Source organism: Cyclopterus lumpus, chromosome 14 (assembly GCF_009769545.1).
Source record: "Cyclopterus lumpus isolate fCycLum1 chromosome 14, fCycLum1.pri, whole genome shotgun sequence".
NCBI classification, from domain to species: Eukaryota; Metazoa; Chordata; class Actinopteri; order Perciformes; family Cyclopteridae; genus Cyclopterus; species Cyclopterus lumpus.
This window is the reverse complement of record NC_046979.1, coordinates 850,997-922,514: the sequence shown is the minus strand read 5'-3', so window position 1 is coordinate 922,514 and position 71,518 is coordinate 850,997. Positions and strand designations below refer to the sequence as shown.

Below are 71,518 nucleotides of genomic sequence, written 5' to 3'. Positions count from 1 at the left end.
GTTTATCTCTTTGGAAAACTTACTAAAATCTCTTTTAGTGTGAAAATATAACATTAAAGAAATACAAGATTAAATGCTGGTTATTAGAATAATATCTGTTGCTCATTCTTAATGGCAACATCTTGACTTCCTACAGAGACGCTGACACTGGAGGCTCGTTACCACGGCAACCGTTGACCTTTGAGCGGCGCTGCAGCTGACGGAGCGAATAAAAGCGCCTGCAGTTTGACTTCTGGTCCTCAGGTGGAGGTCGGTGAGCTGCTCCGTGTCTAAATGTTCATGTCATGTAAATACATGTTTTATCTGACAGGGATTCTTCACTGCTTCTTTAAATGATATTTTAATTGAGGACACGTTTATTATTTGTGTATTTTAGGTGAATCAACCCTTTGAAATCAATGAGGATAACATGGAAAGAAATAACAAGGAGACTTTATATGTTGGATGCTTCTGTATAAAACCTGTTTAGAGTAACATTATTAATGAAATGCAGCACGTTGTTGTCTTGGTGATAACTTCATCGAGGTGATTATAACACAGTTACCAGCTCAGAACTCTTTTATTGCTCTGTGACAGATGGGAAATGGAAAACAGTACTTTTGGGGGGCTTCTAATCCTGGAGAGGTTAAAGGTCACCTCCCAGTCCTCCGTTCCTGCCTTCGTCCTCCTCCTCCTCGTCTACGTCTTCATCTTGGTGTCCAACGTCGGCCTGGTGGTGCTGATCTCCAGGAGCAGGAGCCTCCACCAGCCCATGTACCTGCTCTTCTGCAACATGAGCATCAACGACGTCTTCGGGGCCTCGGTCGTGGTGCCTCACGTCCTCAGAGACCTCGCCGTCCCCGACTCGGAACGCCTCATTCGTTACGGCGACTGCGTCCTTCAGGCCTTTTGTGTTCATCTGCACGCCGGCGCCTCCCACACGGTGCTCATGATCATGGCCTTCGACCGCTACGTGGCCATCTGCAGCCCCCTGAGATACGCCGCCGTCATGACCGGCAGGACGGTGGCGACGCTGTCGGCGGCGGCGTGGGCGTCGGTCTTCTTCCTGGTGTTGATCCTCGTGGGCCTGAGCGTCCGCCTGTCGCGCTGCAGGCGGGTTGTTCTCAACCCGTTCTGCGACAACGCCTCCTTGTTCAAGCTGTCCTGTGAAAGCGTCCTCGCCAACCACATCTACGGCCTCGGCTACACGGCGGTGCTGCTGGGCTCCTCCCTCGGCAGCGTGGCGCTCACGTACCTGAAGATCGCCATCGTGTGCCTGAGCACCAAGAACAAGTCTTCCCACAGCAAAGCGCTGCAGACCTGCGCCTCCCACCTCGCCTCCTACGTCCTCCTGCTGGTGTCCGGGTTCCTCATCGTGATCCTGCACCGCTTCCCCCAGCTGGCGGGCCACAGGAAGGTGGCGTCCGTCATGGGACACGTCGTGTTGCCGGCTCTGAACGCCGTCGTCTACGCGCTGCAAATCAAAGAGGTCCGGCACAGAATTATGGTTTTGTTCCATAGCAATAAAGTAGCTTGATGGAAATGTGGTAACACGTTATAATAACTACACGCTATTTAGCATTAGTTATGTATGAGTAAACACGTAATTCATAACGCATTGTTCCAACATTAACACTCATTAGTATGCAATTCACAATCACAGTTAGAAATGTTTTATTCTTGATTAATAAGCTTGACTATTATGCGTTTCATGATTGGGTTCATACTTATATAAATGATGTATTTGTAAATGAAGTCTTGTATATTACAAACCAATTATTATGGACTTGTATATGATTAATGAGATCATTCATAAAATGTTAGTAAATGATTAAAAAAAGTATTTAAATGTCTATTATTCATGCATTTAATTATACATATAATGATTTAGATATGCACTAATGGTTAAGGACTATATTAACATGTGCTTTATAAACGTGTTTTAATACTGCAAATCCTGATTAATTCAGGTAGTTAGTGTTAGTTAGTTAACCGTTAGTTAAGTATTGTGTGAGCTCCATCAAGGCCTTAGAAAGAATTTATAAAGGACACAAAGGTCAAAGGGCAACGTGGACCTCACAGAACGGCGGCCAGCTGATGGAGGCGATGCTGCCAGCAAACTTAGAAACATTCTCACCCAGGCTCGTTCCAGACGGACTGCTCTTCATTATGGGATGCATAACCAGCTTTTCTGAAAGATGTTTCAAGTCTTTAAGTCCAGACAGTTTCTTCTCAGAAAAGAAGACATGGAAAGCAGAACAGGGCTTTTTTAATAATTTATGCAGTTAACCAAGTTTTCATCATGAATTATGTTTTTATCTTTACCTTCTTCAGATATGATTAAGTCATCCGGTCGATGTGGTCACAAACACTACAAAGGAGAATGTCACCACAATAATAATATAATAATAATAATAATATAATAATACTACTACTAATATAATAATAATAATAATATAATAATAATAATAATATAATAATATAATAGCAATAATAATAATAATATAATAATAAATAATATAATAATATTAATAGATAAATAATTATTCTATAATAATATAATAATAATAATAATAATAATATAATAATAATAATAATATAATAATAATAATAATAAATAATAATATAATAATAATAAATAAATAATTATTCTATAATATTATTATTAGTATTATTATTATAATATTATAATAATTATAATAATAATGTTATACTAATAATATAATAATAATAATAGTAGCTAAAATCTTATTACGTATCTGTTACAAGTACCACGTAGTACCAAGTGGACAGATCATAGTTCCTGCAAACAGGACAAACAAATGGGTCACAACTTCACTCCCGTACATTTAGCTCAGCAGAATTCCAATTTATTCACCATAATCAAAACAAATGTAATTGACATCAGTGATGCATTGTTGGACTGTATCTCAAAAAGGGAAAAGACGTCCAAAATTACTTTCAATAATACAATCACACATTTTGTCTCCTTCCCAATTTCAACACGTCTTTATAAGGTCTTTTGGCTCAGTTAGCCAAAATAAAATAACAATGGAGCAACAAACTGGGGAAAGACTCCCTCTGGGATAACAGGACTGAACTGTTGTTCAGAACGTCAATAGAAGCATCGGTGCCTGAGACCGTAAAACTGAAAGTGACAGTAGTGCTACCAGACATGAACTTCTATGACTGGGAAGCTCAGGTGGAACTCCATGTAGATAAACACAAAGAGAGCAGGGAAAAGGTGATCCTGACCAAAACAGAAGCAAAGCAAATATCACAAACCTCGGTGCAGCAGATACCAACACCAACACCAGGACCTTACGTCTCGTATAGTCCGTATCCAGCACCTCCACCAGATCCATAGGCACCGATCTATCAACAGCCACAACAAGCCGCATTTGCACCTCCTCAAGCCCAGTTCCCTCTATCTTATGTCCCACAGCAGGCGGGTCAGCAGCCCGTAACTGGGGCTCCACCGTACGGAGGGGTTAGCCAACCGAGAAGAGGTGGGTGAGGGGAGGTAGGGGTAACGGTGGGGGCAACGGAGGCTTTAGAGAGAGAAATAATAACTGCTTCAAATGTGGTCCGGCTGGACATTTTCCACCACAGAATCAGCAGTCTCAGTCAGGACCGCCTCAGTACTCCCATAATGTCTATCCCTGCCCCAACAAGCACCCAACGCACAGCCACAGCCACAAGGCAATAGAGGTCCGTGGCACCAGGCCCCGGGCCAGACACAAATGCCATAGTGGTGCCCAGATCCGACGGCTGACGGCGACCTGTATCCAGAGCCTATGGTCACTCTCACAATAAATGGAAGAGACTATATATATGTTCATGCTGGACTCAGGAGCCAGGTATTCCACGATAAATACGGCACTACCACCATCAAGGAATACCGTGCCAGTGATGGGATTTCCGGTTCAATCGGAGGAGTGGCCGCTTTCAATACAAGGTCCATGTAAGTGGAAATCACTCTGTTTTGGGGTACTTGGTAGGAAGAGACATTTTGTGTGCGCAGAACGTAACCATGCAAATGACAAGAGACTGTGTTATAGTTACGTTCCCTGATGGGACCCAGCAAAATGTGCCGTACAAGGCTACAATAATCATCAAATGATTCAACTGGAGACTAAAGAGACACTTGGAAAAGAAGTGGAGCGCTGTGGGGGGGCCTGTGAAGGCTCGGGAAGTCTATGCAGGGAAGCAAGGAGCAGCAGCGGCTGTAGAGTTGACACCGGAGTAGCAGGTTTTAATGCACTCAGTGACACCTCAGCCCCACACACCACAGTGTTGGTCCAGAGGGGGCGGAGCAAAGAACATGGGTCCAATGGTGAAAGCAGGGATTGAGGCCACGGACTGGGTGCCCATACAGAATAAAAACTTGCATTACTCCCCATCTGAGAACATGTACAGAAGTGCACACACATGGGAGGTCCAGTTAGTCCCAGAGACACACATGCTTAGCCCACGCATGGTAGAGAAAACACTGGTCATGGGGACACTGAAAACCAGACTAGGCTTATTTCCAGACACCTTTTGGACGGAAGGGGGAGCTGATGTGGGACTGATTCCGATGGCTCCCGTTGAGATAGACTTGAAACCAGGAACGGTTCCAATTCATCGTCACCAGTATCCCTTAAGGACGGAGCAGACTGTCGTATCTTTCAAGCGGCAGTGATGTTGAAGAATGAGGATGAAGGAATCTCCGCGGACACTGTTCTTTCTGTTATAATAAAGTTTATTACAGAGAGGAATCACAGGTCAGGACGAGCGTCTAGATCGCTCGGAGAAGCTTCTCAGCCAAATGGAAGATCTACTGAGACTGCACCGCAGCTCAGTTATATAGCCACTTCGTCGTGCCCAGACCCTGAGATACCTAACGTGACTCAGGAACCCCCAATCTAAACACTTACTTTTCAGACACAGGAATGTGTACCATATATCAAGATTAAGAAGTAACAGACGAGGTCACACAAAGGCCTCTTAACAGGTGCCCTCCGGGCACAGGGACAGACCCCTCTCCAACAGGTCAAAGGGCAACTATGTGGAACGGTATCTTATAAGCTGATCTTCTAAGGAAGCGGAGAAAACACCACAAGACTTTAGGGATTTCTAAGACGATAAAAAGGCTGTTGAAAGCAGGTGTACTGGAGAGGACGACGTCCCCCTGGAATACGCCTATTAATCTGGTCCCTAAACCTGGAAAACCAGACTACAGAATGGTCCATGATCTGAGGCCAATAAATAAGGTTGTAGTGCCGACTCACTATGACACCCTTAACCCACACACAGTGTTGAACGCTGTGGGTCCGACATCGTAGCTCTTTCCCTTTTCCTCACGTTTGTTCACACCATCTCTCTTCAGTTCACCGTCTACGACGGCATCAGACTCTCCCACAGCTTTCACGGATTGCAACATCCACTCCGTTCTGGTCCCAGCTGTCATATATCACTGGATCGGCTCCGATCCCGGATCAGCAAACAGGACCAACTAATGGGACAGCACCGGTTCTCTCCGGTTCATTTAGCCTCAGCAGAATGAGGACAGCGGGATTGCAGTGACCTGGTCCATAGTCAAATAAGGCTCAACCCCGCCCCCTGCTGGTTACAACCCAGAATGTACACTACGCCCATGGTAAGGGCACGACAGTCAGTTATCAAACATGTTAGCTACACATGAAACCAAAACACATCGACACACCTGTGACCACATTGACAAAGCCGACGTCAGTCACATTTCAGTTTGGCCACATACTTCGTTCGAGTACCAGAAATATGTAAAATAACTGAATATCAAATAGTATAACAACTAGTTTATATTGTTAACTATTAGCATGCTCAGAATCTTCTTCCCTTGTATTTGACTTATTGTTGACGTAGCCTTTAGCTCCACCTGCTGGTCCAGTTGTTTTCTAGTGTGAACAGAAGTCTTTATTTTAAATGTGGGTGAAATATTCAAAGATATTAGTTTGACCTCCAAACCAGATCACTGCAGAACCCCTTTAACGCGAGCAAAGTAAAAATGCCTTTTAATTTTGAGGTTTCACATTGTCACTCAGAAGAAGTCCAATTGTATTTAATAGTAATTAAGTCCTGCTGTGATTGCCACTCAAATGGCATTATTATGATTTACATAATCAGTTTAATATCATTATTTTATCATTTTATGTTATTTAGGGTCCTGGAATGTTCTCATTTAGGTACAAATAATGCAAATAACCATCAAAAGCTGGTCTCCAGGTAACAATGGTCCAGTCATCCTTCAGCTTATAAAAGGAGTCCGAGGAGGAGGAGGTCCAAGTCAACAGGTGAGCATGAGACACACTGGTTGTTACCTGAATGATGTCATTCACTCGTTATCTTAAACCATCTTCTCTTCTTCAATTATTTCAAAAGTCTGTGAAAATCTGTTAATACGAGATTCTATATTTGTTTTTTATTTCAATTTATTTTTAAAAGTGGTCTATAAAGAAGATTGATGTTACATTACATGTCTTTATTTTTGGTGTTATTATAGTTTTGTGCAGCATGTGTTGACACTTTACTGAAATGAAATCTGAAAAAAACTATAATTTTCATTTTAAACGCAAAGCAAAGTAAAATCAAAAAAGAAACCAGGAATATCTTAAGGTGCATTTTATTTAATGTATTTTATTTAAATAAGTGAATTGTTCATTGAATACTGAAAGTCCACAGATTCATATTCTCAAACAACATCATCTTATTCAAGTAATTCTGCTATTAATGCATTAATGTTTTATTGTTTGACGCTGGCAATAATTATTATTTGATGTCTCAGTGTCATTATGGGATGTTTGATTTGTCACCGTCAGGGAGACAAATGTCCTTGTTGACTGCTGATTGACTCACTGAATATTTATAGCCAAATGGGGATTTATTATGATCTTTTTGTCAAATTAATTAAGTATTTTAGTTTTTAAATATTAGAACAAATGAGAATGTGAACATGCAGTATGATTAGAATCGGTTTGAATGTTTTGTAAATGATTTGATTAAACGTCGTAATGATATTCTTCACTGTTCGTAGCTGAAGTTCATTCATTTATTCCGTTGCTGTTGGTTTGAACTAAATTAAGCTGTTTAAATGCTTAAAGATATGCGTAATGCATATCATGTTTACAACAATAGGCAGTAACTCCTTTTAGAGTGAAATGCTGCTGCTGTGTGCTGTTGGGCTACGTTGTGCCACCAGATAGTTTATTGGTAAATAATTTAGAAATCTAAAGAGGTTAAAAAGTGACTTCATGTTGAAATGTATGTATTCTTTGAATGTTTAAATGTTTAATGAACCATTCAGACTGTTGGTGACTCTTCATGTGGCACAATGAAGGTTTTATGTCAAATGTCAATATTTTACTTATTAGCAGAATATGTTGTATCTTTGTTGTTGTTGTTGTTGTTGTTGTTGATGTCCCGAAATCTGATCCTTGTAATATATGTGTGAATAATTCAATCACAATATTTTAATCAAGTTGTTAAATATTCATGTTATTGCATATTGTAAAATAGTTTCCCATATTGTTATTTCTTGGCTGCTGCTGACCTGAAGACGCTTTTTCACAATAATTATTTGTTATAAAACAATAATATCTTCACTTATACAGTGAAGTTCTATATTTTATTTTCTCTCCCATCCTCACTAGTCCTACGTCAACCGTCTGCACGATGGAGAACCAAACTTTAAGTATGGACATTCTAGTTCTGGAGGGGTTAAAGGTCAGCCCCCAGTCCTCTGTTCCTGCCTTCGTCCTCCTCCTCCTCATCTACGTCTTCATCATGGTGTCCAACGTCGGCCTGGTGGTGCTGATCTCCACGGAGAGGAGCCTCCACCAGCCCATGTACCTGCTCTTCTGCAACATGAGTATAAACGATGCGTTCGGCTCGACGGTCATCCTCCCTGGCGTGTTAAGTGATATGTTCACTCCGACCTCGGAGCGCTTCATCCACTATCACGACTGCGTCCTTCAGGCCTTCTTAGGTCACTTTCACGCCGGCGCCTCCCACACGGTGCTCATGATCATGGCCTTCGACCGCTACGTGGCCATCTGCAGCCCCCTGAGATACGCCGCCGTCATGACCGGCAGGACGGTGGCGACGCTGTCGGCGGCGGCGTGGGCGTCGGTCTTCTTCCTGGTGTTGATCCTCGTGGGCCTCAGCGTCCGCCTGTCGCGCTGCAGGCGGGTTGTTCTCAACCCGTTCTGCGACAACGCCTCCTTGTTCAAGCTGTCCTGTGAAAGCGTCCTCGCCAACCACATCTACGGCCTCGGCTACACGGCGGTGCTGCTGGGCTCCTCCCTCGGCAGCGTGGCGCTCACGTACCTGAAGATCGCCATCGTGTGTCTGAGCACCAAGAACAAGTCTTCCCACAGCAAAGCGCTGCAGACCTGCGCCTCCCACCTCGCCGTGTACATCGTCCTGCTGGTGTCCGGGTTCATTATCGTGGTCCTGCACCGCTTCCCTCACTTGTCGGACCACAGGAAGCTGGCGTCCATCTTGTTGCATGTGATTCCTCCTTCCGTGAACGCTGTTATCTACGGACTGCAGATTAAAGCAGTCAGGCAAAAGATTATGATCATATTTAAGAAGAATAAACCGATAGTGTCAGTGGTGAAATGACGATATAAAATGTGAGGACGCGTCAATAAAACAAGCTTGAACTCCAGTATGTGTAGGATTAAAAATCCTTAGTCTGGTTAAACCTGGTGGTAGAATAAAGAAAGACCTCAACTCTTCAGTCTCTCGTTCTTTCAATGTAAAAGAAAGTTCCCACAAACCAGTGAAGAGGCTCGCTTAAATTACTGGTGCCACTGAGCAACAAAAGTGCATGATAGGAGCATCTTTATGACTGCGTCCTTCAGGCCTTCTTCGGTCCCTTTTCCCACACGGTGCTCATGATCGTGGCCTTCGACCCCTACGTGGCCACCTGCAGCCCCCTGAGATACGCCGCCTGAGGCTCGCGTAAATTACTGTTGCCTCTGAGCATGAGTTGTCTGTAATTAAGTAATTAAATAAGTAAATGAGTTGGCTGTAACTACACCGGGAGATGTCTTCACACACATGTGTACAGATTGTAAAGCCCTCTGAGGCAAATTTGTAATTTGTGATATTGGGCTATACAAAATAAACTGAATTGAATTGAAATAAAAGAAACTTTTTTACATGATAATATATATTTTTTTATTATTATTATAATAGACTATTGATTAACATAGTTCCTTAAAAGGATATTCATGAAGTTAAATTAGACCCTTCAATGCAAAAAATAGCTCAACAAGTCAGTTGATAAACTGACAGCGGAACCAACATATCACACGATTGGCACAATAAACAGCAGAATGGTAAATAGAGTGTTTTGTGCAAGACAGTTTTTTATTCCCAAATGCACGTCAAGCATCGGTGTTGACGTCTTTATTCGGGAGCACAGCAGCAGGTCTGAAGCTGCTCAGAGTCCTCCTGATGGACTCCCGCAGCTCCTTGTTCTTCAGACTGTAGATCATCGGGTTCAGGAACGGAGTGAGAGCGGCATACACCACCGACACAACGATACGAACCTGTAGCCAAACAGAAAGAAGGATTTATTGAATGAATTTTGGCCTTTCTATCTGCAGGTCCTGAGGTGGGTCGGTCAACATGCTCACAATGAAATTGTTGCGTTTTTACATGCAAACTTTATTTTATTTGCAAAGGAATTGAAAGATAAACTTGAACTGATGATGCCATTAAATTAAATGATAGTCAAAGGATCACCAAGTTACTTTTAATGAATGGTGAATCAAGATTTCTGGCAATCCATCCAATAGTAATCTGAGTTTTGTTTTTAACTCTGTTATTTGTTTTTGTATATGTGAAACTTATATCCTGTCTTCGAAGATTTTAAATTGCAATGGGACCATCCAGAAAAAGATGTACCTCAGGTGGAAAGCTTGCCACCCGGTAGGAGATGTATACACACGAGGCCGAGCTGTAGGAGATGGACACCACAGTGAGGTGGGCGGCACATGTCCCGAAGACCTTAAGCCGCTGAGCGACACCCATCTTTAATACGGAAAGACCAATCAGGATATAGGAGGTGAGGATGAGGACTCCTGTGGTCAGGAGCGCCACCACGGCGCATGAAAGCGCTACAAAGTTATCCACCGTCACGTCGCCGCACACCAGCCTCCTGACAGAAGACGGGTCGCACCAGCCGTGTTTCACCACATTAGGGCCGCAGTAAAACCGCTGGAAGGCCATGGAGGTGGCCGGCAGCGTGCAGAAGACACCGAAGCTCCAGGATCCGACGATGAGGAGCAGCCGGGCGGGCCGGGTCATGATGGCGGTGTAGCGCAAAGGCTTGCAGATGGCCACATAGCGGTCGTACGCCATGACAGTCAGGATGGCTCGGCTGGTTACGCCGAGCTGAATTAAAAAATGCATCTGCAGGAAGCAGCCTGGCACAGAAATGGTGTTCATGCCTGCCAGGAGGCCAGAGAGCATGCTGGGGATGGTGGTGGTGGTGTAGATGATGTCCACAAAGGAGAGGTTGTAGAGGAAAAAGAACATGGGAGAGTTGAGCTTCGAATCAGTTAACGCCTGCATGAGAAAGAACATCGGCAGCAATTATGATACTAATAATTCAATCTTTGTCACACTGAGGCAAAAAAACACAAAATTATCATAACTAGATTGACAGCTTTGTTTTTTACCACAAAGATAATCATGCTGTTTCCTCCCAGGATGACGATGTAACCCAGAAGCAGGATGCAGAAAAGGAGCGTCTTTTCTTGGCCGAGGCTGTCGAGGCCCTGAATGATGAAGAAAGTAACGCCATCAGGCCCCCAGGTGCCGTTAACAGAGCTCGATCTGTCATTGGTCGAGAAGGGCAGGTATGAATCTGGAGGAGTGAGGTCAGAGTTGTGTCAGTGTTTATTTACAGACAGGGTGTTACACTTCAAAGTTAAACATTTGAAAGAGCTCTTTGTTTAATATTGAAAAAGTAATCCATGATACTAGATGAATTCAGTTCATTAACATTTAATACAAAGCACCACCTTTCCCCAAATGTAGTGTAAAGGGTTTTTATTGCCTAGCCTCACCAAGTCCAGGACTCGCCCTCATCCTCCCGAGCTACCTTCAAAACATTTGCCAGTGAAAATAATCCAGGCGTATATAAACTAAATTTCCAGGCAGGTTTAAAAAAACATACTTGTAACACATATGCTGACTCCTTTTAGTTTAGTTGGATTGCAGTTCTTGACTAGTTAGTTTAGAAACAAGGGAAAGCACCTTAGATTAGTGGACCAGAGATACAGTTAGACCAGGATAGTGCAATAGGCATGTAGTAGCGAAAGTAACTAAGTACATTTACTCTAGTAGTGTATTGAAGTAGAGATGTACTTTGGGCGGTGGAGTCCGCTGTATTGACAGCTGTGGGCTGCAGGCCAAGATGAGGACATACTAAACACTGGCATTGCATACTGGTTCTAGGGACGTGGAACATCACCTCTCTGGCAGGGAAGGAAACAGAGCTTGTGGTGGAGGTGGAGCAGTATAAACTAGACATGGTACTGGATTTATAAACCCAGATCCTGGAGATGTAGAACTGCTCAGGTTCACTACTGCTTTGGGGCGAGATTGGGGCGCCCCATGTGCTCAGGCTGATTCCTTACAGCCGCATCCTGGGTTTGTATCAGACCCTTTGCTGCATGTCGTCCCCCCTCAGTCTCTCCTTTCAGTCCTGTCAATAAAAAAAGGCAAAGATGCCAAATGATGCTAAAATAAATAATGAGATTGGGAAATCAGAGTTCTTTTTGAAAGCCTTTGTTTTGGCTGCTGGGTGATGTGGTCAGGAGGTTGTCGGGGCCAGTCATGGTGGCAATATAACAAACAAACAAAAACAAAAGACCTTCAGTTGGTCTTCTGAAGCAGCAGAAAGGTACCTAGGGGCCAGAAGCACTGCAATCTGGGTTGTCCCCAAAGCAAAACCTTGGTGTGCCAATGGAGAAGGACTTTCAGTTTGCCTTCAGGAAGTTTTGACAAACCGTCGGGAATGAAAAACAAAAAAGACCCCTGACTTGTTTAACTAAGAACAACTGTTGATCCTTAGAGGGAATATTCAAGCAATGGAAAGAACGCTTTGGGGGACTCCTGAACACTCAACTCCTGCACAATCTCTGTGGAATGGCAGACCGCCAGTGGTTGAGCTCCAGCTATCGAGGCATCATCGCCCCTTCCAGCCTCTCTGCAGAAGCTTATTCAAGGGAATACAGTATATTGTCTGGTCTTATATGCCTCAAGTTAGCCAAATTTAATTTGATAGTATTCAGTAAATGACAGATTTGAATCTACGATGATTCCAATATATTTGTAATCTGACGCCACTCTTTTAACACAGCACCAGCTCAGTCAGTCTCAGCTGTTGGCTGAATTCTTCCAAAGGCTCTACCAGGGAGACAATGAACCACGCTTACAGTAAAGAGCATACAAACAGTGTTGTTCATGGTCAGGTGTAAACATTGCTCAAGTTGCTCAGCTTGTTGTTCGTTTTTAGTAACAACATAAAGTGCCGTGTCATCAGCATTCATTTGAATGTTGACATATGGGCAGACTCAAGGTACGTCATTAATGTACAAGCTAAACTAAATAGGACCTAGTATTTATATTACTGAGGAACCTCAATGTTGCACTTAAGGTATGTTGAGTATTTTCAATATGTAAATGTTCCTCTTGTTTGATCGATATGATTTGGAGACATTTAAAAGAGGGTAGTTTTGTCTTTAAACAGCAGAACATGGATGTACTTCATACTTCTACTGCACTACATTTCACACATTTATCAGACAGCTTTAATTAAAATGTTACACAGAAAACCTATGATGAGTTACTAAATTGATACATTGTTATACCAAGAAGTACCTTGTATAAAGTAGGCTGTGTTAGTTATTTTAACTCCACCTCGACCAACGACAGGTTTAAAAGCAATGTTGTAGTAATAATAATATATATGATATATGATACTTTAGCGTTACGATAAAAGGGACTGTTTTGCTGCCTAATGAGTACTTTTACTTTTTATACTTTAGAAATTTGTTTTTACCGTGTTATTTTACCTAATTAAAGAAAAACACTCAACTCTCTTCAGCACTGCGGGCGTGAAGGTAAAAGCTGCAAAAGCTTTTCTGAATTGTACATAAAAATTAACATGAAGAAAATGTGGTAAAATAATAAAGATTTTGAGGTTATTTTATTCTGTTACAGATTTAGTTTTGTGTAACAGGTCCTCTTGATCATCCATGAATAATCCTAACATGCTTACCAGCTAAGTGTTGGTGGACAAAGTCTACGTCACTTTGTGACAAAACTCTCAAATCTAAAGCAGTCAGCTTTGAATCAGGTGGGAAGTATCAGGATCACTCATTTACCATATTAGATAAGAAGACACAGAAATGCAGTGAACAGCAACAACATGCACAATTAGAGCAGTTAATATCAAGTCTTTATGCAAACAAAATGAATTATAAACAATTCAGCGCTGAGAAAAACGCAGGTTGAACACCTTAAATCATCAACATGCGATTACACTGAAGCAATGAAACCTTATAATTACACATTTTACTTGTAATAACACTTTTGTTATACTTTCAATTGAACAAATTAAATAATAATAAATTCATGATATATAAAACTTTGAAGTTTGATCAAAACAGTAACTAACAGACCTCTGAGGCTTTCAGGCAAAAGTTCCATCTCTCATCAGCAGACAGATGAATATTTGGGAGGAAGTGGAACGATTTGCTGCCAACAGACAAGTTCAGAGTAATTTCAACGCTAAACTGAAAGCTCTGTATGCGACTTCATCTGAACACAAGCTAATTGTGACATCACAAGTTACAAGGTGAAATAAGAACGCTTTTAAAAGTTCTTCACTTTCAGACAACATAACACAACTTCATTTTTATAAATGTGCAAATACCCGGACATGGTGCGAGAATAAAATATCATCGTCTTACCTGAATGTGTAAATTAGACTTCGTGCTGTTGGTCAGAGACAAGAACTTCATCCACGTCCACATGTTGCCTTTAAAGAGCAACTGACCTTATTTCTGATCTTAATGAAGATTACGGGGAGAATAAACAACTGTAATTACACAGTGGCATCAGATCCCTTTCATTAAAAACCTCAATTACACACATGGTAGCAGAAGAATACCAAAGGGACCTTTTTTAAGTGCTTATAAACGGGCACCCAAAAGGAAAACATAAGAAGCATAATTGTGCTTGTTGCCTTGGTAACAACTATGCGCTTCCAATGTTTAACCTCCTAATTAGAGATTCATTATGAAAGCTTTACTTTAATTGCTTCTGTGTGTGTCTTTCCTGTTGTTGCTTCTTTGAACAAGTTGGACTGAACCAGTTCCTCCGAGTCACAACTCTTTAAGAGTCAAAGTTTCAAATTGTATTTGCAGTTTAATAGTAAAATAAATGTAGTCATACGTTCACAAATGAAAGACAACACTTTTCGACCATTTGACCAACTGACGGACCTCAGATCCAGAAGGACCGGCTCTTCACACTTGCAAGGGTTGCTGAGGGGGTGATGGGATTTCGACCCCATCCAGTCTACATTTGTTTTGTTGACCTTGTCCTCAGGGGAGTCCTGTGGGGGGTACTGCAGAAATTTAGGGTACTGGGGTCTTGCTACAAGCCACCTCTCAATATGCGGATGTGGATCTCAGAATTGTTCTTTGCAGATGATGTGGCTCTGTTGGCCGCTTCAGACCATGACCTTCAGTCTGTAGGGTCGGTATCAGAGTTAGTACTGCATTCACACCGAAAGCTTTACTCTCAATGCTTTACTCGCGTGAGTTTAATCGCCCGACTATTTGTGGTTTATTCGCTTCATTCGCGCCAGAGAGGGGGGCGTGGCTTATCTCTGTGGCTTTACGCCGTGGAAACCGTTATCATTTTCACCATGGAAGTTATAACCACTAGTTCTGCTTTAAACTTGTTGTGAACATCCGACAAACGTTGGAACATCAAACAACCTCATGTTTGGGTTCATAACATCACCAGTAGGCTCACATAGCTCGATGAATTTACCGACTACGTCTAAATGACTGCTGCTTCCAGCGCTACTAGAGTAGCAGCAGCCAGTTAGATTCACCAACGGCACAACGTCAGTGATGATGGGCGGAGCATCTCAACGCTGATTGGCTTTCGCAACTCGGCATCGGGCGAATGAGACAAATGCTTTGCGCCATTTGTACCGCCTGCCGAAAATTAGCTTTATTCACATCAATTCGCGTCTGTGCATTGACTTTGCATGGGATATACTCGCGGGAAAAGTTTGCAACGCTTTTTGCGGCTCTTTTCCGGGGGAGGAGTATCAGTCGAGTTCGGTGTGGTCGCAGGCTGGCGGAGTAATCCAAGCTCCTTGTGTAGTGTCCAGAGTGTTGCATAGCTTTGTCCTGTCGATGATTAACAGAACCTGGCAACTATGAAAGTGAGGCCATAGACATTATTAATAAACACGCTCTCACAGGAGAGTTTAAACAGTGAGGCATTGTCACAGTAAGGATTCATGATCAAAGTCCTACATCGGTTCAGTCGTATGGTCAGACCGAGTAGAATCCCCACCAATACAAGGGCCACTCCCCAGGCAGATACCGTCAGCTTCATCACCATTTTGTTGGTCATTATTGTATTATATCGCAGAGGATTACTGATGGCCACATAATTGTCAAAGGCCATAATCATGAGTACGGTGTGTGCGTTGGTGCTGAACGTGTGTGGCGAACGCTTGCAACAGGCAGTCGTAGTAGTGAACCACAGTATAGACGAGGGGCTATACTGTGGTTAAGGACAAACTACACCATTTAATAACAATGTGCAAAAAAAGTGAACAAATAAATGTCTTTACAGTTTATTTCTGAGTAGAAAACTGAATGTATTTGGTGGCGTTCCTTCCAACAACTATTGCGTAACCTCCAGCAGAGGGGGCCGGACGACGGGGTGAAGACGCCAACTGGGAAGAGCTGTCAATCAGGATTACCTCCACTGAGACTGACACTATGTTTTGTTAACTCCGTTGCCCTTTACCCTGGCAGTTGATAAAGTGTTTTGTGGTAACTATGCATTCTGGCTCCTCAAGTTTTTTGCCAATATATTTGAAAAAGTGTTGTTGTTTTATGCAATAAATAGAGGTGCTTGCTTAGTGCCCATCATCGACTGACACTAATATAATGCCATCCAAATCATGATGAAGAGTAACTGCCATGTTACTAAAAATGTGAAGGTTGGTTGTGTAAAACAAAAGCAGGACTTTCACCCAGGAGACGGCTGTTTGTGTTCTGTGTCACTAATTCAACGTTGACTTATTTGGCCAGTTTTGTTGCGTAACTTCCAAACTTTATGAATGCCGGTTACATATCAAACTTAGTTATTTTAACCCAAGCTGTGATCTTTTCCGAAGCCTTACAAAGCATTTAGTGTTGCCTAAACCAAAACTAAAAATCATTCCACAGACATAGTTGATGTTCAGCAAAGAAAATTCAAACTGCTTCGAACAACAATGAATATTCTTTGTATTTAGTTTTGGATTTAACATAAGCTTGTAATCACCTATTGTCATAGTTATTAAATTATGGCTAAAAATGAGCTGCTATAATAATCACTCTGAAATAATGTGGAAACAATGTGTACATTTATATGTATTTATTGGTGTTTCACTTTATTACAATTTGAGTTTAAAAAAATAATTTAACTTGCAGTAAGAGCACTCAATAACATTTATCATTTAGTTCAGTTAATCATAGCGTCACATATTGCGACATTGTTTGTGGTGGAACTTATTCCACCAACTTTTTCCTTTTTCACAGAAAAGATTTCAGACTACTTGTTGTCAGACTGAAAACTCAACCCTGCTCCTCTGTAATATCAGAATGTTGTCTATTTTCTTTCACATGAATAACATATATGATTTGTGTAAATAATTTGCTTTTGCCCATATTTAGAAGAACTCTTTCAACTGCCTAATTCAAGATGGCATCCTCAGAGTCATTCGGTCTGAAGTCAGAACCTTTTCAAACTAATCTGCAAACCATTTTATTCACCGTAGTAGTTTCCCTCGTTTATTTGAGTTGTTTCCATCCTCAGCCCAGTGCTAGTGAGAGCTGACAAGATCACTATCGTGGAGCAAACACCCAGGCTATGTAATGAACAAGCAATACAGATAATGGCTGGTTGCAGTGTGCCAAGGATAATTTTATTTCATAATTCTTGTCACCATATACTGCACATCAAACTTAAAACACCAAAACATATTTTAAATACAATTTGGAAGCTTTAGTTAAATGTGTTTTTGTCAATCTGAACCTATTTTGTCTTGAAGTTTAAACACTATCTTTAGTTCTCAACTCAGAATAACGGCATAACTGGTTTGGATCTAAACAATTTTGACAAGGATTTGCAGATTTCTGCAGACTGCACACCATAAATAATGGGGTTGAGGCTGCCAGGGATGATATGAAACAGAATGGCAGAAAGCTTCCTGTAGTCTGAGTACTGAGGGAAGCGATGCAGAATAATGACAATAAACCCACTGATCAACATGATCAGAAACACAACCAGATGAGTGCTACAGGTCTTCAAGGCTTTACTGTTCAAAGACTTGCTATTACTGGTGAGACAGACGACTGTAATCTTTGTATAAGTGATAACCATGCTGCCGATAGAACATGTGAACAGGACCACGGTGAAAGTGAGGCCATAGACATTATTAATAAACACGCTCTCACAGGAGAGTTTAAACAGTGAGGCATTGTCACAGTAAGGATTCATGATCAGAGTCCTACATCGGTTCAGTCGTATGGTCAGACCGAGTAGAATCCCCACCAATACAAGGGCCACTCCCCAGGCAGACACCGTCAGCTTCATCACCATTTTGTTGGTCATTATGGAAGCATAGCGCAGAGGATTACTGATGGCCACATATCTGTCAAAGGCCATAATCATGAGCACAGTGTGAGCAGTGGTACCAAACATGTGTGTGCTGAAAGCTTGAGCCACACATTCATAATAACTGATGAAGCGCTGAGAGGAAGGCTTCATCATGTCCATAAGCAAACGGGGCATCAAAATAGAATTTCCAAGGATGTCGTTAAAGGGCAAGTTGCAGAAAAGGAGATACATGGGCTGGTGAAGGTTCTTGTCAATGAAAATCAGAATAGCAATGCCAATGTTCAAAAGCATTATAAAAATGTAGGCGAAAAAGAAAAAGAGAAAGACGGGGTAGAGAGTGTCCTTTGAGACATTCAGTCCCTCCAGCTGGAGGGTGAGGCTGTTGAATGTGTAGTTATCCATCAACCTGAAAGGACAAATAACACTTTACAAATACCCACAAGCAATATAAACAATGAGTTTTACTGAAAAAGGCCCTTTAACAAAAACAATATGAAATAAAGTTAAAGATAATTGCAAATAATTCCGATCAAAAATGGTCATGGTTCATTTTAGAGAGAGACTGGCCTGTTTCGTAATACCTGCTGGAAGTCTTCTGGTTCATCCGTCTGTAGGCTGTGTTTCTGTTGGTAGCCAACACCCAACAAAGTTCTCCAACTCGATTGCAGTTTAATAGTCGCGGTTCAATTCTCAATGGAAAATGTGTTATCAAGTGATGATTTACAAGAAACCCTTTCTTGGCCATTTGAGAGAACTGTCCAGTAAATCAATGTTTTGACTTTACATCACACCAACACGGAGCAGTTTTCACCTATATGTGAAATGTAGTTTTTCTGAAATATATTAATTATCCTTTTATTTTTGTTGTATGAATTCATAACAAATTAAACAGTACACAATATGTTCAGATCTAATGTTTTCTCTGAAATAAATTATGTTATCTTTACAAGGATTGCGCACATTTTTTTCTTCTTTTCTAGTTTCATAGTACTGGTACTTTTGGGTCAAAAAGGGCTTTTGTTGTAACCCAAATGGCCTTACCTGACCTCAGCATCACTACCCCTCGATAAAAAATTAGCAAACCCCAATAACCGTTGGACCTCCTTGCGGTTACTAGGAGTGGGCCAATCTGTAACTGCTACAACCTTATCTGGCTCTATTTGCACATTGCCCTCTGAAACAATGAACCCCAGGATCGAGAAAGTGGACACGTGAAACTTACACTTCTCAGCCATCACAAAGAGCTGGTGTTCAAGAAGCCACCGGAGAACCTGTCTGACATGGATCCGGTGAGCCTCTTCATCGGGGGAGAAGATAAGAATATCGTCCAAATAAACGAAAACGGAGATGTTGAGCAGGTCCCGGAGGACATCATTTGCCAGGGCCTGGTAAATAGCTGGAGCATTAGTTAGTCCAAAAGGCATTCGTCCCCCTCCCTTATTCTGACCAGATGATACGCATTTCTTAAGTCAATCTTAGTAAAGACCTTAGCACCTTGTAACAGATCAAATGCCGATGAAATAAGGGGGAAGAGGTACCTGTTCTTGATGGTGATATCGTTCAAACCCTTGTTCGATACAGTGCGGAAGGGTCTTGTCCTTCTTGCTGACAAAAAAAAAAAACCTGTTCCCGCTGGAGACGATGATGGTCGGATCAGACTTGCAGCCAATGAGGAGGTCACTTACTCTTTCATCGTCTGTCTCAGGCACAGACAGGGAGTAGTCTTCCCCTTGGAGTTAGAAGATCCTGGGCAACCAGTGGAGACACCGTCTGAGGCGCTGGTGGTGGAAAGATCAGAGATGATCTTGTGGGAAGGCATCTCTCTGAACACACTTTGCACCATGCGATCACAATCCCCAAAGCCCAGTCCATATGGGGGTTGTGTTGGGACAGCCAGGGGTACCCCAAAATGAAGGGGTGTTGCGGGGACTGGAACAGGTGAAAACAGAGTCTCTGTGTGGTGGTCAGGGAAGGTTAACTGTACAGGGGATGTGTGGTGAGTTACCCGGCAGAGTAGGCGCCCATCGAGAGCGCTAGCTTCCAGAGGTTTGGAGAGCGGTCGGCTCTCTAACTCCAGACTTCGAGCCAATCCTCGGTCCATCAGGTTGGCGTCCGAACCGGAATCCACCAACACCATCTGACTGAGAGGCCGTCGTAGAAGTGATAGAAACTCTGGGAAGTACACAAGAGGGACTTACGGACAGTGTTGTATGGCTCACCAGTGATGTCCTCTTCCCTGGCAAGCCCAGTCTTTTACTGGACAAGAGGCAACAAGGTGGCCCATCTGGCCGCAGTAGATGCAGCTGCCCTCCCGTAGGCGACGCTGCCACTCCTCGGGACTTAACTTGGTCCTCCCAAGCTGCATGAGTTCCCCAGCTGGGAGGTGGAGGGTGGAGACTGGAGACGCCATGAGCAGCATGCAGCTTAGGGGCTGGGCCGGTAGTGAGGTAGCTAGGGGATGGGTTTCCGGTCGAGACTTGGACCGCCTCTCCCAAATGAAAAAGGGGGGGGGCCTGAGCAAGGGACTGGTGAGCTAAAGGGGCGGCTAGGTCTCTCTCTTCTAAACTCCCCGAGACGGATCTCTAACCTTACAGCAAAGGCAATTAAGGCATCAAGACTCTCCGAGTCATCCCTCACCACAAGTTTCTCCCTCACTGGGTTGTTAAGCCCTCTGAGAAAAAAACCCTGGAGAGATACATCAGACCACCCTGACCCCTACGCTATAGTTCTGAAGTCTATGGAAAACTCAGCTACGCTAAGGGATCCCTGCCATAGGGTAAGTAGACGTGAGGCAATGTCTTTCCTGCAATGTCTTTCCTGCTAATGGGGTGGTCGAAATCCCTACACAACTCATCAGAGACCGTGAGGTCCGATGTCCTCTAGTGGGCCCATAGCTGCAAACTCACTTGCCACCCGGGGAGCCTGCGTATGAGGGATACTCTGCAGCAGAGGTTCTGGTGGGCTACTTTGGAGAGAGACACCCGGGAGTTCACAAACGCATGTCCTATCTGCAACTAGCACAAGCCATCACACCAGGTTCCTGCTGGTTTCCTGCAACCTCTGGCTGTGCCCCATCAGCCCTGATCTCACATCTCCTTGGACTTTGTTACCGGTCTACCACTGTCCAACAAACATACCACCATCCTGACTGTGGTAGATCGGTTCAGCAAGATTGGCCACTTTTTGCCCTTGCCCAAGCTCCCCTCCGCCAAAGAGACAGCTGAGCTGGTTCTGCTGCATGTCTTCCGGCTTCATGGTCTCCCCACCCACGTGGTCTCTGACCTGGGACGTCAGTTTACATCAATATTCTGGAGGGAGTTCTGCACACTTAGTGGCCACAGCCAGCCTATCATCTGGATTCCACCCGCAGTCTAATGGCCAGACTGAGCGCAAGAACCAGGAGATAGAGACGGCTCTACTGTGCTTCGTCTCCGAGCATCCATTGTCCTGGTCCCAGCAGCTCCTGTGGTTGGAGTATGCCCACAACACCATGACCAGTTCTGCCACTGGAATGTCTCCATTTCAGTGTGCCTAAGGGTTTCAACCTTGACTGTTTTCGGCCCTGGAGAAGGGTTCTTGACCCTCGGCCCACGCTTTCGCCCGCTGTACCTGGGCCGAAGTCAGTTGCACTCCTCCGCTCAGCAAACCTACCCAGTTGACCGCCTGCCTCGCCGAGGGAGGGCTACGGTCCAGAGGAAAAATCCTGGGTTCCCGCTCGACACATTCTGGATGCCCTCTCATCAGGGAGGCTCTGTGCCCACGGGGGCTATCCAGCCAGACTCTGTTTCCTCTCTTCCATCTGTTGCTTCAAACGATGGGGAGGATGAAGAGGAGCCGTCTTCCAATGAGGACAACTCACCCGGCGATGAGGAGAAGATGGAGATGTCTGCTGGATATTTGCCCTCATCCAGGCCACCCGGCTTGTTTGTGGTTGTTTTAGGACGTTGGGAGCCATCCCTTAAAGAGGGTTTCTGACACAGTTCAGCTCCACACCCTCCTCACTCTACATGTCAGTCACTCCCTCCTTATCATATATATATATATATATATATATATATATAAAAAGCGTGAAGGAACGCTTGTTAAATTGTGTCAGCGGCGATTCCGAACTGCGCTCCATCCACCTGTCGAATGTCCGCTCTCTGGCGAACAAGCTTAATGAGCTGCTGCTCCTAAACAAAGCAAACATGGACTTTAGCAGATCTGTTGCCCTGTGCTTCACCGAAACCTTGCTCGGTGTGCACATCCTGGACAGCGCACTACATCTGCCGGGCTTCCAACTCCTCCGAGCGAAACGGCTATGTCGGGCAAAACGAGGGGAGGCGGAATCTGCTTTTATATTAACAAAGTTTGTGTACAGATGTCACAGTGTTAATGGAATGATGCAGCCCTCACACTTTTAATAGACTGCAAACCATTGTATTCACCACAGGAGTCTTCCTCATTCATTCTGGCCGGTGTTTACATCCCACCTCAGGCCTGTGTGAATGAGGCACTCCAACACCTGGCTGAGCAGATCACCAACATGGAGCACAAACACCCAGACTCCCTGCTCATTGTTCTTGGGGACTTCAACAGAGCAAACCTCAGCAAAGAAATGCCAAAAAACAGACAGCATATTAAGTGTAGGACAAGGACAAAAACACACTAGACCACTGCTACACTGCGCTAAAGGACGCATACCGCTCAGTCCCTCCTGCAGCTTTGGGACCCTCTGACCATTGTCTGGGTCATCTTCTCCTGTCCTTCAGGCAGAAACTAAAATCTGCAAAGCCTGTGGTGAAGACTGTGAGGAGATGGACCAATGAGGCCAAGCTGGAGCTACAGTCCTGCTTCGCCTCCACTGATTAGAGTGTTTTTGAGACTGCTGCTATGGACCTGGATGAGCTCACTGACACTGTAACATCATACATCAGTTTTTGTGAGGACGTGTGTGTCGACTAAAACCTTCTGCCCATACAACAACAATAAATTAATACTCAGGCAGCTTCGTCGGGCTAAAGAGGAGGCCTACAGTGATAGAGACAGGACTCTGTACAACCAGGCCAGTAACACACTGACGAGGGAGATCAAGGTGGCTAAGAAGAGCTACACTGAAAAACTGGAAAAAAGTTTGGAGAGGCCTGGAAGTACTGACGAACTACAGGAGACCATCCCCACGCACTGAGGACAATCACCGACTGGCTGACGACTTAAATGTCTTCTACTGCAGGATTGATAAGCCCACTTCAGCTCAGCGTTCAACACCATCATCCTGGAGGTACTTCAACATAAACTCCCAGCTCAGCGTGCCCGCCTCCACCTGTCAGTGGATCACTAACTTCCTGACGGACAGGACGCAGCAGGTGAGGCTGGGAACGATCACATCCAGCACCCGAACTATCAGCACTGGCGCCCCCCAGGGATGTGTGCTCTCCCCACTGCTCTTCTCCCTCTACACACCAATGACTGCACCTCAGGGTCTGTTAAATTCCTGAAGTTCGCAGATGACACAACGGTCATTGGCCTCATTAGGACCGGTGATGAGTCTGCGTACCGACGGGAGGTTGAACAGCTGGTCCTCTGGTGTGGTCAGAACAACCTGGAGCTGAATAAGCCCACAACTGTGGAGACAGTGGACTTTTGGAGGACCCCCCCCCCCCCAACACTACCCACCTCACCATACTCAACAGCACTGTGTCTGCGGTGGAGACCTTCAGGTTTCTGGGATCCACAATCTCCCAGGACCTGAAGTGGGCCTCCAACATCAACACCATCCAGAAAAAGGCCCACCAGAGGTTGTACTTCCTGCCCCAGCTCAGGAAGTACAACCTGCCTCAGGAGCTGCTGATCCTATTCTACTCCGCCATCATCCAGTCTGTTCTCTGTTCTTCCATTACTGTGTGGTTTAGATCGGCCACCAAACAGGACAGAGACAGACTACAACGAATAGTCAGGTCTGTAGAGATAACTATTGGTTCCAGTCTGCCCTCTATCCTGGACTTGTACACCTCCAGAGTCAGCAAGCGGGCTGGAAAGGTCACTGTATACCCTTCACACCCTGGACACAAGCTGTTCCAACTCCTCCCCTCTGGTAGGTGCTACAGAGCACTGTACGCCCAAACCACCAGACACAGGAACAGCTTCTTCCCTCTGGCCGTCACTCTAATGAACAATTAATCAGACACATCCATCTGCACTACTTGCACTATCACCACTTTCTGCTCTAACATCCCCAATTCATTGTCACTGTTGTTGTTTTTATATTGTACATACATGTTGCTACTCTGTTGTCTTTAATGTCTTTTTATTTTTATCCTGTTATTTGTCAATTAAATGTATGTACGATGAAAGCGTACGTGTATGTGCACACATACATGGCCAATAAAGCGGATTCGGATTTGGATTCTGATCAGTCTAACTCTTTACCTGTTCACTCACCTGCCTCTGATCATTAATAAAGCCCCTATATAGGCTCCTGCCTCCCAGACACACCTTGCCAGATTGTTCATTGGTTTTCCATGCCAGACTCTCCAGCACTTTCTCACAGACTGATGTCCTGTTACCGACCCTGCTTGCCCCTGTTCAACCTGCCTTGCCCGACTCTGCTGTTTCTGAAAGTTTGAAATAAACGTCAAGGATTTCTGGAATCTCGTGTGTTACATTTGGGTCCATATACAACCGGTTACATAAGGAGGGTTTTGGTCATTTTTGGCTGGTATGCAGTGTTTTAGACAGGAGGTGAAAACAGCTGTTGAAACAATATAAGCTTGAGAAGAATTGTGTTTTTTTAACACTAATTCATGTAAAACATGTTCTTGTAGAAACTTAAAATACAACCTGAAAATGAGCATAATATGTTCCCTATAATATTAATACAGAAAGTTATTTTGGCTATAAAGTGCCTTTCGATTTACCTTTATTTTATTATTGTTTTTTTATTGAATTGGGAAGTATTTCCAGTTATGTCCTGATCTTGGGGATTTTCTGACTAAAAATCACATCCTTAGGAGGGTTTGGTTTATACTAATCATACATTGCAATCAAAGTAGATTAAATTGCATTTTATAGTCCGGTTTTTATATGTTGCAGAAAACTACCCTTTTATTCCAGGCAATGACTTTGGCCATTGGAGTTTATGTTAAAATACTATTGCCACATAATTAAGAGAAACACGGTACTTCTACATTTCATTGCCACACTTCAAAGTTATTATAGTAAAACTCAATATAAAAAGTAATCACACATTCTGGCATTCATTTTTCAAAGACTTTTATCTGTATAGCCGAATCTCACAAATCACAAATTCAGGATTACCTCCACTGAGGGCACCCAAATCATGATGAAGAGTAACTGCCATGTTACTAAAATTGAGAAGGTTGGTTGTGTAAAACAAAAGCAGGACTTTCACCCAGGAGACGGCTGTTTGTGTTCTGTGTCACTAATTCAACGTTGACTTATTTGGCCAGTTTTGTTGCGTAACTTCCAAACTTTATGAATGCCGGTTACATATCAAACTTAGTTATTTTAACCCAAGCTGTGATCTTTTCCGAAGCCTTACAAAGCATTTAGTGTTGCCTAAACCAAAACTAAAAATCATTCCACAGACATAGTTGATGTTCAGCAAAGAAAATTCAAACTGCTTCAAACAACAATGAATATTCTTTGTATTTAGTTTTGGATTTAACATAAGCTTGTAATCACCTATTGTCATAGCTATTAAATTATGGCTGCAAATGAGCTGCTATAATAATCACTCTGAAATAATGTGGAAACAATGTGTACATTTATATGTATTTATTGGTGTTTCACTTTATTACAATTTGAGTTTTAAAAAATAATTTAACTTGCAGTAAGAGCACACAATAAATTGGTCTTCTCAATAACATTTATCATTTAGTTCAGTTAATCATAGCGTCACATATTGCGACATTATTTGTGGTGGAACTTATTCCACCAACTTTTTCCTTTTTCACAGAAAAGATTTCAGACTACTTGTCGTCAGACTGAAAACTCAACCCTGCTCCTCTGTAATATCAGAATGTTGTCTATTTTCTTTCACATGAATAACATATATGATTTGTGTAAATAATTTACTTTTGCCCAGATTTAGAAGAACTCTTTCAACTGCCTAATTCAAGATGGCATCCTCAGAGTCATTCGGTCTGAAGTCAGAACCTTTTCAAACTAATCTGCAAACCATTTTATTCACCGTAGTAGTTTCCCTCGTTTATTTGAGTTGTTTCCATCCTCAGCCCAGTGCTAGTGAGAGCTGACAAGATCACTATCGTGGAGCAAACACCCAGGCTATGTAATGAACAAGCAATACAGATAATGGCTGGTTGCAGTGTGCCAAGGATAATTTTATTTCATAATTCTTGTCACCATATACTGCACATCAAACTTAAAACACCAAAACATATTTTAAATACAATTTGGAAGCTTTGGTTAAATGTGTTTTTCTCAATCTGAATCTATTTTGTCTTGAAGTTTAAACACTATCTTTAGTTCTCAACTCAGAATAACGGCATAACTGGTTTGGATCTAAACAATTTTGACAAGGATTTGCAGATTTCTGCAGACTGCACACCATAAATAATGGGGTTGAGGCTGCCAGGGATGATATGAAACAGAATGGCAGAAAGCTTCCTGTAGTCTGAGTACTGAGGGAAGCGATGCAGAATAATGTTAGTAAACCCACTGAACATCATGATCAGAAACACAACCAGATGAGTGCTGCAGGTCTTCAAGGCTTTACTGTTCAAAGACTTGCTATTACTGGTGAGACAGACGACTGTAATCTTTGTATAAGTGATAACCATGCTGCCGATAGAACATGTGAACAGGACCACGGTGAAAGTGAGGCCATAGACATTATTAATAAACACGCTCTCACAGGAGAGTTTAAACAGTGAGGCATTGTCACAGAAAGGATTTATGATCAAAGTCCTACATCGGTTCAGTCGTATGGTCAGACCGAGTAGAATCCCCACCAATACAAGGGCCACTCCCCAGGCAGACACCGTCAGCTTCATCACCATTTTGTTGGTCATTATGGAAGCATAGCGCAGAGGATTACTGATGGCCACATATCTGTCAAAGGCCATAATCATGAGCACAGTGTGACTAGTGGTACCAAACATGTGTGTGATGAAAGCTTGAGCCACACATTCATAATAACTGATGAAGCGCTGAGAGGAAGGCTTCATCATGTCCATAAGCAAACGGGGAACCATGATAGAATTTCCAAGGATGTCGTTAAAGGGCAAGTTGCAGAAAAGGAGATACATGGGCTGGTGAAGGTTCTTGTCAATGAAAATCAGAATAGCAATGCCAATGTTCAAAAGCATTATAAAAATGTAGGCGAAAAAGAAAAAGAGAAAGACGGGGTAGAGAGTGTCCTTTGAGACATTCAGTCCCTCCAGCTGGAGGGTGAGGCTGTTGAATGTGTAGTTATCCATCAACCTGAAAGGACAAATAACACTTTACAAATACCCACAAGCAATATAATCAATGTGTTTTATTGAAAAAGGCCCTTTAACAAAAACAATATGAAATAAAGTTAAAGATAATTGCAAATAATTCCGATCAAAAATGGTCATGGTTCATTTTAGAGAGAGACTGGCCTGTTTCGTAATACCTGCTGGAAGTCTTCTGGTTCATCTGTCTGTAGGCTGTGTTTCTGTTGGTAGCCAACACCCAACAAAGTTCTCCAACTCGATTGCAGTTTAATAGTCGCGGTTCAATTCTCAGTGGAAAATGTGTTATCAAGTGATGATTTACAAGAAACCCTTTCTTGGCCATTTGAGAGAACTGTCCAGTAAATCAATGTTTTGACTTTACATCACACCAACACGGAGCAGTGTTCACCTATATGTGAACTGTAGTTTTTCTGAAATATATAAATTATCCTTTTATTTTTGTTGTATAAATTCATAACAAATTAAACAGTACACAATATGTTCAGATCTAATGTTTTCTCTGAAATAAATTATGTTATCTTTAAAAGGATTGCGCACATTTTTTTTTCTTTTCTAGTTTCAGAGTACTGGTACTTTTGGGTCAAAAAGGGCTTTTGTTGTAACCCAAATCACAAATAACAACTTATCCTTAAGGTACTTTCTAATTTGTACTCATACGACATCCTGTCCCAGGACCTCACATCGGTTCAAGAAAAACTCTCCCCCAAAAAACTTTAAAATAGAGATAAAAGGCAGAACAAAACAAAAGAGGAGGATCCCTTCCCCATTGTATATGAATAAATACCTTACCTATTGCTGCAGCAAAATCGAAGTACCGGAGCAGTGGTAGGCAGCATCGGCGGCAGGGTTCCACTGGAATTTAACAGCAGAAGAGGTTATTGCATGCAGAGGGGCTGCAACAGAGCTAAAGTTCCTAAGGAATCTCCTATAAAAATTAGCAAACCCCAATAACCGTTGGACCTCCTTGCGGTTGCTAGGAGTGGGCCAATCTGTAACTGCTACAACCTTATCTGGCTCTATTTGCACATTGCCCTCTGAAACAATGAACCCCAGGATCGAGAAAGTAGACACGTGAAAGTCACACTTCTCAGCCATCACAAAGAGCTGGTGTTCAAGAAGCCACCGGAGAACCTGTCTGACATGGATCCGGTGAGCCTCTTCATCGGGGGAGAAGATAAGAATATCGTCCAAATAAACGAAAACGGAGATGTTGAGCAGGTCCCGGAGGACATCATTTGCCAGGGCCTGGTAAATAGCTGGAGCATTAGTTAGTCCAAAAGGCATTCGTCCCCCTCCCTTATTCTGACCAGATGATATGCATTTCTTAAGTCAATCTTAGTAAAGACCTTAGCCCCTTGTAACAGATCAAATGCCGATGAAATAAGGGGGAAGAGGTACCTGTTCTTGATGGTGATATCGTTCAAACCCTTGTTCGATACAGTGCGGAAGGGTCTTGTCCTTCTTGCTGACAAAAAAAAAAACCTGTTCCCGCTGGAGACGATGATGGTCGGATCAGACTTGCAGCCAATGAGGAGGTCACTTACTCTTTCATCGTCTGTCTCAGGCACAGACAGGGAGTAGTCTTCCCCTTGGAGTTAGAAGATCCTGGGCAACCAGTGGAGACACCGTCTGAGGCGCTGATGGTGGAAAGATCAGAGATGATCTTGTAGGAAGGCATCTCTCTGAACACACTTTGCACCATTCAATCACAATCCCCAAAGCCCAGTCCATATGGGGGTTGTGTTGGGACAGCCAGGGGTACCCCAAAATGAAGGGGTGTTGCGGGGACTGGAACAGGTGAAAACAGAGTCTCTGTGTGGTGGTCAGGGAAGGTTAACTGTACAGGGGATGTGTGGTGAGTTACCCGGCAGAGTAGGCGCCCATCGAGAGCGCTAGCTTCCAGAGGTTTGGAGAGCGGTCGGCTCTCTAACTCCAGACTTCGAGCCAATCCTCGGTCCATCAGGTTGGCGTCCGAACCGGAATCCACCAACACCATCTGACTGAGAGGCGTTCGGAGAAGTGATAGAAACTCTGGGAAGTACACAAGAGGGACTTACGGACAGTGTTGTATGGCTCACCAGTGATGTCCTCTTCCCTGGCAAGCCCAGTCTTTTACTGGACAAGAGGCAACAAGGTGGCCCATCTGGCCGCAGTAGATGCAGCTGCCCTCCCGTAGGCGACGCTGCCACTCCTCGGGACTTAACTTGGTCCTCCCAAACTACATGGGTTCCCCAGCTGGGAGGTGGAGGGTGGAGACGCCATGAGCAGCATGCAGCTTAGGGGCTGGGCCGGTAGTGAGGTAGCTAGGGGATGGGTTTCCGGTCGAGACTTGGACCGCCTCTCCCAAATGAAAAAGGGGGGGGCCTGAGCAAGGGACTGGTGAGCTAAAGTGGCGGCTAGGTCTCTCTCTTCTAAACTCCCCGAGACGGATCTCTAACCTTACAGCAAAGGCAATTAAGGCATCAAGACTCTCCGAGTCATCCCTCACCACAAGTTTCTCCCTCACTGGGTTGTTAAGCCCTCTGAGAAAAAAACCCTGGAGAGATACATCAGACCACCCTGACCCCTGCGCTATAGTTCTGAAGTCTATGGAAAACTCAGCTACGCTAAGGGATCCCTGCCATAGGGTAAGTAGACGTGAGGCAATGTCTTTCCTGCAATGTCTTTCCTGCTAATGGGGTGGTCGAAATCCCTACACATCTCATCAGAGACCGTGAGGTCCGATGTCCTCTAGTGGGCCCATAGCTGCAAACTCACTTGCCACCCGGGGAGCCAGTGTATGAGGGATACTCTGCAGCAGAGGTTCTGGTGGGCTACTTTGGAGAGAGACACCCGGGAGTTCACAAACGCATGTCCTATCTGCAACTAGCACAAGCCATCTCACCAGGTTCCTGCTGGTTTCCTGCAACCTCTGGCTGTGCCCCATCAGCCCTGATCTCACATCTCCTTGGACTTTGCAGCTCCTGTGGGTGGAGTATGCCCACAACACCATGACCAGTTCTGCTACTGGAATGTCTCCATTTCAGTGTGCCTAAGGGTTTCAACCTTGACTGTTTTCGGCCCTGGAGAAGGGTTCTTGACCCTCTGCCCACGCTTTTGCCCGTGTCAGCGGCGATTCCGAACTGCGCTCCATCCACCTGTCGAATGTCCGCTCTCTGGCGAACAAGCTTAATGAGCTGCTGCTCCTAAACAAAGCAAACATGGACTTTAGCAGATCTGTTGCCCTGTGCTTCACCGAAACCTTGCTCGGTGTGCACATCCTGGACAGCGCACTACATCTGCCGGGCTTCCAACTCCTCCGAGCGAAACGGCTATGTCGGGCAAAACGAGGGGAGGCGGAATCTGCTTTTATATTAACAAAGTTTGTGTACAGATGTCACAGTGTTAATGGAATGATGCAGCCCTCACACTTTTAATAGACTGCAAACCATTGTATTCACCACAGGAGTCTTCCTCATTCATTCTGGCCGGTGTTTACATCCCACCTCAGGCCTGTGTGAATGAGGCACTCCAACACCTGGCTGAGCAGATCACCAACATGGAGCACAAACACCCAGACTCCCTGCTCATTGTTCTTGGGGACTTCAACAGAGCAAACCTCAGCAAAGAAATGCCAAAAAACAGACAGCATATTAAGTGTAGGACAAGGACAAAAACACACTAGACCACTGCTACACTGCGCTAAAGGACGCATACCGCTCAGTCCCTCCTGCAGCTTTGGGACCCTCTGACCATTGTCTGGGTCATCTTCTCCTGTCCTTCAGGCAGAAACTAAAATCTGCAAAGCCTGTGGTGAAGACTGTGAGGAGATGGACCAATGAGGCCAAGCTGGAGCTACAGTCCTGCTTTGCCTCCACTGATTAGAGTGTTTTTGAGACTGCTGCTATGGACCTGGATGAGCTCACTGACACTGTAACATCATACATCAGTTTTTGTGAGGACGTGTGTGTCGACTAAAACCTTCTGCCCATACAACAACAATAAAGTAATATTCAGGCAGCTTCGTCGGGCTAAAGAGGAGGCCTACAGTGATAGAGACAGGACTCTGTACAACCAGGCCAGTAACACACTGACGAGGGAGATCAAGGTGGCTAAGAAGAGCTACACTGAAAAACTGGAAAAAAGTTTGGAGAGGCCTGGAAGTACTCACGAACTACAGGAGACCATCCCCACGCACTGAGGACAATCACCGACTGGCTGACGACTTAAATGTCTTCCACTGCAGGTTTGATAAGCCCACTTCAGCTCAGCGTTCAACACCATCATCCTGGAGGTACTTCAACATAAACTCCCAGCTCAGCGTGCCCGCCTCCACCTGTCAGTGGATCACTAACTTCCTGACGGACAGGACGCAGCAGGTGAGGCTGGGAACGATCACATTTAGCACCCGAACTATCAGCACTGGCACCCCCCAGGGATGTGTGCTCTCCCCACTGCTCTTCTCCCTCTACACACCAATGACTGCACCTCAGGGTCTGTTAAATTCCTGAAGTTCGCAGATGACACAACGGTCATTGGCCTCATTAGGACCGGTGATGAGTCTGCGTACCGACGGGAGGTTGAACAGCTGGTCCTCTGGTGTGGTCAGAACAACCTGGAGCTGAATAAGCCCACAACTGTGGAGACAGTGGACTTTTGGAGGACCCCCCCCCCCCCCAACACTACCCACCTCACCATACTCAACAGCACTGTGTCTGCGGTGGAGACCTTCAGGTTTCTGGGATCCACAATCTCCCAGGACCTGAAGTGGGCCTCCAACATCAACACCATCCAGAAAAAGGCCCACCAGAGGTTGTACTTCCTGCCCCAGCTCAGGAAGTACAACCTGCCTCAGGAGCTGCTGATCCTGTTCTACTCCGCCATCATCCAGTCTGTTCTCTGTTCTTCCATTACTGTGTGGTTTAGATCGGCCACCAAACAGGACAGAGACAGACTACAACGAATAGTCAGGTCTGTAGAGAGAACTATTGGTTCCAGCCTGCCCTCTATCCTGGACTTGTACACCTCCAGAGTCAGCAAGCGGGCTGGAAAGGTCACTGTATACCCTTCACACCCTGGACACAAGCTGTTCCAACTCCTCCCCTCTGGTAGGTGCTACAGAGCACTGTACGCCCAAATCACCAGACACAGGAACAGCTTCTTCCCTCTGGCCGTCACTCTAATGAACAATTAATCAGACACATCCATCTGCACTACTTGCACTATCACCACTTTCTGCACTAACATCCCCAATTCATTGTCACTGTTGTTGTTTTTATATTGTACATACATGTTGCTACTCTGTTGTCTTTAATGTCTTTTTATTTTTATCCTGTTATTTGTCATTAAATGTATGTACGATGAAAGCGTACGTGTATGTGCACACATAAGTAGTAATAGGGGGGTATAGTTGCGCGCGAACGTACACGCACGTGAATGATTTATGACGGGTCATAAAACGCATGTTTATTGCCCCCCAATAAAAAGAGTAATAAAAAATTAGACCCGGCATCCATTTTTTTTTTTTTTTTCTTCCTGTAAAGTGGGTGTGTCGCCGCGTCGTCGGCGCGTCGTCGGCGCGTCATCGACGCGTCATCGACGCGTCATCGGAGGTGATCCCCCCAATAAAATGTCAGGTGACATCCATTTTGTTTTTCCCTGAAGGGAGGGTGTGTCGGCGCGTCATCGGCGCGTCATCGGAGCCCTGTGTGTTGGCGCGCTCGGCCATGTAACGGACGGTTCAGCCCTTTTTTTTTTTTTTATTGCTGTAGTGGGTGTGTTCTTAACATTACCTACATAGGCCAGGTACAGCATGAGTTATTTCTCTTCCCCTCCTGCAACCATTGCTGCTGCTGCATCTCTGAACATCTGAACCTTCTTTTAGATCTGTGTACTCTTGAGTCTGTTCCTCTGCGTGCTGGCTTGCTTGCTAACGTGATTGCTAGGCTATTTCTTTTGCCGTAGGTTTACTGAACGCATCACACAGCCGTTTTTTTTCTCTTCTCGCCGAGATGCAAGCACCACGTGACCCTGAGGCTACAATCAGAAGCATATCACCTATGCTAGGTAGGTCGCAAATATTCAGAGATACTTCTGAGTTTGTAAACGGGGAATTTGGCCGGCCGCAGAAGCGGTCGAGGCATGGTATCACTAGTGAGACGGGGCCGGTCTTAGAGTTGGAGCACACTGGTGTAAATGGCCATGTTTACAGAGCGGTTTACGATAATGGATGGGTTACAATTAGCTCTAGCTTGGAGGGATATACCGGAGATGTCTGGGGATATCAGACCGCTACAGGGGAAGAATGCATGAATGTGAACAACTGGCAAAGGTTTCGTAGCGAGGTTTGTGTAGCGCTTAACCAGAACACTGTTACGGACGGCGAGACTATTTACTCTGTGTTGTGGTATAGCTCAACGGGTCCAGAAGTGTATCACGTAACAGCCAGTCGCATCAACAAGAACCCCGAAGAGTTTATATGTAGAAATAGCTGCCCAGACAGGGACGTAGTATTTACACAGAGAGGACCCCACGAGGCTAGGCCAAACCCATACCGGTTTACGTATGGAGAGTTTTTTAAATGGTTCCCTGTTACGTTCATTGTGTTGTGGTCTGACTGGCCTGCGGTGCACACGATGTTCAGTCAGATCGATGAAGCGATCAAGAGGGACAGGGTCGCAGCGTTATATGGGGACTCTCGAAAACGTCTTGTCTATTGCGAGACAACACGTGTCATGCATCCTGGTGTGTATGCTTCCACGTGTTGACTGCAAATCAGAACTGCCCCGTCGACATCATCTAGGTATGCTATATTCTGCGACTGTTTTTAGATGCTACATAGTGTGTGCATAGTGGTTATAATGTAAAAGCATATATGCATGATATATATATATATATATATATATATATATATATATATATATATATAGTGTAATGTTTAATCATAATGTTTTCTTTAAATCTTATCAGATGGTGAAGAAACAAACACCACGTGGGCAGATGCTACCGATAGCCCCCAGCCGAGTGGGGAGCCAGTTCAGCAGAGCCATCTGGAGGTGTAAAGGCATACGTCCACATAGATGGTGTTAAAATCAGCTGTAACCCTCCAATCGCTCATCGGTTATCCCTGACATTCCTGGAGAGCATTAAAACTGGTGTTTTACATTTGTTGAACACTGTTATAACGGATTATAAGAAAGAGATGTGTAATGGCTGCCATATTGACCACCCCAGTCAGGACGAGCACTCGTGCATTGAGGCGGCGGATGAACTATTCTATGGTGCACATTTCGCTCCGCTGATGCGGAGGCTGTGGCGGGGAAAATTCATACCGGCTCTACACACCTATCTGTTCCTGATGGGTTTTCAGGCCTCTGACGAGAGAGTCCAAGGAGCGGCTGAGATGTACCTGCTGGAGCTGAAATCAGTAGACCTGGTTGTCGACACAATTTACAACATGTATGAACGTATGAGGGCCGATGAAACATGTAACATGAATATGTTACTATTAATGAAACATCGGTGGCTCAATCTGATAGACATTTAGAGTGAAAGTGTGTTTTTTATAAAAAACCTGTCCTATTTTTGATATGTTGTTGTTGTTATATCTTTACACAGCATAAATAAAAAGGGTTGTAACAGACACATTTGTAATCATTTTACAAGAGACACTTAACATGGAGAGTACGCTGAAGAAAATGTATTATGATCCAGAGCATCCAGGCGGTTTAGGTGGTGTAGTCAAACTACGTAATGCAGTCAGGGAGTGTACGGGAGTTTTACCTTCAAAGGCTTGTGTCAATAACTTCTTACTGGAACAAGATGTGTACACCCTACATGCTAATGCAGCTGTACATTTCCCCCGGAACAGAGTGCTGGTCTGAGGTATTGACAAGCAGTTTCAAGCTGATTTAGTAGATATGATGGACTATTCAGATGAAAACGATAACATGCATTATTTATTAATGTGTATCGATGTGTTTTCTAAATATGCGTGGGTTAGGTGTCTTTCCAACAAGACGGCTGTCACTGTTACGAAGGCCTTTAAAGACATTTTGGAGGAGGGCCGTGTCGCATTGAAAATACAGACCGATGACGTCACAGAGTTTTATAATAAGAAATTTCAGCAACTATTGGGGCAGTATAAAATAGCCCATTTTTCAACATCAAACGAAACTAAAGCTAGTGTCGTGGAGCGTTTTAACAGGACATTCAAGACCCGTATGTGGCGATATTTAACATCTGTTAATTCGCGCCGGTATGTGGATGTAGTTCAAGATCTTGTTAAAGCCTAACAACACGTATCATAGATCTATAAAGAAGGCTCCTGTAGCAGTAAATAAAAACAATGAAAAGATGGTATTCAATACGCTGTATAAACTGAAGCCACAGAAGCCTGTGAGTTTTAAATTTAACAAAGGCGACACTGTGCGTAGATCAAAACTCAGGGGGGTTTTTAGGAAGGGCTATAAGCAAACATTCACTGATGAACATTTTACAATATCACAGTGCATAACTAGAGACCCTCCTGTTTATAAATTAACCGACTGTGCCCAGGAGCAGGTGAAAGGGACGTTTTATGAGAGAGAGCTACAAAAAGTGATTATAGGGAAAAATAAAATTTATAAAATAGAGGCGATATTAAACAAGAAAACCTTTTTCGCGGTGAAAAACTTGTATTGGTGAAGTGGCTGGGTTGGTCTGAGAAGTTTAACACCTGGATATCCGAGAAAGATGTAGTGGACGTATGATGCTTCATATAAAGGAACAGGTGACATGATCGAACACCACACATGCAAAAGAGCTCCAAAGGACACCGGACATGGAAAAGAATGGGTTCTACGTCACGCTGCCAAGCAACTCATCACACACTGTATATCCCAGTAATAAGATATGGCGTTACCGGACCAAACTCGCTAAAACTATAGTGCTGAGCGAGCCACACGAGGTCGGATTGATAGAGATTCAGTATCCAAAAGTATGGAATAGTTTTCCAGCAACCGATTCCGGTGTACTTGTATATGATGCTAAAACACAGACTACATCAACTGTATTAGTGGAGGCTGGTTGTTACGAGTCTGTACCCGCAATCGTTAGTGAGTTTAACACGCAGATCCGTGCACACCACAGGCTAGCACCGCACTTTCAGGTCATGATATATAATGCCGTTAAAAACCGTGTTTACTTCACGGGCGTCATGAATGGGCTCACAGTGACGTTTAAAGGCCGGCTGGCTGAGATATTAGGATTCAAACCGGAAGTGCCTTTTACAATCAACGATGATAAACGGCATGGTTCATCTACGGCCCCCTAACCATCAGATATTCATGCTGGATGTTATAATATATTTGTATATAGTGACATTGCCGACTATCAGCTAGTGGGTGATAGTTATGTACCGCTTCTGAGGTGTATAAATGTGGCTGATGATCAGAGACGTATCCCCACTCTAACATATGACAAGCCGCACTACACATCGCTCTCTACAAATCGACGACATTGAAATAGCGTTAAAAGACGACCAAAACCAATACATACCGTTTTTATATGGTAAAGTGGTTGTAAAGCTACACTTCAGGCCAATAAGACAAGGAATATAGATAGTGGTGGACAATGGCGCACACTCCGTACGTTCGTGACGATGGCAGATATATGTCATATTATATGAATCAGGCAGGCGGGGATATGCCCGGCTTTATTGGAGCAAGTACACAGTACGGAAACGGGTTAGGAGGAATGTTTCGTAGCCTGTTCAGAATGGTCATACCACTTTTAAGAAGAGGGTTCAGCATAGCAAAACCTCATTTAAAGACTGCAGCGCATAGTATCATGGGTGATGTCGTATCTAATATTGCCAAAAATAGCATGACTAGGAAACAGGAGGGACACGGTATGCTGGTGCGTGTACCCTGGGGTTTGAAAAAAACGCCAGCTGTTAGGGGGCGTCGCCGGACCGTATTAAGAAGAGCTAAATGCACACGCAAACCCCGAAAGACGATCAAAAAGAAGACAGGAGTCAAGAGAGGCAGACCACATATGAAACGAGCTCGTTCTTCTTCTTCTTCTTCTGCTAACGACATATTTTAAAAAGACCGGATAGACAGGGAGGACTAGACATGGCGCTCATTCATAATCAATCTGCAGAGTGTGTGAAGACGGAACTGGATCTATTTACAGTACCATACACGCAAACATCCCTCGAGAGAGCTACATTTCTCGAAATACCCCCTGTATCTGCCATAACTGACACCGGACCCCTGGAGTTTTACATATCATCCAGTGGGGAGGACTATCTGGATTTGAATGATACATATCTGTTTATGCGGGTGAAAATTACCAAACCAGATGGCAGCGACCTCACGGCCGATTCCGATGTGGGTTTCATAAATTATCCAGGATGAACACTCTTCTCGCAGGTGGATATCATGCTAGGGGACCGCCTCATATCACAATCCTCAAACACATACCCATACCGTGGAATAATAGAGTGTCTGATCACCTACGGAAAAGACACGTTGGATACACAGTTCAGCACAGGATTGTTTAGTAAAGACACGGGGACGCATATGAACGATGCCTCTATAGCGGGAGCCAACCAGGGATTGATGACGAGGGGGGAATTCACCAAGAACAGCAGGATTGTGGAGTTAATTGCGCCGATACATGCAGATTTGTTCTTTCAGGAGAAACTATTACTTAACGGCGTTGATATTTCTCTGAAATTCATACGTTCAAAAGATGAATTCACCCTAATGAATGCCACAAATACAGCATACAGAGTCAAGATAGTATCAGCTAGTATATTTGTGAAAAAGGTAACTGTGGCACCTACTGTCAGGCTGGCCCATAGCAGAGCATTACAACACACCAATGCCAAATATGCTATAGACAGGGTTGCATTGAAAACGTTTTCCATCCCCGCTGGTACAAGAGTATGTAATCAGGAGAATTTATATATGGGGCAGATCCCCAAATTTATGATTTTATGCTTTGTAGACAATGAGGGATATACAGGAAGTTATACTAGAAATCCAATGAATTTCGAGAACTATGATCTAGAATTCCTGAGTATTCATGCGGACGGCCATTCATACCCCTCAAGACCGTTTCAACCATACTTTCAGAGAGGCCAGTACACCAGAGAATATTATCACATGATTCAAACAACTGGGCGGCATTTAAAGGATAGAGCGCTATCTGTAACACGCAACGATTTTGGGGGTGGGTATGCCCTGTTCTGTTTTAATTTGGATCCTGACGACGGGTGTTCGGGGAATGTATCACTAGTTAAGACGGGGAATGTGCGACTGGAGGCTCGATTCAGAACACCTCTACCGAGGACTGTTACACTTATATGTTATTCTGTGTTTGACTCTGTTATTGAGATATCAAATCAGCGACAGGTGTTGCTTGATAACTACTAAACACACCCATGAATACCATAGAGCTGACGAGCGTTGTTAGAAAACGGATTATTAATGGTTCAGATTTTGTGGGGGTGCTAGCATGCAATCAGTTACCCAAGCGAAGAGTATGCAGATATCCGTTGATGCTGATTGTAAATACTCACCCGTCCGACAGACCTGGAGAGCACTGGTTGGCCATTTATATCACAAAACACCTGCACGGATATTTCTTTGATAGTTTTGGTCACTCTCCAGACCATACACGGTTCCCAAAGGAGATACATACTTTCCTCAATAATAACCGTACCCAAGTGTCTTATTCTAGGAAACAGGTACAGAACAACCTGACCACAACATGCGGACAACACTGTGTTTTTCCTGTGTCACATACAAAAGGGGATACCATACACTCGAGTGATGGGGATGTATGGAGATAATCTAGTTAATAATGATTCCATGGTCTGTCGTTTTGTTAACAAAATACAACCGTCAGTGTGTTGCGGAGATGATTTTTCCTGTGTACAATGTTCGTAAACCATGAAAATGTTGTACTGTAATGTACTGTGTTGTGATCGTTTTAAAAAATAAATAAATAATACTAATAATAAATGAGGAATCCCATGTTTTATTTATAAGTCATAATTTATTCATCTCATCCACGAATGGTTACACAAATAATGATAATAAAAAAAGCAAACAAAAAAACATACAAACAAAATGCAGACAGTATATTCATCCTGTAAACACCTAAAAAGACATTCATCATATTTATACATCAGTTTTACATTCAAGTGGTCATAGAAATAACATGATAATAAAAAATAAAAAATAAAATAAAATAACATCTTAATACGTCATCCACGGTTTAACAGCACCCTGGCGTCTAACCCTTGAGGATAGGGGGGTGTTATATACAATGCGCCTAGTCTTTGGGCGAGGTTTAAAAGTTACAAAATCATCATCATCATCATCATCATCATCAACAACAGACACTTTATTTGCAGCAATAGATCGGCGCACCCGAGTGTTGGGTATGGCAGATAAAGGAATATTTAATCCTGCTAGTGTCTTTAAAAAAATAGACCAGCCAATAGGCCTGGAGCTGTCTAAAACATTGTGTGAGGCTGTAACACTTTTCAACAGATCATACATGTGTGAACCTCTGACAGTTTGACTATTAATAATAATCTCCCCATTACCGGTCCATGATACGATGTTGCCTGAATTGATCAAAGTATCCAGAATACACTCGGCGTACTTTCTGCTCTTTTTAGGCATGTGTTTTAGAACATTACCAAGAATCAGTGTCTTTTCGGGGTCGACATCAACGCCATCCCCAGGGGCACTCTGTGGGACGGTAGCAGGTCTTGAATTGTCGGGGGTGTCTCCGGGAGGGAGTGATAGAGTCAGTACATTCTTTTCACGTTCCCCCTGTCTCACAAAACCCAAGTATCTCTGTAAAATACTGGCATACTGTTTTGCTTTCTCATACATGTCGGTGTCGGGCTGATTTAACACAGCAGTCATGGCTCTATCGAGGTCGTTTTGCACGGCCTGTCTTATAGATTCTGGTCGAGGGTCCTGCAGAGGTTGTTTTAAGGAATCCAGTTGATGCTGGGGCACCAGAAACATTTTTTGTGTATGCTCCATGTGTCGTGGCTTCACCTACCCCTGTTGATTAGACTAACTATAAAAGGAATCGCAGCCCCTAACAACGGTAGTAAAAAAAACCCAGACTGATTGAGTGTCTTCTTTTTGTTTGCTGATTTGATCTTTTTATCGGCAACCAGTCTAATAAGATTCTTTTTCTTCTTTAAGAGTCCGTACTGCTTGTTAGTCAGGGGGATATTACCACGTAACACATTGAGGGCTATCTCACACAGAGCATTGACAAAATCCTTGTTGGCATTACCCATAATGACCTTTCTCATCCTTGGTGAAGATTTATATATCAGCTCCAGCATAGACTAATTCCTCTGCATACGCTGCCACATGTCTAATAACGCTTGTGTTTTTTAGAAATATACACAACCGTTTGTTCGGACAGCAAGGCGGTTCTGAGTCTTAAATGTTCGGGCGTCATGGCTTTATAATCTATGAGAAGATACCCGTAAGCGGGGGTTGTTGCATCATCAAAAGCCTCTAAAAAATATTTAGTGTTACCAGGGAACATTTGTCTGGCCCTTATCCCTAGGATTTTTAAATAAAATGAGATAGTTTGTGTTTAAACTAATAGTACGACTTGCCTTACCCTGAATAAACAAATTCTGTACTAAATATATACAACTGAGATTTCTGTGGTGCACATATTTGGTAAAAACGTTTTGAACCTCAAGATTATTGCTTGCATCGTTCATTAAATCATCTATGATGAGCAGGTTGTTTTTGGTCGGAGGCAATAAGACATCGTCACATAGAGACTCTGGTATCCCATTCACAAAGTTGATGGCCCTTATTTTAAGGAGTTGATTATATATGGGCTGCCAGCACGAATAAATATAGACTACATTATCAATGTTGTGTGAAATAATCCTCTCTGCGTTCGCTATGATGTCTTTTACAAAAAAAGTCTTTCCACAGTTTGAAGGTCCGCTCACGACTAGACTGAAAGGATGCTCTAAACGAATATCAAATCCTTGGTCTATGTTAGTATCCATAAGGGAGGGTGGTGTAGTCTGATAATACCCTCCGCTTGTTGTACACCACACAGACTTTCTTAAGGACTGTGTCGTTTTTAAGATGGAATTTCTTTTTGTCCCTCTTGATCGTATCCGATGTGGTTATCAGGTTGGGGGCAGGGTTATTCTGATTCGCTACAAAAGCATGCACTAGACCAATCAACGACTCTGGGGTGACAACTGCAGCATTTCGAGCATTTAGTGTGACCCCCTTGCATTTGACAGTTGTCTTGCCAAACCTCGTATTATAGCCGTAGCATTTGGGCCCACCTGATACAAACTCTGTGATATAGTCCTCCTCAGGAGAACCACACACGTCACCATTGTTTAACTCATCAGTCAAATCGCCAAGATATGGACCCAGGGGAGGTACCCTGTCACCAGCCTGAGATGTGAACACAACACTGTCAGTGTCACAGTACAATACCCTCTCCTGCAGCATGTCAAGTACATCATAAAGCATCAGTCTGGCATGAGCGGTTGTCATTGCACCTATAAAGACATTCACATCCCTTATACGTGACCCCCTGCTGTCCGCATGTCTCCACTGTACCATGGCGACCTCGTCTGAAATAAAGCAGAATTGTCGCACATCATAATGATCGCTAAACATCAATTGTGTGAATCTTGCGGGGTCTGTGATTAACTCGCAGGATGGCATGTTATTTCGCATGCTAAATCGGCCCCACAGAGAATTTAGCAGCAATTTGTTGCAGCTGCGCATTGCTTTGTTGACTTTGATTTTGCTGGGATCGAGCCGAATGCCCTCTTTGATGTAATAGTCCTCCACATATTTAGCCCTGTCATCAGGCATTTTAACGTGACCTGGATATCCTGAGGCCTCCTGTTTACACTTTAGAAATGTGCTTACATATCCCTTAAACAATGTGTCTGTCTTGTTGGGAAAATGCCACACTTCGTCAATGGAGACAATCAGGTAGCCCTTTTCGATAGCTTTCTGAAGCTCAAAGGAGACCCACACCCCCGACAGTTGTCTGGCACTGTCACTGTGTGTACATGCTGCAGTCTGGTTCAATGTCTCAGCGCAGGTGGCACACAGTGGAAACATGAGTTTCCCCTGACATCTGTAGGGTAAGACGGGATGAAACAAGCCTCTTGGGGGGAGTACAGTACACTTTACAAATCCAAAATAGTTATCGATAGACTCAAAGTTACTAAAGATAAGCTGTGGGTGACCGACGGGGTACTGTTTAGAGTTCTGAACAGTGGGATACAGACTAGTGAAGTCATAGTATCTAATTTTTTCGTCCGCTGCACTATTGACCTTGTGGTACAGTTTCATCGCGTTGGTGCGCCCTCCAAAGAGCGCCTCGCGGGGCTTTAGTCTCTCGCGCTTTATGTATGTGGACAGAAATGCTTGTACAGGAGCACTGCATCGTTTTAAGGCTGTCCACTCACACTCCCACATCACTGTCACTTGCATACCATGCATGGTTTGTAGGGCTGCGACCTTGTCCATGAATGCTTTGTACTGTCTGCCATATGTTACTTTAGCAACAGGATTCACATGACTTGACACATGACATTTCACACACCCATGGTAGAAGCAACCGGCAAATTCGTAGCCCATGTGGTTTGCAGCATTATAACCGTCCAGATAGAATGGGGGAAAAGACTGCTCACCGTGATTGAGTGCATGCTTAATCTCAATGTTCTCGACATGCGCTACATATTCAAGCCACTGCATGGATACATCAGAGTATACTTTGTTTTGGGGAGTGTACGCCCCCTCGTAAGTCAGAGCGACGGTGTCTTTTGGTAAAAACAATGTTTTGAATACACCCATACAGCTGGAAGCCAACGTGGTGAATGTGAAAGGATCTAGTTGTGTGCACTCCATGAAGCTAGCCCGATAGGTTGTGCATGCTCTGCGCAACACTTCAACATCATTGATACAATAACGGCGTATCTCCGCTTGGAAATCAAACGTCTCCTCGCACACACTGTTATACCAGACCATGAATGCTGTCTTGTCACTAGCACACATTTCGTGAAACCCATAGTATGAGGGGTCTGGGTATCTACCGACATATTGCTCATTGTCTCGAGTGTTGAAACGATGGGGGAAATAGCCCTTTGCCATGTCCTCAAAACCTAGGGCTTTGACAGTCGCATGGGGAGAAAACTGAAAGAGTCAATCCACCGTTGCTGGTAGCTCTCGTCGTACATTAGTATGACACGACTACCTCTCATGGTCACATTAGGGGTGATACCCTGTTTGACAAAATACTCTAGCAGAATATAGTTGTCAAAACCTGATGCATTGTGTGCTATGAATGTGTATCCTTTATATTTAGGCTTGCGATACCTCTGTACAAAGGCATCAACACACTTTAAAGTGGTGAAGCAAAACTTGTCACCCGACAGATCCATAGCGCATACAAAATTAGCCTCATGTTTACCCTTGTGAAACCGTGTCTCAAAATCAAACAATATATAGTTTGTCTGAGCAGGTTTCTTTTCAACCGGTTGTATGAAGCAGGTATGCGGTTCACTGCTCTCCATCAGGGGCTCCCCGCAATGGGCACATGAGGGGGTTGCACACTTGTGTGGTTTTTTGGCTATCTTGTATGTTTTACCACAGGTCTCACAGTATTTGATTGTCTGGCACGGTATTACACCATGAACAAGCTCAGACCTCTTGTGCTGATCAAAACAGAATCTGGATTTGCATATTCGTTTACAGCTGTCACACTTCAGGGTAGCGACGGCCCGGGTACAACATTCTGGGGTGAAACAAACATTACATCTCTGTGTACAGTTATGGTATAGAACGGATTCATATGTCACATAACAGTAGTCGCATACATAGGATGCTCCGAAAAAACCAGTCTTGTTGTCAATCATGTAGTAATGGTCATCATGTAGATATAACCACACAGTCTGGGGGTTCGGTGTCTCATGAGTCTGGAAGCACTGCAAACGTTTACGTCCTACATTGTGATGAAAGATTATGATCTTTACACCCAAAAGGTTTTCAAAAGCCCCCACGTCAGAGAATGCGACACTATGCATGGGGTCAAAACCGGCTGAACTCTGTAGCTGCTGTGCGTATGCCAGCTTGGCGGCCTCCGATGTTTTCGGCTGTTTATGGTGTGCCAAACACATGGAGAAGCATAGATTGTTCCAACTATTACCTGAATGGTATAGGAAACGACCCTTCTTTGAAAGGATTTCATCATATGTGACACGACCTAGTTTTAGGCGCCCCCCAGCACCCCCACTACTGTTTTGGGCTACTGTGACCACTAGCTCCAATTCATCATCGGATATAGAATCATCATTGCTCTGGATGACCTGGGCTATCTGCTCCATAAATAGATCGACATTATATGCATCGCTCGCGTTTAAAATGGCTTGCACATCGCTGGCCAATGATGGGCCTCGCAAAACTACATTCAATATGCTCCCGGCGGGGGCTGTGTCTACAGCCCTATTTATTATACCACCCACAGCATCGCGTACCATGTCAGGGATGCGGTCTATTTCTTCGAGTATTATGTTTCCAAAATCAACCCTTTGTCGTAGTTCAAAAGCATTGAATGATGGAATTGTCCTAGTGTGAATAGGTCTCGTAGAACCCACCCCTGAGGTAGACGCCACCTCCCCATCAGGAGCCCCTCCACCCACTTGATGTGTCTCAGTCAACCCTAATCTGATATCATCATCATCATCATCATCATCACTATAGGACATCCCCAGTAGCCCAATAGTATCACTAGATGGTGCCCTTACAGGTACCCTTACAGCATCTGCTACAGCCTCTGCTACAGCCTCTGCTACAGGTAGTGACAAAAGGCCCCCCTCCCCCTCCTCCACCACCTCCACATCCTCAAGCAATTCCATATCACCCCCGACACCCTGTCTCTCTGCAAGTATGCATGAGTCTATCAGTGATGGTAGCATATCAACGTGCGTATCATTGTTGTGAACCACACTTACACTGGTATACTCAGGCATCCCTGGATCGAGTACGGCTTCTGAGACTAGTGGAATGGTATCTCCATCATCCTCCGCCCATCATTTACCTCCATAGTCCCATGCATTTCTAGATCTATTAATATCAATAATCTCTGCAGGATCCTCTCCGACACTTGTGTGAATGTCGATGTATTAGCGTCAATATTTGCCTGATCTGGGTCTGGGGGCGGATTATGTATGATGGATGTAAACGAATCTATGGTACCATACTCGAAACCTCGGGCCTCGGCACTCCCTGTCATACGATTAGCCAATGACTGTATGATGATATGTTGTTGCTCTCGTCCGTCGGTCAGTTCGTCATGTGTCGGAGGTGCGATATACACCTGTATATTATCATCATTATTAGTTGTGGGGGATATACTGTTAGTTTGACTATTAACATCAGAATTACTGTTGTTATTTGAGGCAATCTGATCATGCACCCCGCTATTACCCTGTTTTAATACCTTTCGTGGCGGTGATGAGGCCATCTTTTTATACCTAGTGTGTAATCACACACACACACACACACATATATGTCAGACACACTTTTTAATATCATATATGTATAAAAAAAAAAAAATAATAATAATTATGACACCTTTTTAAGAAACCAGATATCCTTATCATAACCCGTCTACCCGTCTAATGAGCATGGTTAACAACGTATCTGTAACCCTGGCCTGATCGTCTAGGACCTTTCGTATGTTCAGATCGGTATTGGTCTGGTCACTGGCGAATTTTGCCAGCATGTCCCTGAGTGCACCCACTTGTATGCTCAGCTCTGTAATGGCCTGGTCACTGACGAATTTTGCCAGCATCTCCCTGAGCGCCCCCACCTCGCTTCTCAGTGTTGTGACCTCAGTATTTACACCCCCACACATGCAAGATCCCGTAGTAGTAGTAGTCGTATCACGTGCCCTGTCCCCTTCTGTAGTTATGTCGTATGGAGCCCAGTTCTCGGGTGCCTGCCAATTGTCAATAAGAGTATGTAGGTCCTCTAATTGAGAATTACATTCCAGCGGTACAGCCTCTACTGGTGTCTGTATGTCATTCAGATTCACATACGCATCCTGCGGCAGGGCCAATTCTTGAAAGCCATTACCTGATGGTTGGTCTGGGAATAGCTGTAACGAATCCCCCAACACAGCATTCGCACCCCACGCAATGGATTCTGCAGGAGCCCCTGCACAGTCCTGGGTGTCCGCTGGTACGTTCTCTTTGTTGTTGTTGTTGCTGTTGTTGATGTTGTTGCTGGTGCTGTTGTTGTTGTTGGTGAACTCTTTTCCAGGCAGTGATGTGGTCTGTTGTTTCTTCTTCTTCTTCTGCTGCTGCTTCTTCTGCTTCTTCTTCGGTGTTCTGAGACATAACATTAATAATAATATTAAGAAAAGTGATTAATTAAAATACTTATTTATTTATTTATACACTGGCCATCATTAGTTACATACACACCTTGGGGCTTTTTTCGTGTTGTTATCAAGGGACTCTGCAGAGTTCTTTAGATGGCACACCGTTTTCAAAAGCCTGCACAAGAAAAGCAAAAAGAATCCCTACACTGTAAACACCTTGAATCTTTTATAACTTGTGTTTTATTTACCATATATATATATATATATATATATATACCTTTTTTTCTTTGATTGTATGCCTGATGGAGCCAGCTCTCGGGAGTCCTCCTGGTTATTTACCCAGGGGTAGGAGGGGGGGGTGATCCTTCACACCTCCGAGGCTGGTATACGATGCTGTTTGGAAGACCATGCACAAACTCAATATATGTATATACATGCATAGTAATAATAATAATAATAATACACACACACACACACACACCCATACACGCACATACTTCATACCTGATGTTGTGGCTCTGGGTGTCACGTGGCTGTGTTCGGAGGTGTCGCTGTTCTGACTGCTCAGACTGAACTGACTGTATGCATCCCCTGGATACACCAACACTTTCACACCGCGGCGTCTTGGGTCCCTTGATATCTGCTCAGCTGTATACATATAATATATATATATATATATATATATATATATATATATATATATATGTGCCCTGTAGCATCATTTAAAAAACATTTGTGTTCTTGGGGAGGGGGGGGGGTTGATCATTGTTACCTGCGACCGGCGTCCGTAGCCCATTTACGGCCCCTACTGTTTCAGCCTCATTAGCATCAAGGGGTCTTGACACCTGCGATGCAGGCAGACAGAGGTCTTCTTCTTCTTCTTCTTCTTCTTCACAATGAGGTGTTACAAACACTTCACGACCGAGTGCTTCAACAGCCCTGTTTATTTCCCTGGTTCTCGGTGTCTCTGGTAATTTATAGGCTGTATCTCCAGTCAAGGTCCTGAGAAATAGTGATGTTAAACAACATTATTATATATATATATATATATATATATATATATATATATATATATATATATATATATATATAGCATTTATTTATATTGCTGAATCACGCTAGTTGGGCCAATAGGTCTGTAGGTACCTTCTGGCTATTTTGTCTGTATGTAAATCATCCTCTAGAACATGGGATCCACCACGTTTCACACCCAGCACCTGTCTGCATTGTGTTGTTGCAGAACTAAAACAGACATGATTTAAGACATTAGTTATGATTGGAAATACATAGTTTGAAAAAACATAAGAAATTGCAGAGATTTAATACAAAACATACCTGTTTGATCTTTTACATGCAGCTTTACCACCACCACCAGCCGCTCGTTTACACTCCGGTTTCAAGGCACGTGGTCTTGTAGACTTGGCCTTTTGAGTATCTGCCACCGACAAGTAAAACACATTTTAAATAAAATACAGGCCCCTACACATATATATATATATATATATATATATATATATATATATATATATATATATATATTACTACTGTTACGTATTGCTAGTTATTACATACAGTCTTACCTTCTAATACTTCTTCATTCGACGAATAACCCCCGTGTTTCACCCATTCAATCACCCCACTCTCTGCAACCACCGGCCAGTATGAATCTTGCTGTGCCGGGCCTATATCATATGTGTATAATACGCTTAAGAACGAAAGATTAACCATGCATTGCTGTATACTATGTTATCAAAACATACTGTACTCACGGCTGCTCACATTCCCTCGTGAACTTTGATTCTCCTTACCAAATCCTATGAAATAAAACATCTAATTAACTTAAATACTTGTACCATTATTTGTGGTATATATATATATAATGTCATAAACACTCACCTCTGTGTAGAGACATCTTTGAGCAGCAAAAACGAGTGGAAAATAGCAGAAATGAAATGTTATCCAACCTGTAAACACAGTCACTGCAGTCAAATCACGGGTCACCTCCGACAGGTATACAGCTAACGAAATAGCTCTGTAGATGATGGGAAAAGGACGGGCTCACAAGCATGCAAGCCCTTATATACCTCTTAATCATGGCCGCCACAGACGCCGCCCAGTCCTTTAAACCAGGTGTTTTGATACAGATACTTAACCATCATTGACGCAAGTTACACGACTACCTATGTTGAAAACGGGTCGCTCCAACACGCCCACCGAAGCAGACCGCACCGTTACACGCCGGAGCGCGCCAACACACAGGGCTCCGATGACGCGCCGATGACGCGCCGACACACCCTCCCTTCAGGGAAAAACAAAATGGATGTCACCTGACATTTTATTGGGGGGATCACCTCCGATGACGCGTCGATGACGCGTCGATAATGCGCCGACGACGCGCCGACGACGCGCCGACGACGCGCCGACGACGCGCCGACGATGCGCCGACACACCCACTTTACAGGAAGAAAAAAAAACCCAAAAAAAACAAAATGGATGCCGGGTCTAATTTTTTATAACTCTTTTTATTGGGGGGCAATAAACATGCGTTTTATGACCCGTCATAAATCATTCACGTGCGTGTACGTTCGCGCGCAACTATACCCCCCTATTACTACTCACATACATGGCCAATAAAGCGGATTCGGATTTGGATTCTGATCAGTCTAACTCTTTACCTGTTCACTCACCTGCCTCTGATCATTAATAAAGCCCCTATATAGGCTCCTGCCTCCCAGACACACCTTGCCAGATTGTTCATTGGTTTTCCATGCCAGACTCTCCAGCACTTTCTCACAGACTGATGTCCTGTTACCGACCCTGCTTGCCCCTGTTCAACCTGCCTTGCCCGACTCTGCTGTTTCTGAAAGTTTGAAATAAACGTCAAGGATTTCTGGAATCTCGTGTGTTACATTTGGGTCCATATACAACCGGTTACATAAGGAGGGTTTTGGTCATTTTTGGCTGGTATGCAGTGTTTTAGACAGGAGGTGAAAACAGCTGTTGAAACAATATAAGCTTGAGAAGAATTGTGTTTTTTTAACACTAATTCATGTAAAACATGTTCTTGTAGAAACTTAAAATACAACCTGAAAATGAGCATAATATGTTCCCTATAATATTAATGCAGAAAGTTATTTTGGCTATAAAGTGCCTTTCGATTTACCTTTATTTTATTATAGTTTTTTTATTGAATTGGGAAGTATTTCCAGTTATGTCCTGATCTTGGGGATTTTCTGACTAAAAATCACATCCTTAGGAGGGTTTGGTTTATAGTAATCATACATTGCAATCAAAGTAGATTAAATTGCATTTTATAGTCCGGTTTTTATATGTTGCAGAAAACTACCCTTTTATTCCAGGCAATGACTTTGGCCATTGGAGTTTATGTTAAAATACTATTGCCACATAATTAAGAGAAACACGGTACTTCTACATTTCATTGCCACACTTCAAAGTTATTATAGTAAAACTCAATATAAAAAGTAATCACACATTCTGGCATTCATTTTTCAAAGACTTTTATCTGTATAGCCGAATCTCACAAATCACAAATTCAGGATTACCTCCACTGAGGGCACCCAAATCATGATGAAGAGTAACTGCCATGTTACTAAAATTGAGAAGGTTGGTTGTGTAAAACAAAAGCAGGACTTTCACCCAGGAGACGGCTGTTTGTGTTCTGTGTCACTAATTCAACGTTGACTTATTTGGCCAGTTTTGTTGCGTAACTTCCAAACTTTATGAATGCCGGTTACATATCAAACTTAGTTATTTTAACCCAAGCTGTGATCTTTTCCGAAGCCTTACAAAGCATTTAGTGTTGCCTAAACCAAAACTAAAAATCATTCCACAGACATAGTTGATGTTCAGCAAAGAAAATTCAAACTGCTTCAAACAACAATGAATATTCTTTGTATTTAGTTTTGGATTTAACATAAGCTTGTAATCACCTATTGTCATAGTTATTAAATTATGGCTAAAAATGAGCTGCTATAATAATCACTCTGAAATAATGTCACCAAGTGGAAACAATGTGTACATTTAAATGTATTTATTGGTGTTTCATTTTATTACAATTTGAGTTTGAAAAATAATTTAGCTTGCAGTAAGAGCACACAATAAATTGGTCTTATCAATAACATGTATCATTTAGTTCAGCTATAGCGTCACATATTTCGACATTGTTTGTGGTTCCTGCAGACTTTAAATCATATATATATATATATATATATATATATATATACACACACACACATAACATATTTCAGGAAAATAGCATCATCTTTGTAATAGACTCACAATCGATCCAGTGTTGCCTACACATAATGTGGCCTGGAGGGATCCAGCCCCGTGAACCTGGAAAAGACAAGCTGGTCCAGATAATGGCTGGTTGCAGTGTGCCAAAGATAATTTTATTTTAACATTTCTGTCACCATATACATCAAACTTAAAACACCAAAACATATTTTAAATACAATGTGGAAACTTTGGTTAAATGTGTTTTTCTCAATCTGAACCTATTTTGTCTTGAAGTTTAAACACTATCTTTAGTTCTCAACTCAGAATAACGGCATAACTGGTTTGGATCTAACCAATTTTGACAAGGATTTGCAGATTTCTGCAGACTGCACACCATAAATAATGGGGTTGAGGCTGCCAGGGATGATATGAAACAGAATGGCAGAAAGCTTCCTGTAGTCTGAGTACTGAGGGAAGCGATGCAGAATAATGTTAATAAACCCGGTGAACATCATGATCAGAACTACAACCAGATGAGTGCTGCAGGTCTTCAAGGCTTTACTGTTCAAAGACTTGCTATTACTGGTGAGACAGACGACTGTAATCTTTGTATAAGTGATAACCGTGCTGCCGATAGAACATGTGAACAGGACCACGGTGAAAGTGAGGCCATAGACATTATTAATAAACACGCTCTCACAGGAGAGTTTAAACAGTGAGGCATTGTCACAGTAAGGATTCATGATCAAAGTCCTACATCGGTTCAGTCGTATGGTCAGACCGAGTAGAATCCCCACCAATACAAGGGCCACTCCCCAGGCAGACACCGTCAGCTTCATCACCATTTTGTTGGTCATTATGGAAGCATAGCGCAGAGGATTACTGATGGCCACATATCTGTCAAAGGCCATAATCATGAGCACAGTGTGACTAGTGGTACCAAACATGTGTGAGATTAACGCTTGAGCCACACATTCATAATAACTGATGAAGCGCTGAGAGGAAGGCTTCATCATGTCTATAAGCAAACGGGGAACCATGATAGAATTTCCAAGGATGTCGTTAAAGGGCAAGTTGCAGAAAAGGAGATACATGGGCTGGTGAAGGTTCTTGTCAATAAAAATCAGAATAGCAATGCCAATGTTCAAAAGCATTATAAAAATGTAGGCGAAAAAGAAAAAGAGAAAGACGGGGTAGAGAGTGTCCTTTGAGACATTCAGTCCCTCCAGCTGGAGGGTGAGGCTGTTGAATGTGTAGTTATCCATCAACCTGAAAGGACAAATAACACTTTACAAATACCCACAAGCAATATAATCAATGTGTTTTACTGGAAAAGGCCCTTTAACAAAAAATATGAAATAAAGTCACAAATAATTGCAAATAATTCCGATCAAAAATATTCATGGTTCATTTTAGAGAGAGACTGGCCTGTTTCGTAATACCTGCTGGAAGTCTTCTGGTTCATCCGTCTGTAGGCTGTGTTTCTGTTGGTAGCCAACACCCAACAAAGTTCTCCTACTCGATTGCAGTTTAATAGTCGCGGTTCAATTCTCAATGGAAAATGTGTTATCAAGTGATGATTTACAAGAAACCCTTTCTTGGCCATTTGAGAGAACTGTCCAGTAAATCAATGTTTTGACTTTACATCACACCAACACGGAGCAGTTTTCACCTATATGTGAAATGTAGTTTTTCTGAAATATATTAATTATCCTTTTATTTTTGTTGTATGAATTCATAACAAATTAAACAGTACACAATATGTTCAGATCTAATGTTTTCTCTGAAATAAATTATGTTATCTTTACAAGGATTGCGCACATTTTTTTCTTCTTTTCTAGTTTCATAGTACTGGTACTTTTTGGTCAAAAAGGGCTTTTGTTGTAACCCAAATGGCCTTACCTGACCTCAGCATCACTACCCCTCGATAAAAAATTAGCAAACCCCAATAACCGTTGGACCTCCTTGCGGTTGCTAGGAGTGGGCCAATCTGTAACTGCTACAACCTTATCTGGCTCTATTTGCACATTGCCCTCTGAAACAATGAACCCCAGGATCGAGAAAGTGGACACGTGAAACTCACACTTCTCAGCCATCACAAAGAGCTGGTGTTCAAGAAGCCACCGGAGAACCTGTCTGACATGGATCCGGTGAGCCTCTTCATCGGGGGAGAAGATAAGAATATCGTCCAAATAAACGAAAACGGAGATGTTGAGCAGGTCCCGGAGGACATCATTTGCCAGGGCCTGGTAAATAGCTGGAGCATTAGTTAGTCCAAAAGGCATTCGTCCCCCTCCCTTATTCTGACCAGATGATACGCATTTCTTAAGTCAATCTTAGTAAAGACCTTAGCACCTTGTAACAGATCAAATGCCGATGAAATAAGGGGGAAGAGGTACCTGTTCTTGATGGTGATATCGTTCAAACCCTTGTTCGATACAGTGCGGAAGGGTCTTGTCCTTCTTGCTGACAAAAAAAAATACCTGTTCCCGCTGGAGACGATGATGGTCGGATCAGACTTGCAGCCAATGAGGAGGTCACTTACTCTTTCATCGTCTGTCTCAGGCACAGACAGGGAGTAGTCTTCCCCTTGGAGTTAGAAGATCCTGGGCAACCAGTGGAGACACCATCTGAGGCGCTGGTGGTGGAAAGATCAGAGATGATCTTGTGGGAAGGCATCTCTCTGAACACACTTTGCACCATGCGATCACAATCCCCAAAGCCCAGTCCATATGGGGGTTGTGTTGGGACAGCCAGGGGTACCCCAAAATGAAGGGGTGTTGCGGGGACTGGAACAGGTGAAAACAGAGTCTCTGTGTGGTGGTCAGAGAAGGTTAACTGTACAGGGGTTGTGTGGTGAGTTACCCGGCAGAGTAGGCGCCCATCGAGAGCGCTAGCTTCCAGAGGTTTGGAGAGTGGTCGGCTCTCTAACTCCAGACTTCGAGCCAATCCTCGGTCCATCAGGTTGGCGTCCGAACCGGAATCCACCAACACCATCTGACTGAGAGGCGGTCGGAGAAGTGATAGAAACTCTGGGAAGTACACAAGAGGGACTTACGGACAGTGTTGTATGGCTCACCAGTGATGTCCTCTTCCCTGGCAAGCCCAGTCTTTTACTGGACAAGAGGCAACAAGGTGGCCCATCTGGCCGCAGTAGATGCAGCTGCCCTCCCGTAGGCGACGCTGCCACTCCTCGGGACTTAACTTGGTTCTCCCAAGCTGCATGGGTTCCCCAGCTGGGAGGTGGAGGGTGGAGACGCCATGAGCAGCATGCAGCTTAGGGGCTGGGCCGGTAGTGAGGTAGCTAGGGGATGGGTTTCCGGTCGAGACTTGGACCGCCTCTCCCAAATGAAAAACGGGGGGCCTGAGCAAGGGACTGGTGAGCTAAAGTGGCGGCTAGGTCTCTCTCTTCTAAACTCCCCGAGACGGATCTCTAACCTTACAGCAAAGGCAATTAAGGCATCAAGACTCTCCGAGTCATCCCTCACCACAAGTTTCTCCCTCACTGGGTTGTTAAGCCCTCTGAGAAAAAAACCCTGGAGAGATACATCAGACCACCCTGACCCCTGCGCTATAGTTCTGAAGTCTATGGAAAACTCAGCTACGCTAAGGGATCCCTGCCATAGGGTAAGTAGACGTGAGGCAATGTCTTTCCTGCAATGTCTTTCCTGCTAATGGGGTGGTCGAAATCCCTACACATCTCATCAGAGACCGTGAGGTCCGATGTCCTCTAGTGGGCCCATAGCTGCAAACTCACTTGCCACCCGGGGAGCCAGCGTATGAGGGATACTCTGCAGCAGAGGTTCTGGTGGGCTACTTTGGAGAGAGACACCCGGGAGTTCACAAACGCATGTCCTATCTGCAACTAGCACAAGCCATCCCACCAGGTTCCTGCTGGTTTCCTGCAACCTCTGGCTGTGCCCCATCAGCCCTGATCTCACATCTCCTTGGACTTTGTTACCAGTCTACCACTGTCCAACAAACATACCACCATCCTGACTGTGGTAGATCGGTTCAGCAAGATTGGCCACTTTTTGCCCTTGCCCAAGCTCCCCTCCGCCAAAGAGACAGCTGAGCTGGTTCTGCTGCATGTCTTCCGGCTTCATGGTCTCCCCACCCACGTGGTCTCTGACCTGGGACGTCAGTTTACATCAATATTCTGGAGTGAGTTCTGCACACTCAGTGGCCACAGCCAGCCTATCATCTGGATTCCACCCGCAGTCTAATGGCCAGACTGAGCGCAAGAACCAGGAGATAGAGACGGCTCTACGGTGCTTCGTCTCCGAGCATCCATTGTCCTGGTCCCAGCAGCTCCTGTGGTTGGAGTATGCCCACAACACCATGACCAGTTCTGCCACTGCAATGTCTCCATTTCAGTGTGCCTAAGGGTTTCAACCTTGACTGTTTTCGGCCCTGGAGAAGGGTTCTTGACCCTCGGCCCACGCTTTCGCCCGCTGTACCTGGGCCGAAGTCAGTTGCACTCCTCCCCTCAGCAAACCTACCCAGTTGACCGCCTGCCTCGCCGAGGGAGGGCTACGGTCCAGAGGAAAAATCCTGGGTTTCCGCTCGACACATTCTGGATGCCCTCTCATCAGGGAGGCTCTGTGCCCACGGGGGCTATCCAGCCAGACTCTGTTTCCTCTCTTCCATCTGTTGCTTCAAACGATGGAGAGGATGAAGAGGAGCCGTCTTCCAATGAGGACAACTCACCCGGCGATGAGGAGAAGATGGAGATGTCTGCTGGATATTTGCCCTCATCCAGGCCACCCGGCTTGTTTGTGGTTGTTTTAGGACGTTGGGAGCCATCCCTTAAAGAGGGTTTCTGACACAGTTCAGCTCCACACCCTCCTCACTCTACATGTCAGTCACTCCCTCCTTATCATATATATATATATATATATATATATATATATATATATATAAAAAGCGCGAAGGAACGCTTGTTAAATTGTGTCAGCGGCGATTCCGAACTGCGCTCCATCCACCTGTCGAATGTCCGCTCTCTGGCGAACAAGCTTAATGAGCTGCTGCTCCTAAACAAAGCAAACATGGACTTTAGCAGATCTGTTGCCCTGTGCTTCACCGAAACCTTGCTCGGTGTGCACATCCTGGACAGCGCATTACATCTGCCGGGCTTCAAACTCCTCCGAGCGAAACGGCTCTGTCGGGCAAAACGAGGGGAGGCGGAATCTGCTTTTATATTAACAAAGTTTGTGTACAGATGTCACAGTGTTAATGGAATGATGCAGCCCTCACACTTTTAATAGACTGCAAACCATTGTATTCACCACAGGAGTCTTCCTCATTCATTCTGGCCGGTGTTTACATCCCACCTCAGGCCTGTGTGAATGAGGCACTCCAACACCTGGCTGAGCAGATCACCAACATGGAGCACAAACACCCAGACTCCCTGCTCATTGTTCTTGGGGACTTCAACAGAGCAAACCTCAGCAAAGAAATGCCAAAAAACAGACAGCATATTAAGTGTAGGACAAGGACAAAAACACACTAGACCACTGCTACACTGCGCTAAAGGACGCATACCGCTCAGTCCCTCCTGCAGCTTTGGGACCCTCTGACCATTGTCTGGGTCATCTTCTCCTGTCCTTCAGGCAGAAACTAAAATCTGCAAAGCCTGTGGTGAAGACTGTGAGGAGATGGACCAATGAGGCCAAGCTGGAGCTACAGTCCTGCTTCGCCTCCACTGATTAGAGTGTTTTTGAGACTGCTGCTATGGACCTGGATGAGCTCACTGACACTGTAACATCATACATCAGTTTTTGTGAGGACGTGTGTGTCGACTAAAACCTTCTGCCCATACAACAACAATAAATTAATACTCAGGCAGCTTCGTCGGCCTAAAGAGGAGGCCTACAGTGATAGAGACAGGACTCTGTACAACCAGGCCAGTAACACACTGACGAGGGAGATCAAGGTGGCTAAGAAGAGCTACACTGAAAAACTGGAAAAAAGTTTGGAGAGGCCTGGAAGTACTGACGAACTACAGGAGACCATCCCCACGCACTGAGGACAATCACCGACTGGCTGACGACTTAAATGTCTTCTACTGCAGGTTTGATAAGCCCACTTCAGCTCAGCGTTCAACACCATCATCCTGGAGGTACTTCAACATAAACTCCCAGCTCAGCGTGCCCGCCTCCACCTGTCAGTGGATCACTAACTTCCTGACGGACAGGACGCAGCAGGTGAGGCTGGAAACGATCACATCCAGCACCCGAACTATCAGCACTGGCGCCCCCCAGGGATGTGTGCTCTCCCCACTGCTCTTCTCCCTCTACACACCAATGACTGCACCTCAGGGTCTGTTAAATTCCTGAAGTTCGCAGATGACACAACGGTCATTGGCCTCATTAGGACCTGTAATGAGTCTGCGTACCGACGGGAGGTTGAACAGCTGGTCCTCTGGTGTGGTCAGAACAACCTGGAGCTGAATAAGCCCACAACTGTGCAGACAGTGGACTTTTGGAGGACCCCCCCCCAACACTACCCACCTCACCATACTCAACAGCACTGTGTCTGCGGTGGAGACCTTCAGGTTTCTGGGATCCACAATCTCCCAGGACCTGAAGTGGGCCTCCAACATCAACACCATCCAGAAAAAGGCCCACCAGAGGTTGTACTTCCTGCCCCAGCTCAGGAAGTACAACCTGCCTCAGGAGCTGCTGATCTTGTTCTACTCCGCCATCATCCAGTCTGTTCTCTGTTCTTCCATTACTGTGTGGTTTAGATCGGCCACCAAACAGGACAGAGACAGACTACAACGAATAGTCAGGTCTGTAGAGAGAACTATTGGTTCCAGCCTGCCCTCCATCCTGGACTTGTACACCTCCAGAGTCAGCAAGCGGGCTGGAAAGGTCACTGTATACCCTTCACACCCTGGACACAAGCTGTTCCAACTCCTCCCCTCTGGTAGGTGCTACAGAGCACTGTACGCCCAAACCACCAGACACAGGAACAGCTTCTTCCCTCTGGCCGTCACTCTAATGAACAATTAATCAGACACATCCATCTGCACTACTTGCACTATCACCACTTTCTGCTCTAACATCCCCAATTCATTGTCACTGTTGTTGTTTTTATATTGTACATACATGTTGCTACTCTGTTGTCTTTAATGTCTTTTTATTTTTATCCTGTTATTTGTCAATTAAATGTATGTACGATGAAAGCGTACGTGTATGTGCACACATACATGGCCAATAAAGCGGATTCGGATTTGGATTCTGATCAGTCTAACTCTTTACCTGTTCACTCACCTGCCTCTGATCATTAATAAAGCCCCTATATAGGCTCCTGCCTCCCAGACACACCTTGCCAGATTGTTCATTGGTTTTCCATGCCAGACTCTCCAGCACTTTCTCACAGACTGATGTCCTGTTACCGACCCTGCTTGCCCCTGTTCAACCTGCCTTGCCCGACTCTGCTGTTTCTGAAAGTTTGAAATAAACGTCAAGGATTTCTGGAATCTCGTGTGTTACATTTGGGTCCATATACAACCGGTTACATAAGGAGGGTTTTGGTCATTTTTGGCTGGTATGCAGTGTTTTAGACAGGAGGTGAAAACAGCTGTTGAAACAATATAAGCTTGAGAAGAATTGTGTTTTTTTAACACTAATTCATGTAAAACATGTTCTTGTAGAAACTTAAAATACAACCTGAAAATGAGCATAATATGTTCCCTATAATATTAATGCAGAAAGTTATTTTGGCTATAAAGTGCCTTTCGATTTACCTTTATTTTATTATTGTTTTTTTATTGAATTGGGAAGTATTTCCAGTTATGTCCTGATCTTGGGGATTTTCTGACTAAAAATCACATCCTTAGGAGGGTTTGGTTTATAGTAATCATACATTGCAATCAAAGTAGATTAAATTGCATTTTATAGTCCGGTTTTTATATGTTCCAGAAAACTACCCTTTTATTCCAGGCAATGACTTTGGCCATTGGAGTTTATGTTAAAATACTATTGCCACATAATTAAGAGAAACACGGTACTTCTACATTTCATTGCCACACTTCAAGGTTATTATAGTAAAACTCATATCTGTCTTCAGATATTACTCTGTTGTTGTTTATTACATAGATGTACAAAGCCCTTGCCATTTTATTTTCCTTATGAGACAATTGTCAGAGATCACCACTTATTACTGAGCTTCAGGGAAATATAAAAAGTAATCACACATTCAGGATTTCATTTTTCAAAGACTTTTATCTGTATAGCCGAATCTCACAAATCACAAATTCAGGATTACCTCCACTGAGGGCACCCAAATCATGATGAAGAGTAACTGCCATGTTACTAAAAATGAGAAGGTTGGTTGTGTAAAACAAAAGCAGGACTTTCACCCAGGAGACGGCTGTTTGTGTTCTGTGTCACTAATTCAACGTTGACTTATTTGGCCAGTTTTGTTGCGTAACTTCCAAACTTTATGAATGCCGGTTACATATCAAACGTAGTTATTTTAACCCAAGCTGTGATCTTTTCCGAAGCCTTACAAAGCATTTAGTGTTGCCTAAACCAAAACTAAAAATCATTCCACAGACATAGTTGATGTTCAGCAAAGAAAATTCAAACTGCTTCAAACAACAATGAATATTCTTTCTATTTAGTTTTGGATTTAACATAAGCTTGTAATCACCTATTGTCATAGTTATTAAATTATGGCTGCAAATGAGCTGCTTTAATAATCACTCTGAAATAATGTCACCAAGTGGAAACAATGTGTACATTTATATGTATTTATTGGTGTTTCACTTTATTACAATTTGAGTTTAAAAAAATAATTTAACTTGCAGTAAGAGCACACAATAAATTGGTCTTCTCAATAACATTTATCATTTAGTTCAGTTAATCATAGCGTCACATATTGCGACATTGTTTGTGGTGGAACTTATTCCACCAACTTTTTCCTTTTTCACAGAAAAGATTTCAGACTACTTGTCGTCAGACTGAAAACTCAACCCTGCTCCTCTGTAATATCAGAATGTTGTCTATTTTCTTTCACATGAATAACATATATGATTTGTGTAAATAATTTGCTTTTGCCCAGATTTAGAAGAACTCTTTCAACTGCCTAATTCAAGATGGCATCCTCAGAGTCATTCGGTCTGAAGTCAGAACCTTTTCAAACTAATCTGCAAACCATTTTATTCACCGTAGTAGTTTCCCTCGTTTATTTGAGTTGTTTCCATCCTCAGCCCAGTGCTAGTGAGAGCTGACAAGATCACTATCGTGGAGCAAACACCCAGGCTATGTAATGAACAAGCAATACAGATAATGGCTGGTTGCAGTATGCCAAGGATAATTTTATTTCATAATTCTTGTCACCATATACTGCACATCAAACTTAAAACACCAAAACATATTTTAAATACAATTTGGAAGCTTTGGTTAAATGTGTTTTTGTCAATCTGAACCTATTTTGTCTTGAAGTTTAAACACTATCTTTAGTTCTCAACTCAGAATAACGGCATAACTGGTTTGGATCTAAACAATTTTGACAAGGATTTGCAGATTTCTGCAGACTGCACACCATAAATAATGGGGTTGAGGCTGCCAGGGATGATATGAAACAGAATGGCAGAAAGCTTCCTGTAGTCTGAGTACTGAGGGAAGCGATGCAGAATAATGACAATAAACCCACTGATCAACATGATCAGAAACACAACCAGATGAGTGCTGCAGGTCTTCAAGGCTTTACTGTTCAAAGACTTGCTATTACTGGTGAGACAGACGACTGTAATCTTTGTATAAGTGATAACCATGCTGCCGATAGAACATGTGAACAGGACCACGGTGAAAGTGAGGCCATAGACATTATTAATAAACACGCTCTCACAGGAGAGTTTAAACAGTGAGGCATTGTCACAGAAAGGATTCATGATCAAAGTCCTACATCGGTTCAGTCGTATGGTCAGACCGAGTAGAATCCCCACCAATACAAGGGCCACTCCCCAGGCAGACACCGTCAGCTTCATCACCATTTTGTTGGTCATTATGGAAGCATAGCGCAGAGGATTACTGATGGCCACATATCTGTCAAAGGCCATAATCATGAGCACAGTGAGACTAGTGGTACCAAACATGTGTGTGCTGAAAGCTTGAGCCACACATTCATAATAACTGATGAAGCGCTGAGAGGAAGGCTTCATCATGTCAATAAGCAAACGGGGAACCATGATAGAATTTCCAAGGATGTCGTTAAAGGGCAAGTTGCAGAAAAGGAGATACATGGGCTGGTGAAGGTTCTTGTCAATGAAAATCAGAATAGCAATGCCAATGTTCAAAAGCATTATAAAAATGTAGGCGAAAAAGAAAAAGAGAAAGACGGGGTAGAGAGTGTCCTTTGAGACATTCACTCCCTCCAGCTGGAGGGTTAGGCTGTTGAATGTGTAGTTATCCATCAACCTGAAAGGACAAATAACACTTTACAAATACCCACAAGCAATATAAACAATGTGTTTTATTGAAAAAGGCCCTTTAACAAAAACAATATGAAATAAAGTTAAAGATAATTGCAAATAATTCCGATCAAAAATGGTCATGGTTCATTTTAGAGAGAGACTGGCCTGTTTCGTAATACCTGCTGGAAGTCTTCTGGTTCATCCGTCTGTAGGCTGTGTTTCTGTTGGTAGCCAACACCCAACAAAGTTCTCCAACTCGATTGCAGTTTAATAGTCGCGGTTCAATTCTCAATGGAAAATGTGTTATCAAGTGATGATTTACAAGAAACCCTTTCTTGGCCATTTGAGAGAACTGTCCAGTAAATCAATGTTTTGACTTTACATCACACCAACACGGAGCAGTTTTCACCTATATGTGAAATGTAGTTTTTCTGAAATATATTAATTATCCTTTTATTTTTGTTGTATAAATTCATAACAAATTAAACAGTACACAATATGTTCAGATCTAATGTTTTCTCTGAAATAAATTATGTTATCTTTAAAAGGATTGCGCACATTTTTTTTTCTTTTCTAGTTTTATAGTACTGGTACTTTTGGGTCAAAAAGGGCTTTTGTTGTAACCCAAATCACAAATGACAACTTATCCTTAAGGTACTTCCTAATTTGTACTCATACGACATCCTTTCGCAGGACCTCACATTGGTTCAAGAAAAACTCTCCCCCAAAAAACTTTAAAATAGAGACAAAAGGCAGAACAAAACAAAAGAGGAGGATCCCTTCCCCATTGTATATGAATAAATACCTTACCTATTGCTGCAGCAAAATCGAAGTACCGAAACAGTGGTAGGCAGCATCGGCGGCAGGGTTCCACTGAAATTTAACAGCAGAAGAGGTTATTGCATGCAGAGGGGCTGCAACAGAGCTAAAGTTCCTAAGGAATCTCCTATAAAAATTAGCAAACCCCAATAACCGTTGGACCTCCTTGCGGTTGCTAGGAGTGGGCCAATCTGTAACTGTTACAAACTTATCTGGCTCTATTTGCACATTGCCCTCTGAAACAATGAACCCCAGGATCGAGAAAGTGGACACGTGAAACTTACACTTCTCAGCCATCACAAAGAGCTGGTGTTTGAGAAGCCGCCGGAGAACCTGTCTGACATGGATCCGGTGAGCCTCTTCATCGGGGGAGAAGATAAGAATATCGTCCAAATAAACGAAAACGGAGATGTTGAGCAGGTCCCGGAGGACATCATTTGCCAGGGCCTGGTAAATAGCTGGAGCATTAGTTAGTCCAAAAGACATTCGTCCCCCTCCCTTATTCTGACCAGATGATACGCATTTCTTAAGTCAATCTTAGTAAAGACCGTAGCACCTTGTAACAGATCAAATGCCGATGAAATAAGGGGGAAGAGGTACCTGTTCTTGATGGTGATATCGTTCAAACCCTCGTTCGATACAGTGCGGAAGGGTCTTGTCCTTCTTGCTGACAAAAAAAAAACCCTGTTCCCGCTGGAGACGATGATGGTCGGATCAGACTTGCAGCCAATGAGGAGGTCACTTACTCTTTCATCGTCTGTCTCAGGCACAGACAGGGAGTAGTCTTCCCCTTGGAGTTAGAAGATCCTGGGCAACCAGTGGAGACGCCGTCTGAGGCGCTGGTGGTGGAACGATCAGAGATGATCTTGTGGGAAGGCATCTCTCTGAACACACTTTGCACCATGCGATCACAATCCCCAAAGCCCAGTCCATATGGGGGTTGTGTTGGGACAGCCAGGGGTACCCCAAAATGAAGGGGTGTTGCGGGGACTGGAACAGGTGAAAACAGAGTCTCTGTGTGGTGGTCAGAGAAGGTTAACTGTACAGGGGATGTGTGGTGAGTTACCCGGCAGAGTAGGCGCCCATCGAGAGCGCTAGCTTCCAGAGGTTTGGAGAGTGGTCGGCTCTCTAACTCCAGACTTCGAGCCAATCCTCGGTCCATCAGGTTGGCGTCCGAACCGGAATCCACCAACACCATCTGACTGAGAGAGGCGGTCGGAGAAGTGATAGAAACTCTGGGAAGTACACAAGAGGGACTTACAGACAGTGTTGTATGGCTCACCAGTGATGTCCTCTTCCCTGGCAAGCCCAGTCTTTTACTGGACAAGAGGCAACAAGGTGGCCCATCTGGCCGCAGTAGATGCAGCTGCCCTCCCGTAGGCGACGCTGCCACTCCTCGGGACTCAACTTGGTCCTCCCAAGCTGCATGGGTTCCCCAGCTGGGAGGTGGAGGGTGGAGACGCCATGAGCAGCATGCAGCTTAGGGGCTGGCCGGTAGTGAGGTAGCTAGGGGATGGGTTTCCGGTAGAGACTTGGACCGCATCTCCCAAATGAAAAAGGGGGGGGCCTGAGCAAGGGACTGGTGAGCTAAAGGGGCGGCTAGGTCTCTCTCTTCTAAACTCCCCGAGACGGATCTCTAACCTTACAGCAAAGGCAATTAAGGCATCAAGACTCTCCGAGTCATCCCTCACCACAAGTTTCTCCCTCACTGGGTTGTTAAGCCCTCTGAGAATAAAACCCTGAAGAGATACATCAGACCACCCTGACCCCTACGCTATAGTTGTGAAGTTTATGGAAAACTCAGCTACGCTAAGGGATCCCTGCCATAGGGTAAGTAGACGTGAGGCAATGTCTTTCCTGCAATGTCTTTCCTGCTAATGGGGTGGTCGAAATCCCTACACATCTCATCAGAGACCGTCAGGTCCGATGTCCTCTAGTGGGCCCATAGCTGCAAACTCACTTGCCACCCGGGGAGCCAGCGTATGAGGGATACTCTGCAGCAGAGGTTCTGGTGGGCTACTTTGGAGAGAGACACCCGGGAGTTCACAAACGCATGTCCTATCTGCAACTAGCACAAGCCATCTCACCAGGTTCCTGCTGGTTTCCTGCAACCTCTGGCTGTGCCCCATCAGCCCTGATCTCACATCTCCTTGGACTTTGCAGCTCCTGTGGGTGGAGTATGCCCACAACACCATGACCAGTTCTGCCACTGAAATGTCTCCATTTCAGTGTGCCTAAGGGTTTCAACCTTGACTGTTTTCGGCCCTGGAGAAGGGTTCTTGACCCTCGGCCCACGCTTTCGCCCGCTGTACCTGGGCCGAAGTCAGTTGCACTCCTCCGCTCAGCAAACCTACCCAGTTGACCGCCTGCCTCGCCGAGGGAGGGCTACGGTCCAGAGGAAAAATCCTGGGTTCCCGCTCGACACATTCTGGATGCCCTCTCATCAGGGAGGCTCTGTGCCCACGGGGGCTATCCAGCCAGACTCTGTTTCCTCTCTTCCATCTGTTGCTTCAAACGATGGGGAGGATGAAGAGGAGCCGTCTTCCAATGAGGACAACTCACCCGGCGATGAGGAGAAGATGGAGATGTCTGCTGGATATTTGCCCTCATCCAGGCCACCCGGCTTGTTTGTGGTTGTTTTAGGACGTTGGGAGCCATCCCTTAAAGAGGGTTTCTGACACAGTTCAGCTCCACACCCTCCTCACTCTACATGTCAGTCACTCCCTCCTTATCATATATATATATATATATATATATATATATATATATATATATAAAAAGCGCGAAGGAACGCTTGTTAAATTGTGTCAGCGGCGATTCTGAACTGCGCTCCATCCACCTGTCGAATGTCCGCTCTCTGGCGAACAAGCTTAATGAGCTGCTGCTCCTAAACAAAGCAAACATGGACTTTAGCAGATCTGTTGCCCTGTGCTTCACCGAAACCTTGCTCGGTGTGCACATCCTGGACAGCGCATTACATCTGCCGGGCTTCCAACTCCTCCGAGCGAAACGGCTCTGTCGGGCAAAACGAGGGGAGGCGGAATCTGCTTTTATATTAACAAAGTTTGTGTACAGATGTCACAGTGTTAATGGAATGATGCAGCCCTCACACTTTTAATAGACTGCAAACCATTGTATTCACCACAGGAGTCTTCCTCATTCATTCTGGCCGGTGTTTACATCCCACCTCAGGCCTGTGTGAATGAGGCACTCCAACACCTGGCTGAGCAGATCACCAACATGGAGCACAAACACCCAGACTCCCTGCTCATTGTTCTTGGGGACTTCAACAGAGCAAACCTCAGCAAAGAAATGCCAAAAAACAGACAGCATATTAAGTATAGGACAAGGACAAAAACACACTAGACCACTGCTACACTGCGCTAAAGGACGCATACCGCTCAGTCCCTCCTGCAGCTTTGGGACCCTCTGACCATTGTCTGGGTCATCTTCTCCTGTCCTTCAGGCAGAAACTAAAATCTGCAAAGCCTGTGGTGAAGACTGTGAGGAGATGGACCAATGAGGCCAAGCTGGAGCTACAGTCCTGCTTCGCCTCCACTGATTAGAGTGTTTTTGAGACTGCTGCTATGGACCTGGATGAGCTCACTGACACTGTAACATCATACATCAGTTTTTGTGAGGACGTGTGTGTCGACTAAAACCTTCTGCCCATACAACAACAATAAAATAATACTCAGGCAGCTTTGTCGGGCTAAAGAGGAGGCCTACAGTGATAGAGACAGGACTCTGTACAACCAGGCCAGTAACACACTGACGAGGGAGATCAAGGTGGCTAAGAAGAGCTACACTGAAAAACTGGAAAAAAGTTTGGAGAGGCCTGGAAGTACTGACGAACTACAGGAGACCATCCCCACGCACTGAGGACAATCACCGACTGGCTGACGACTTAAATGTCTTCCACTGCAGGTTTGATAAGCCCACTTCAGCTCAGCGTTCAACACCATCATCCTGGAGGTACTTCAACATAAACTCCCAGCTCAGCGTGCCCGCCTCCACCTGTCAGTGGATCACTAACTTCCTGACGGACAGGACGCAGCAGGTGAGGCTGGGAACGATCACATCCAGCACCCGAACTATCAGCACTGGCACCCCCCAGGGATGTGTGCTCTCCCCACTGCTCTTCTCCCTCTACACACCAATGACTGCACCTCAGGGTCTGTTAAATTCCTGAAGTTCGCAGATGACACAACGGTCATTGGCCTCATTAGGACCGGTGATGAGTCTGCGTACCGACGGGAGGTTGAACAGCTGGTCCTCTGGTGTGGTCAGAACAACCTGGAGCTGAATAAGCCCACAACTGTGGAGACAGTGGACTTTTGGAGGACCCCCCCCCCAACACTACCCACCTCACCATACTCAACAGCACTGTGTCTGCGGTGGAGACCTTCAGGTTTCTGGGATCCACAATCTCCCAGGACCTGAAGTGGGCCTCCAAAATCAACACCATCCAGAAAAAGGCCCACCAGAGGTTGTACTTCCTGCCCCAGCTCAGGAAGTACAACCTGCCTCAGGAGCTGCTGATCCTGTTCTACTCCGCCATCATCCAGTCTGTTCTCTGTTCTTCCATTACTGTGTGGTTTAGATCGGCCACCAAACAGGACAGAGACAGACTACAACGAATAGTCAGGTCTGTAGAGAGAACTATTGGTTCCAGCCTGCCCTCTATCCTGGACTTGTACACCTCCAGAGTCAGCAAGCGGGCTGGAAAGGTCACTGTATACCCTTCACACCCTGGACACAAGCTGTTCCAACTCCTCCCCTCTGGTAGGTGCTACAGAGCACTGTACGCCCAAACCACCAGACACAGGAACAGCTTCTTCCCTCTGGCCGTCACTCTAATGAACAATTAATCAGACACATCCATCTGCACTACTTGCACTATCACCACTTTCTGCACTAACATCCCCAATTCATTGTCACTGTTGTTGTTTTTATATTGTACATACATGTTGCTACTCTGTTGTCTTTAATGTCTTTTTATTTTTATCCTGTTATTTGTCAATTAAATGTATGTACGATGAAAGCGTACGTGTATGTGCACACATACATGGCCAATAAAGCGGATTCGGATTTGGATTCTGATCAGTCTAACTCTTTACCTGTTCACTCACCTGCCTCTGATCATTAATAAAGCCCCTATATAGGCTCCTGCCTCCCAGACACACCTTGCCAGATTGTTCATTGGTTTTCCATGCCAGACTCTCCAGCACTTTCTCACAGACTGATGTCCTGTTACCGACCCTGCTTGCCCCTGTTCAACCTGCCTTGCCCGACTCTGCTGTTTCTGAAAGTTTGAAATAAACGTCAAGGATTTCTGGAATCTCGTGTGTTACATTTGGGTCCATATACAACCGGTTACATAAGGAGGGTTTTGGTCATTTTTGGCTGGTATGCAGTGTTTTAGACAGGAGGTGAAAACAGCTGTTGAAACAATATAAGCTTGAGAAGAATTGTGTTTTTTTAACACTAATTCATGTAAAACATGTTCTTGTAGAAACTTAAAATACAACCTGAAAATGAGCATAATATGTTCCCTATAATATTAATGCAGAAAGTTATTTTGGCTATAAAGTGCCTTTCAATTTACCTTTATTTTATTATTGTTTTTTTATTGAATTGGGAAGTATTTCCAGTTATGTCCTGATCTTGGGGATTTTCTGACTAAAAATCACATCCTTAGGAGGGTTTGGTTTATAGTAATCATACATTGCAATCAAAGTAGATTAAATTGCATTTTATAGTCCGGTTTTTATATGTTGCAGAAAACTACCCTTTTATTCCAGGCAATGACTTTGGCCATTGGAGTTTATGTTAAAATACTATTGCCACATAATTAAGAGAAACACGGTACTTCTACATTTCATTGCCACACTTCAAAGTTATTATAGTAAAACTCAATATAAAAAGTAATCACACATTCTGGCATTCATTTTTCAAAGACTTTTATCTGTATAGCCGAATCTCACAAATCACAAATTCAGGATTACCTCCACTGAGGGCACCCAAATCATGATGAAGAGTAACTGCCATGTTACTAAAATTGAGAAGGTTGGTTGTGTAAAACAAAAGCAGGACTTTCACCCAGGAGACGGCTGTTTGTGTTCTGTGTCACTAATTCAACGTTGACTTATTTGGCCAGTTTTGTTGCGTAACTTCCAAACTTTATGAATGCCGGTTACATATCAAACGTAGTTATTTTAACCCAAGCTGTGATCTTTTCCGAAGCCTTACAAAGCATTTAGTGTTGCCTAAACCAAAACTAAAAATCATTCCACAGACATAGTTGATGTTCAGCAAAGAAAATTCAAACTGCTTCAAACAACAATGAATATTCTTTGTATTTAGTTTTGGATTTAACATAAGCTTGTAATCACCTATTGTCATAGTTATTAAATTATGGCTAAAAATGAGCTGCTTTAATAATCACTCTGAAATAATGTCACCAAGTGGAAACAATGTGTACATTTAAATGTATTTATTGGTGTTTCATTTTATTACAATTTGAGTTTGAAAAATAATTTAGCTTGCAGTAAGAGCACACAATAAATTGGTCTTATCAATAACATGTATCATTTAGTTCAGCTATAGCGTCACATATTGCAACATTGTTTGTGGTTCCTGCGGACTTTAAATCATATATATATATATATATATATATATATATATATACACACACATAACATATTTCAGGAAAATAGCATCATCTTTGTAATGGACTCACAATCGATCCAGTGTTGCCTACACATAATGTGGCCTGGAGGGATCCAGCCCCGTGAACCTGGAAAAGACAAGCTGGTCCAGATAATGGCTGGTTGCAGTGTACCAAAAATAATTTTATTTTAACATTTCTGTCAACATATACATCAAACTTAAAACACCAAAACATATTTTAAATACAATGTGGAAACTTTGGTTAAATGTGTTTTTCTCAATCTGAACCTATTTTGTCTTGAAGTTTAAACACTATCTTTAGTTCTCAACTCAGAATAACGGCATAACTGGTTTGGATCTAACCAATTTTGACAAGGATTTGCAGATTTCTGCAGACTGCACACCATAAATAATGGGGTTGAGGCTGCCAGGGATGATATGAAACAGAATGGCAGAAAGCTTCCTGTAGTCTGAGTACTGAGGGAAGCGATGCAGAATAATGTTAATAAACCCGGTGAACATCATGATCAGAAACACAACCAGATGAGTGCTGCAGGTCTTCAAGGCTTTACTGTTCAAAGACTTGCTATTACTGGTGAGACAGACGACTGTAATCTTTGTATAAGTGATAACCGTGCTGCCGATAGAACATGTGAACAGGACCACGGTGAAAGTGAGGCCATAGACATTATTAATAAACACGCTCTCACAGGAGAGTTTAAACAGTGAGGCATTGTCACAGTAAGGATTCATGATCAAAGTCCTACATCGGTTCAGTCGTATGGTCAGACCGAGTAGAATCCCCACCAATACAAGGGCCACTCCCCAGGCAGACACCGTCAGCTTCATCACCATTTTGTTGGTCATTATGGAAGCATAGCGCAGAGGATTACTGATGGCCACATATCTGTCAAAGGCCATAATCATGAGCACAGTGAGACTAGTGGTACCAAACATGTGTGAGATTAAAGCTTGAGCCACACATTCATAATAACTGATGAAGCGCTGAGAGGAAGGCTTCATCATGTCCATAAGCAAACGGGGAACCATGATAGAATTTCCAAGGATGTCGTTAAAGGGCAAGTTGCAGAAAAGGAGATACATGGGCTGGTGAAGGTTCTTGTCAATAAAAATCAGAATAGCAATGCCAATGTTCAAAAGCATTATAAAAATGTAGGCGAAAAAGAAAAAGAGAAAGACGGGGTAGAGAGAGTCCTTTGAGACATTCAGTCCCTCCAGCTGGAGGGTGAGGCTGTTGAATGTGTAGTTATCCATCAACCTGAAAGGACAAATAACACTTTACAAATACCCACAAGCAATATAATCAATGTGTTTTACTGAAAAAGGCCCTTTAACAAAAAATATGAAATAAAGTTACAAATAATTGCAAATAATTCCGATCAAAAATATTCATGGTTCATTTTAGAGAGAGACTGGCCTGTTTCGTAATACCTGCTGGAAGTCTTCTGGTTCATCCGTCTGTAGGCTGTGTTTCTGTTGGTAGCCAACACCCAACAAAGTTCTCCTACTCGATTGCAGTTTAATAGTCGCGGTTCAATTCTCAGTGGAAAACTGTCCAGTAAATCAATGTTTTGACTTTACATCACACCAACACGGAGCAGTTTTCACCTATATGTGAAATGTAGTTTTTCTGAAATGTATTAATTATCCTTTTATTTTTTTTGTATAAATTCATAACAAATTAAACAGTACACAATATGTTCAGATCTAATGTTTTATTTGAAATAAATTGTATGCTATTTTTGAAAGGATTGCTCAAAAATACTTTTCTTTTCTAGTTTGACTCCTTTAGTTTCATAGTACTGGTACTTTTGGCTCAAAAAGGGCTTTTGTTGTAACCCAAACGTCTTTCTCACCTACAAAGTGAATTGTTGTTGCCAATTTAATCTATAGTTTAGTTTAATCACATATTGCAACACTGTTTGAAGTGCAACTTATTCCACCATTTTCCTTTTTTACAGTTTTGAGTCCAATCTTAAGTAGGATAATCAAGGGGTAGTGATGCTGAGGTCAGGTAAGTCATAATCCCCACAAAAGAGAACAATATTTTTCAATTAAATTAAATGTATTTTGTATAGCTCAAATCACAAATGACAAATTATACTTAGAGGGCTGTCTGATTTGTACTCATACGACATCCTGTCCCAGCACCTCACATCGGTTCAAGAAAAACTCTCCCCCAAAAAAACTTTAAAATGGAGATAAAAGGTAGAAACCTCAGGCGGAACAAAAGAGAAGGATCCCTCCCCCATTGTATATGAATAAATACCAAAATTAGTCATGAGAGAAAGTTTGAGGCTAGAAGTTGAGCTTGCATGAGTCGATGTTAAACCAGAGTAGGCCTCGATGGACCTGCAGACTAGGATGCGGGGGTCTAGATAGACCGCAGAACAGCATAGTGCACTGTCTAGATAGATCACAGGAAAGTATTGTGGGATTTGAACAGATCCTGGAAATGATAGGTCGGGGTATCGAAAGATACCTGGGTCAGCCTGCTGATAAGGGTAGGTTGAGTTCAAGTAAGATTGCAGACAAGGAT

The 71,518-nt window shown here is 43.7% G+C and overlaps 8 protein-coding genes and 1 long non-coding RNA gene across 9 annotated transcripts; 2 read left to right on the top strand and 7 right to left on the bottom strand.

Annotated features, from left to right (window-relative positions):
• The first annotated feature begins 583 nt into the window (after positions 1-583).
• Positions 584-1,516, top strand: LOC117742769 (olfactory receptor 52D1-like). The gene has a single exon (XM_034550390.1). The coding sequence runs from the start codon at positions 584-586 to the stop codon at positions 1,514-1,516; it is 933 nt and encodes a 310-aa protein (XP_034406281.1).
• Positions 1,517-7,671: 6,155 nt separating this feature from the next.
• On the top strand, positions 7,672-8,957 carry LOC117742768 (olfactory receptor 52E8-like). Its single transcript, XM_034550389.1, has 2 exons — positions 7,672-8,613; positions 8,865-8,957. Exons 1-2 carry the CDS (start codon positions 7,672-7,674, stop codon positions 8,955-8,957), a joined length of 1,035 nt encoding a protein of 344 aa, XP_034406280.1.
• Positions 8,958-9,392: 435 nt separating this feature from the next.
• On the bottom strand, positions 9,393-11,103 carry or101-1 (odorant receptor, family B, subfamily 101, member 1). The gene is made up of 4 exons (XM_034550388.1): positions 11,082-11,103; positions 10,692-10,879; positions 9,916-10,578; positions 9,393-9,557 (listed from the first exon to the last, which is right to left on the bottom strand). Exons 1-4 carry the CDS (start codon positions 11,101-11,103, stop codon positions 9,393-9,395), a joined length of 1,038 nt encoding a protein of 345 aa, XP_034406279.1.
• Positions 11,104-17,400: 6,297 nt separating this feature from the next.
• On the bottom strand, positions 17,401-18,348 carry LOC117742667 (olfactory receptor 146-like). The gene has a single exon (XM_034550234.1). It carries the CDS (start codon positions 18,343-18,345, stop codon positions 17,401-17,403), a length of 945 nt encoding a protein of 314 aa, XP_034406125.1. The 5' UTR covers positions 18,346-18,348.
• An 8,090-nt stretch (positions 18,349-26,438) lies between these two features.
• On the bottom strand, positions 26,439-27,386 carry LOC117742669 (olfactory receptor 146-like). The gene has a single exon (XM_034550236.1). It carries the CDS (start codon positions 27,381-27,383, stop codon positions 26,439-26,441), a length of 945 nt encoding a protein of 314 aa, XP_034406127.1. The 5' UTR covers positions 27,384-27,386.
• Positions 27,387-46,780: 19,394 nt separating this feature from the next.
• Positions 46,781-47,146, bottom strand: LOC117743295. Its single transcript, XR_004611096.1, has 3 exons — positions 47,080-47,146; positions 46,906-46,977; positions 46,781-46,809 (listed from the first exon to the last, which is right to left on the bottom strand). It is a non-coding gene; the product is annotated as an uncharacterized LOC117743295 (long non-coding RNA).
• Positions 47,147-51,361: 4,215 nt separating this feature from the next.
• On the bottom strand, positions 51,362-52,309 carry LOC117742679 (olfactory receptor 146-like). The gene has a single exon (XM_034550250.1). It carries the CDS (start codon positions 52,304-52,306, stop codon positions 51,362-51,364), a length of 945 nt encoding a protein of 314 aa, XP_034406141.1. The 5' UTR covers positions 52,307-52,309.
• Positions 52,310-60,522: 8,213 nt separating this feature from the next.
• LOC117742660 (olfactory receptor 146-like) lies at positions 60,523-61,470 on the bottom strand. Its single transcript, XM_034550223.1, has one exon. It carries the CDS (start codon positions 61,465-61,467, stop codon positions 60,523-60,525), a length of 945 nt encoding a protein of 314 aa, XP_034406114.1. The 5' UTR covers positions 61,468-61,470.
• A 7,818-nt stretch (positions 61,471-69,288) lies between these two features.
• LOC117742674 (olfactory receptor 146-like) lies at positions 69,289-70,236 on the bottom strand. Its single transcript, XM_034550241.1, has one exon. It carries the CDS (start codon positions 70,231-70,233, stop codon positions 69,289-69,291), a length of 945 nt encoding a protein of 314 aa, XP_034406132.1. The 5' UTR covers positions 70,234-70,236.
• Positions 70,237-71,518: the final 1,282 nt, after the last annotated feature.

Coding starts and splice junctions, on each gene's coding strand:
- LOC117742769 (XM_034550390.1), top strand. CDS start 584: ATGGAAAACAGTACTTTTGGGGGGCTTCTAATCCTGGAGAGGTTAAAG.
- LOC117742768 (XM_034550389.1), top strand. CDS start 7,672: ATGGAGAACCAAACTTTAAGTATGGACATTCTAGTTCTGGAGGGGTTA. Junction 8,614..8,864: donor ATAAACCGATAGTGTCAGTG/GTGAAATGACGA, acceptor TGCGTCCTTCAG/GCCTTCTTCGGTCCCTTTTC.
- or101-1 (XM_034550388.1), bottom strand. CDS start 11,103: ATGAGGGCGAGTCCTGGACTTG. Junction 10,880..11,081: donor GAGGGCGAGTCCTGGACTTG/GTGAGGCTAGGC, acceptor TCACTCCTCCAG/ATTCATACCTGCCCTTCTCG. Junction 9,558..9,915: donor TGGCAAGCTTTCCACCTGAG/GTACATCTTTTT, acceptor GTTTGGCTACAG/GTTCGTATCGTTGTGTCGGT.
- LOC117742667 (XM_034550234.1), bottom strand. CDS start 18,345: ATGGATAACTACACATTCAACAGCCTCACCCTCCAGCTGGAGGGACTG.
- LOC117742669 (XM_034550236.1), bottom strand. CDS start 27,383: ATGGATAACTACACATTCAACAGCCTCACCCTCCAGCTGGAGGGACTG.
- LOC117742679 (XM_034550250.1), bottom strand. CDS start 52,306: ATGGATAACTACACATTCAACAGCCTCACCCTCCAGCTGGAGGGACTG.
- LOC117742660 (XM_034550223.1), bottom strand. CDS start 61,467: ATGGATAACTACACATTCAACAGCCTAACCCTCCAGCTGGAGGGAGTG.
- LOC117742674 (XM_034550241.1), bottom strand. CDS start 70,233: ATGGATAACTACACATTCAACAGCCTCACCCTCCAGCTGGAGGGACTG.